The sequence below is a fragment of the Cebus imitator genome, unplaced genomic scaffold, assembly GCF_001604975.1.
Source record: "Cebus imitator isolate Cc_AM_T3 unplaced genomic scaffold, Cebus_imitator-1.0 Scaffold436, whole genome shotgun sequence".
In the NCBI taxonomy this organism is placed as follows: domain Eukaryota; kingdom Metazoa; phylum Chordata; class Mammalia; order Primates; family Cebidae; genus Cebus; species Cebus imitator.
Window position 1 is genome coordinate 1028810 of NW_016107751.1, and position 72089 is coordinate 1100898.

General features: G+C 39.7%; 1 protein-coding gene across 2 annotated transcripts; it reads left to right on the plus strand.

Annotated features, from left to right (window-relative positions):
* The first annotated feature begins 6562 nt into the window (after window positions 1-6562).
* Window positions 6563-32036, plus strand: RGMB (repulsive guidance molecule BMP co-receptor b). 2 transcript variants are annotated; one of them, XM_017510371.2, is made up of 5 exons: window positions 6563-7119; window positions 8093-8168; window positions 11446-11693; window positions 16628-17136; window positions 31063-32036. In XM_017510371.2, the coding sequence occupies exons 2-5, from the start codon at window positions 8164-8166 to the stop codon at window positions 31729-31731; spliced, it is 1431 nt and encodes a 476-aa protein (XP_017365860.1). In that variant the 5' UTR covers window positions 6563-7119; window positions 8093-8163; the 3' UTR covers window positions 31732-32036. The 2 variants fall into 2 exon arrangements, with proteins under 2 accessions (XP_017365860.1, XP_037587928.1); XM_037732000.1 differs by lacking the exon at window positions 6563-7119 and having other exon boundaries at window positions 7168-8168.
* Window positions 32037-72089: the final 40053 nt, after the last annotated feature.

Here is a 72089-nt window from a genome sequence, read left to right on the forward strand (position 1 = left end):
TTATATATTATATAACATATATACGAATATTTATATATTGTAATATGTTGAGCAGGTTTTTAAACCTTTCAATCTAAATTTTTTCATCTATAAGAACAATAATCTGTGCTTCAGAGAGAGGTTATGAGGACACACTTAGATCTCCAGGAACCAGACACCAAGTGGATTTAAATTAAATAGATTTAAATTCAATAAATGCCCCTTCTGTTTCTTATTTCCCTGAGATTTGGAAACAACCAAGAAATCTCTCTCATTAAAATGCCAGTTGGAATTAAAGGATTCTACCTTAGATCACTAAAAATTCTTCTGGGTATTGTACTTTCTGCCATCATTTTTCCCTATTCCTTGAACATTCCAAAATTGTTTTCACCTTGAGACCTTGACCTCTGCCTTGAACATTTTTCTTCATTTTACTACATAACTATCTTACACTCGGGCCTTAGCATGGGATCTCAGAAATTTATTTCCCTTAATGGCGGCTCTTTCTCCCCCTTTTCTCTCTATCATAACACCCTGTCCCTTAAGCTCTATAGCATTATTGAATATTGACTTGTTTGCCTGTTTATATTTCCTTTTATTTTCTCCTTTTTTGAGACAGAGTCTTGCTCTGTTGCCCAGACTGGAGTGCAATGGCAACCTCCACCTCAGCGGTTCAAGAGATTCTCCTGCCTCAGCCTCCTGAGGAGCTGGGATTACAAGCACACACCACCATGTCAGGCTAATTTTTGTATTTTTAGTACAGATGGGGTTTCACCATGTTGGCCAGGCTGGTCTCAAACTCCTGACCTCAGGTGATCCACCCACCTGGGCCTCCCAAAGTGCTGGGATTACAGGTCTGAGCCACTGCACCCAGCCACATGCTTATATTTCCACCACCATAATATATATTCATGGAAGCCTTGTTGAATTGTTTACAGCAGTATCCCCAGGACTTAGATTGCCAGGAACATTAGTCTGTGCTCCTAAAACATTACTTAATGAAAGAAATTTTAAAATTTCTATTTGAGCATGAATGAGCATCAGATTCTTTTTTGACAGGGAACAAGCATGCTGGATGCTGACTTCTTATGGGGGTGGGGAATGTAGGAGCAGGAATCTCCATCCTCTCTGCTAGCCCCCACCCCCTAGGGGCCAGGGGAAAAGGAAACTTCATCTATTTCACACAGAAGTCTGCACCAGTCATGCATTCCTTACATTCTTCACTGATGGACAGTCCCAGCTGGGACAGCTGAAGGGCACATTAACAACTCAGTAGCAAGAGTCCAAACCTCTGAGAATCCCTTCCTCCTCCCAAGTTATCCTCTTTTGAAACCAGCCTAACTCCTAAATTCAGCCAGATTTCTTTGATATAAACTTCTGACAAACATGTGCTGTTTTTATTCCTGAGTTCATTCTCAGGCTTGTGTCTAATCTTGCTTCTGGAACAAACACTACCTGAGCCTCCTCATGTGGCTCAGACAATTTGAAATGATAGGACAATCAAATACAAGAAGAAAAGAAAAGAATATTTAATATGTTTATACTTGTAATTATCTGAACACTGATCTCTTGGTCCTATTATTTTTTCAATTTTATTAAGTTATATTAAAACATATCTCCTTGGAAATTTTGCTAGTATGGGTAAGGTATAAATACCTATTATCTCTATATTAAAATACACAGAGTTTTTAAAAATTGTAACTCTTAATTAGGAGTATTGGCTATTAGAAGCAAGAGTATTCAATTTCCCATACGTCTTATGTTTCATGGTACTTTAAGGATTGCTGCACGTTCCATTCTGTCATGTATAATATTCTTACCATTGTATATACAAGTGAGTGTGGGTTAGAGATTTTGCCTATGAAAGAAACTATGAATTATAGCAATAGGTCTAAATTTGTTCACATATGGGCATCTTCACAGTTATTTACTTCACTAAAATGGTTCCTTTCCAATTTCATGGAGTTCATTTTTATAAAGCAAATATAATGGAGAAGTATGGATATCTTTGGGATGTATAAATTGCCTCTTTAGACTTAAGATCTAGAAAAGACTATATGTGTGTGTTAGTGTATCTAGGTGTGTCTATCATAATTGCAACTGGAATACTCCACAGATACAATGAAAAAAAGTCCAGTCCTTGCTGTTTTACGTTACACTATTTTCAGCTGTGCTGAATGACTAAAAATGTTTTCACTTTGGGATCTGTTTTTCCCTAAAACAAAAATGAGACTTACTAGAAAAAAAAAAACAAAAAACTAAGCATTGGAAAGAGGGAAAGGCCAAGAAAAGAGGGGTGTATGTGTGTGTGTGTCTCTGTGTCTGTGTGTGTGTGTGTGTGTGTGTGTATGTGTGTGTGTGTGTAAAGGGTGAAGAAGCCCATTCCAGCCCTTATTCCACAAATACAAAGAAGGAAAGATGCTGGAACCATTTTCTCCTGGCCAGCCTGGCAGAAAAAGAAACCACTAAGCTGAAGGTACACTGGGTAGAGGGGTCAGGTCTGTTTTATACACTGTTGTATAATCAGTGCCTAATTACAGTGCTTAACAGCTGGGAAACATTTGTTGAAGAATGAAGGAATGAAGAGAGGGAGAGGAGAAGAGGGAGAGAAAGTTTCCAAATGCCAGCCAATGATGGAAAGATGAAGAGTGAAAGTTCTTCATGAGAAGAACTTTTCTAACACTAAGTAGACCAAAAAAAAAAAAAAAAAAAAAAAAAAAGAAAAAAGCTTTTTTCCCGGTACTTCTTTATAAATACTGACTTTACTAATTTAATGTGTATTCATGTACCTTTTTATTGTGCACATATGTAGGAATACTTTAGATCTGCAGGATTTCTCTTGAAAATCAGGCTTGCATTACTGATGGATTGTAACAATGTTCATCTTCTACAGGAAGTCCCTTTTTTTCTTTTACTTTTCTTTGTTCTTTGTTCTTTGTTTCTTTGGGTATGTATCTAGAGATTTCATTTTTTAAATTTGCAATTTACTAGAATTCCTTACCTTAACTATCACATGAGCTGATGGTTCAAGACTGCTGTCCTGTATCTTTTTTGGGGCGTGGGAAGGAAGCAAAGCAAATCCTCATCCTTTTAAATGTACAAGTAGGTCTTAGATTTCTTATGTTTTCACTCAATTTAAACACTGATCCTGTAAAACAAAACAGAATTTTATGAACCTCAATGTTTAATTAAACAAACATTTATTAAATCACATCTAGAGAGCAACATTTTCTCCTAATACTATAAGTATTCTTTTTTTCTTTTTCTTTTTCTTTTTTTTGAGATAAAATCTCACTGTATTGACCAGGCTGGCCTCAAACTCCTGGTCTCAAGGGATCCTCCTGCCTCAGCCTCCCAGGTAGGTGGAACTGCAGGCTCACGCAGCCGCATGTAGCTCATTTGATATTCTGTTCCTTACCAATCACACTATTAGTACTACTACTATTTAAAATCATATCATTTATTAACAACAATAATTCTCAAACCTTATGAGTAAATAAAGGAACTATTAAGTTAGTCATCAATCTGAAACTAATTTAGGGAAGAATTTTTAACAAAACATGCAAGAAAAGTAAAACAAACACAAAATCAAGATCTCTGCCAAGATCATTCCTCAGTGAGGATTTAAAAAAAAAAAAAACTAGAAAATTTATTCATATGCTTCTTAATAATTAAGATGACTTCCACAATTACAAATGAAAAAAAAAAACAAAAAACTTAGGAACATCGGGAGTAAGCAAGCTATGACCTTGACGACTAAGGGTTAGATGTACACATTAGCTGAACGTTCTAGAAGTTCAAGTGCTATCACCTGTTAGTGAATGTTCAGAAGACAGTGCATATATATGTTGTATCAGCAAAAAGTTTCTTTATAGTCATTAGAAAAATGCTAAGTCAACTTTACTGAAAAGGGACTTTTTGTCCCTTCTCTATTCTCATCTTTGTTCTATTTTGCTTGACATGACATTAAAAAAAAGATCAAAATCAGATAAGGTGGGAAAGTTGTGAAGCATTGAGTAAGATTTTTTTTTTAAATAAGGAGAAGAAACAAGCCAGGTCCTTTTACCAATGAAACATCCAAGGTCTATTTAGAAATGTAAATGTTTTAGCATATTTGAGTGAGACAGTGGGAGTGTTGAGATTGATACCACTGAAAGCAGCAGACTACTGTATAAAATGTTGACTACAGTTACTAACAAAGTATTCTATTCTTGAAATTCACTGAGAGTAGATGTCAATTGTACTCACCACGAAAAAGATAAGTATGTGAAGTAACGCATATGTTAATTAGCATGATCCAGCCATTCTACAATGTATACATATTTCAAAACACTATGTTGTATACCATAACTATATATAGTTTTATTTGTCAATTAAAATATAACTTGCTTTTTAAGAGACAAGGTCTCACTTTGTTGCCCAGGTTGGAGTGCAGTGACTGGACCACAGCTGTCTGTAACCTGAAATTCCAGGGCTCAAGTCATCCTCCTACTTCAGCCTCCCAAGTAGCAAGGACTACAAGCATGTGCCACCACGTCTAGCTAAGTTTGAAAAATTTTGTAGAAACCAAGTCTTCTTGTATTCCCTAGGCTCATTCTAACACCTGGATTCAAGTGATCCTCCAGCCTTGGCCTGTCAAAGCACTGGGATTACAGGTGTGAGCCATCGTACTGAGCCTAAAATATAACATTAAAAAAAAAAATGAAAGCAACAGAATTAGACGAGCTCACAGTATTTTCCCACCACTATTATTTAAGGAAATTTTTTTCCCAATGAAAAGATTCTTAAGAATTCTCTTTAATAGATAGCTTCTAAAAGTGAGCATTATATGAAAGCTAAGCCATTATTGAAATTCTATTGTTGAAATTAAAACAAGAGATTTGTAATTTAAAAGTTAGTACTTCATTATGAGATTTTACCCTTTTTTTGCCTTGGTTGCATAGAAAGTTCTCCGAAAACAGACAAGCTTGCCCAGAGGAAGAACTCAGGTTCAAGTTTCCAAAGTGGGTAGTGAACTTAAAATTCTGAAAAATATTATAGAACTAAGAAAAAATTAAATGTATTATTTGATGAATGCTTTTATGTGATGATTGACAAGTTAGCATCCAGGCTCCACTGACCAATATTTATGGGAAAAGAGTGGAGGAGACAGGGAATTCTGGCAGCTTGTGCCTGCTATTTATGTACTGTCCAGCTTAGCAGGAGAGAGAGGAAGGACTGGGCTGCATTAAAAAACATCCTCTGGGCCGGCTCACTGGGCTTGCTTTGAACTCTTGTTCATCATTATTTTATGCTGCAGCTTGTCTTTGTGTTGGTGGAAGGGAAAAGAAAAACACAAGAGACTAGTCTTTAGTTTCTAAATCAAAGCTGTGCTTTGCTGACTGCTGGAGTGGCTTTTCAAAAGCAAAGCAAGTGGGGACATTAAAATTCCTTGCTTCTGTGAAACAGGAACTGAGTTGGGTTTTTTTTTTTTTCTTCTTCTTCTTCTTAATTCTCAGATGAAAAAGAGTATGTTTCAATATGTCTTACATTTACCTTGAAACAATCTCAGTATTTTTTTTTTTCAATTTGACTGGCACTTAGAGAAGATAAAGCAAAGCGAAAAAACACTGAGGAACCTGCAGAGGTTTGAAGGAAGGGCAGTCATTATCACTGAATTTAAGAAACAGAAGAATATGTAAATTTTACTAATATTGCCCCTTACACATCCTTTCTTGATAGTGACACCGGGGTCCAAAGATGTTAAGTCAGTTGCCTAAGACCCAGACCCAGAAACTCAGGACTAGACCCTCTTCTGTGCTTCTGGGGAGTCCCATTCGCCCTCTTTACACTGCCCTATGCTGCCTCTAGCGTTAGCCCAAGAAACTGTAAGGAGGGGCTGTGAGAGGAGAAGGCAAAAGCTGGAGAGGGTCATAGATTCTTGCCTAAGAAGGCAAGAAGCGACCTCCCTGAGTGAAGATGCTTAAGCATTTGACTTTACTAAGAGTAGCAGCCTGCTCGTTCCAGGGCTTGAACGCGCCTATTAGCTGCCGCTGAGTATCTAGGATCCTTTTTTTTTCTACTTTGGAAGATCAATCTAAGGTAGAAAGTTAATCGCTTTCTCGCCCTCCACGCCTTCTACACTGATGGAAGCGACCGTCCTCCCTCGAACATTTCGTGGGCTTGTTCTTTGCAACACACTTGCTCTGGGTCTTAGGTGTCCTTTTAAACCCTCTCTTCCCTCTTTATTCCCAAATCTTTATCTTTGGCTTTCTTAAGCTGTAAAGACACACTGGCACCTTAGGTGGTCAGGGAAGGTCGCTGGATTCCTTCTTTCGGCGAAAGTCCAGAGGACCGTTCCTGCCACTGTCCCCATATTTAGACACACTAGTGAGAACCTCAAGGATCATTTACGGAGAGAAAGGGGTGCATTCTGCGGCTGCTGGCGGGAAGCTAGAGAACGTGGCGGGGGCAGCGCATCTGGCCCCTTGGCCGAGGCGCGGACTGGGAACAGCCCGCACGCGTCCGCTGCCGCCTGCCCCGCGACGACTGGCACAATCACCCACCAGGAGTCGGTCGGTGCCGCGGGTGGGCGAAGGCAGCGCCGCTGGCCGGGAGAGCGGCGCTGGCTGCGTGAAAGGCGTCTTTGTGCAAGACTGAGTGTGGTGGGGGGAAGGCGAAGAGAGAACTGGGCCGGGAACTGGACGCGGGGGTCTGGGGCGCCCCTACGCCCCCAGCCGTCAGCTGTGCAGGAAGGAGCGGGGTAGCGCCGGCAGGGGGCAGTGTGGCGATAGAAGAGTTGCTGGGGGCGGGGGTCTCCTTTCGCCTCTATTTGAGGTTGGAGTGGGGAGAAAGCAGCCTGGAGGAAGCTGGTGGGGTGCGGGGGACTGAGGGATTGGGCTCCCCGCCCTCTCGCCTAGGTGGCGGAGAAATCGCGCTAGCTGGAAGGGCGCAGCTCCTCTCCGAGAGCTCATTCCGGAGTCGCAGAGCTGGGAGCGCGGCCCCCGAGGCGGAGCCTCCCTCCCGCCCCGAGTCCCGCTGCCCCCACCTGGGGGAGAGGGGCGGGCGCCGCGCTGCCTTCCCTCCGCGCCTGGGCCGCGTGGCTTGCGGCTTATTTTCCCAGCTGGCAAGCGTCGTGCTGCAGACAAGGGAATGCCTGTGGTGAGTTGTTTATTTTGCTGAAGTTTGCGGTGGGCCCGGGGGACGTGGGGGGCGAGCGGCAGGCAGCAGCCGGGACTGTTTTGTTTAGGTCTCCATCCACCTGTGTGGTATAAATCTTCCAGCCTCAGGGCGGCGGGGGGCCGGGGTGAGAAAGCCCTGACGTTCCCAAAAGCCCCTTTTCGCCACTTACAGATCTAGGACCACATTTGATTTTCCACGCCTGGAACCGGCTAGATCCTAGTTTACGCTTCCCCACCCTCCAGCCCCCCATCAACGCTTCCAGCACCCGCTGTGTGCAGGGCTGGTGCTCCGCAGAGCAATCAGCGCCCACGACCCAGGGACAGCTGGCCACCGAAGTCCCTCCCCAGCGCCCTTTCCTGTTCCCTTGAAAACAGGGGAGCTGAGGGTTTAATGTGAAGGGCGCCCATGAAATTCGTGGGAACTTGTTCTGGCTTCTTCTGGCGTGGAGTTCTTTCAGGGGTGTCGGGTCTGCCGGGGACTACAAAATGGGATCCTGAGTTGGCTGGAGTTGCCCAGACTAGGCTGCAGAGAGGTCAGCTGTTGGCTCGCGGGAGAGCCCGAAGGAACCCCTTGAGCTGATGGCAGTCAAGACCGGCGGCTGCGTTTGCCTGGAAGAAAAGCCTAAATACATTAGCGAGCTGGTAAAGCTTTTAAGGCCTTCTTGGGAGCGAGTGGCTGGCTAATGAGAGGTTAATTTTGTTTCGAAGGGAAGGCTGCACTGGTTTCCTGAGATAAATGGACAGGAAGCGCATTACCTCCGCGCGCTGGCAAGCGGCTCCCAAATGCTTTTTGCACCTGCCGTTTTGAGCGGTGAGAGCAGCAGCCGAGCCCGCAGGGATTGCGGGGGCCCGTTGCGTACGAGCGGGTGATGAGCCCCTCACAGGCCCCAGGCTCTCTCTCTCCGGGGGTGCATTGCTCACACCAAGCTCTGGGATTCTTCTCTCACGCCCAGGTCCTGCGTGTTCCGAAGTCCGGGGGCCCCCTGATCCCTCTGAGCCCCCTCCAGGAGCGGAAGGGTTAAGAATGATGTAAGTACAGGCACTTGGTTTCTCAAGTCGCCCGCTTGGCCCTCTTCCAAGTTGTACTTTCCTTCTTTTCTCTCCTTTCCTTTCCTTCCTTTCTTTCCTTACTATTCTAAAGCTTTTTAATAAACTTTCACTCCTGCTATGAAAAAAAAATGATGTAAGTACAAACCACGAGCTGCTTGACGCTGCGCTGTCGGACTCCAAGCTATTTCAGCCGCTGCTTTGTATACATAGTAGACGGGGGAGCGGCCAGGGAGCCCTTACTCTAGAATGGATTGCGCAAACGGAAACCTAGGTGATCTGCTAAGCAGGCAGAGATCCTCCTGTTAGATTTCTGGAAATAGAGACATATTAACTAGAGAACAGTTAAAACATCATGTATAGGTTCAGGAAATGAAACCGCATCTTGTTTAGAATCCATTAGTGTTTCTGGCATGTGTTTTAATTCTGTCCACTTGCACATTCATACCATGGTGTATGCTTTGCTGAATCCCCTGAATGTACTGTTCAGGTCTCCTCTTTCTCTTTCCTTCCTGAAAACAAAGAGGAAGGGAGAAAGAGCACCAGTGGCAAGAAACATGGTGGATGTGTGAGTTACACAAGTCATCAGTCACTTCATTCTTTTTATCTGATTAAAACATAAAACTTTTATAACTCATCGATTTTATGTTTGTGTTGTAGCACCCTCCCCGATTTTTCTTTGGAGAATCTAAAATCCTTTGTAACTTGCAGTTCACGGGCTTGAGGAGTGGCAGTGCTATAAGCGACCATTCACTATGCTCTTGCTTTCCAAGCCGATTTCTGATCTTTCTAACAGTACCAATTTACCCGCGAGTTGTCAACTGACCTATGTCTTGAAAATAGGAACCACTATGTGGTATAATTGTGAAAATTAGCATTTTCCTCTAGCGTCTGAACACTTATGCAGCAATAAAAAGTGAATTGTTAGGCTTATAAATCTCGAGCTTGTCAAATTTTACAACAGAGGAGCAATAAAGCACCTTAGAGAAGATGAAGTTTTTCCTCTGAAGAACAGTTGTTTCACACCACCAGGATTTGCAATGACTCGAGGACGCCCTCTATTGATACGGAAATCTAGAGCACCCGTGTACTTACAGAACAGGATATGGGGGGAGGGGAGTGAAAAAAAAATCATATAAAGTCACGATCGGAAAGACCCAAACCAAACTGAAATTTTTGATCCTTAACTATTGGTTATATGTTTTGAAATATGGTCAATACGGTGAGATGCTTCTTTTATAGGGCCTTGGGTTAAGAGGAAAAAAACATTTTAGTCTTTGTTAGCCAAATACTTTGAAAATCAGCGTTATATTTCATTACGTTTTAAAGCTACTTCTTAGTATATTATGAATTATATCTTATTAATTATATGAAGCAATCGCAAGATGGTAAATTTTTGCTCTAATAATATTTAGTCCGCAGCATTATCTAAAAATGTCATGTACCTTCCTCCCCAAAAGTCATTTCTCCAGGCAACTGTGAAGCTATTATTAAGCATATTATGGATATACACAAGGCTTGGATTATATCGTGGGTAGTGAAAGGTGTGTTTACCCCTTGAGTCATCATAGTATGTAATAAGTAAGTAATGAAAAGTTACAGTAAAAACGGATAGGCATCCTTGATTAGGGATCTAGTGGTTTGAGCAATTCACAATGTGTCTGAGTAAGCTGGTGAGATCGAAGGTTTGCCCCTCAATTATCCTAGTCCATTGATTAGTACATTTAAACATGTATGGAATATCAACATGTCTGTGGTTGATATGAAATTCCTAATTAGAGATTCTGAGTAATGTAGCGGGTAGAGTTGCCAGGAACGATTTGGGTGTTAGTGGATTTTAAATGGCAGCCGAGCTGTTTGGGGGAACAGCTAAGGCCAGGGCAGTATCAAGTGTCTCTCAGCCTTGAGGTCATTCTTGAGATTAGATACCACTTCACACCTACTGATAACAAATTGGACTCTATCATCAATCTCACGACTGCTTTTGTCTCCACTTGGCAGCCTCTTTCTGGGCAGACAATTGTCTTTTTCCTCACTTTTGGGCCCATCCGATCTTAAAAGGAGAAAGTGACCTGCCATTGAATTAATCTGTAGAAATTTGTGGAAAACTGAATTAATCTGTAGAAATTTGTGGAAAAGCCACTGAGCAACAAGAAATCGTGGCATAGTTACACTGCATAAAAACGCACCACTTTCATTAATTACACTGTAACAGAACGTTGAAGTCTGCCCACTCTTAGACCTCTCCTTTGCGGCTTTCAGGAAGGGAAATGTCAAAAAAACTAGAACACCTGAGCCTCGCGCAGCTGCCAGCAAATTACTCCTGGAGTTCGCAGGTACCTTCCCAGCCCGTCCTATCTGTCCCGGACCGCGGGTGACATTCAGATTTCCAACACCGCCCGAGCTTACTTTACCAGACTCCCGCAAGCTGCTCGGAACGCGGTTCTGCAGATGTGATTGGCTGAAAGGTGACCGGCCGCGCGGCACTCTGTAAAAGCGCCAGCTTCCTCCAAGGAGGTGGAGCTGAAGCTGGCAGGGCCAGGGCCGGGAGGAGGGGTGATTAAATTAAAAAAAAAAAAAAAAAAAAGTCCGATCACAATAATTCAAGGAGAGGTCAAAGGCCGGTACCTTTGTAATGCCGGCAAGAGTGAGCGACAGTCGCCCATTTCTATTGAGCGCAAGGAAACAGTAAATCGCGGAAGAGGGCAGACGGGAGAGGAAAGGGAGCACGAGGAAGGTTGCGGCGCAGGCAGTCGATGGACCCGGAACTCGAATTACACTAAGTGGGCGGGGCGCCGGGCCCTCTGGGTCCTGCGATTGGCAGGCTGAGCCAGGCGGACATGCAACCCCAGCCAATGGAGAGGAAGGGAGGGGCGCGGCGGGGGGAGGGTGGTCATGGCAGCGCGGATAGGCGGGCACAGGGCGGGGCGGGGCGGGACGGCAGTGCGGGACTGAGATTGATTGACCGCGGCAACCGCCGCGCAGATATCCGGGCCGCCAGCGGGCTGCTTGCTAGGGCTGCGCGAGCTGCTCGGCGGTCCACGCCCGCCGAACCCACGCTGGCTGTGGCTGGGGTCCCCGCTCGCTCAGGACTCGTCTCAGCAGTCGCTCACGGTCTTTGTGTCTTCTCTTCTGCCCTTTCCCTCCCCGCCGCCACGATGCCCCTGCGCCCCGTTGCTGCCGCCGCCGACTGGCTGCGCCCGCGGCGCACTGCTTGCTGCGGCGGTGGTGGCGGCCCATCTGCTACACTGGCCTAAAGGAGGAAGAAGAGGAAGCGAGGCGCGCCCCTCGGCCCATGCAGCAGCCACGGGCCCAGACCCGCCACGGCGCCCGCGCCGTCGCCCTCGCCGGAGCCCACGAGACCTGCATGGACTGGCATGGGCTTGAGAGCAGCACCTTCCTGCGCCGCCGCCGCCGAGGTTGAGCAGCGCCGCCGCCCCGGGCTCTGCCCGCCGCCGCTGGAGCTGCTGTTGCTGCTACTACTCAGCCTCGGGCTGCTCCACGCAGGTAGGACGGGAGCGCGCGAGGGGAGCCAGCCCCGGGGCCGAGGGCTTTGTTCCCAAACAGCCCCAGGTCTCGAAGGCGCTCGCCGGGGCGGAAGGGCGGCATGGCGCAACGGGAAAGGCGTCCCGAGCCCGTGACACGCACCTCACCTCAGCCAGGCTCCCGGCGACAGGAACGCAGTGGCCCACCTGGCGGCCGCCGGGCGCGGAGACGAGCCCTCTCCCCACCCTCCGCGCCTTCGGCTCGGACCGCTGACAAATCTCCCGTCCAACAGCCGCTTATCAAACGTTTAGCGGGCGGGGGCCGCGCGCCCGAGACAAATGTTCCGGATGTTTTATTGCTCTCAGCGCTGGTGTTTACTAAAAGTCAGGCTCGGATCAGGTTTCCGCCGCCGCAGCCGCCTTGGAGGGAGACAAGGAGCCTTGTGCTGCTTTTCTGGAGTTGGGGGTGGCGGCGAGGCCAAGGACGCGCACCAGATGGAAAAATTTTCACCAGAGTTTGCAAACCTGGGAGTTAATCTCGAAGTAACGTCAACTTTTTCGACCAGGGACTTCTTTAGTTTTGGCAAAAGCTGCTTTTAATTCAGCGGTCAGCCTCCTGGAAAAGCTCGTGCTTTGTGGCTAGCCGGGTGTCTTTGGGCTCCGTGAGGGGTTGACAGATAACCACGCTGCCTTCTGGAGGTCGGCGCTGCCCCAGCCTCGAGGAATGTGTTCTTAGGGAAGTAAGCCTGCAGATGACCCTTCCTACCATGTGATATCTATTTTTCTTTAAAAAAAAAAAAAAAAAGCGTTTCATGAAAATCCAGGACGCTCTTCACACTATTTTCTTTTAGTAGTTTGCCTAGACAAAGAATTTTCCTAATGCTAAGGTTGAAAGGGAAAGTGTCTTTTAGCCTTGAGAACGGAGCATTAGATAAGTTTCTTTTCCTTCAAGAGCTTTTTGTCCTGTATATGACACTTTACAATGTTCTGATCTGGAGAATCCTGAACTTCAATGCCATCCAACTGTGCGGAGTAATTTTTACTTATTTATTAAACCACACCCGCAGAGCTAAAAATCAGGGAGGTCTTTTAAGTAATGGCTGGGGGGAAATGTGGCATTTGAGAGGACTTCATTTACATGGCGTAGCTTTGCATTGTGACGTAATAGCTGCTTTTTAACACCATCAATTAGGGAAAAGACTGATGACTTAATAAAAAAAGGGTAATAGAAAGTTTTAGAATGATTACAGCTTTCGATTAGTAACTTAACCTTAGAAAATAGTGTCAAACTGCATGTAGTTACGTGGAAGATTTTTCTTGACATATTACAAGATATATTCAGGAGTGTTTTGTGTGAAAAATTTGTGTCCATAATACCAAAATGTACGTTTCATGAAATGGAAATTGTGCTAGGGGGACTCTGTCCCCTTTGGCTGCTTGAATATTGTTTCCCATAGTTGCCATAGGATCCTGTGACAGGATTGGAATGTGATCCTCAAAGATTTCTTTGCTGGCGTGTGAAAGGCATACGAAGTTGGCTTAAAGGCTTAGAAAAGTAGGGTGTCTTAGTTGAAGAATTTGGAATGTGAAGCTCTTAGTATCTTCATGTGTCCTCGTTTAAGTCACCGTTAGATTCAACCTAACATAATGTGGTGAGTGATTTCTATGGACAACTTGTTGAAGTAATTTATCTGGTTAAGGAAAAGAACGCTACTTTTGAGAGATTTCTTTGAAGAGTGGTGCTACTTAAATGCCCGGGGTGTTTCTCAGAGAAGGGAGCCTAGCAAGAGAGCGAGTGCTCTTTGCAGATGGACCACTGTATGTTTTATGCCTGGATCCTTATCATTTGCCTTAGCACCCCATATGGCTCCACATTTCACTTAATTCAGCTTCAGCATATCTCATTTCCTTTATTACACACTGGCGATGTGCTGCAAATTCACACATGTAGTCCTGGTGTTAAGGAAACTGTCTTGAATGGTGAGGTCTTTATGTCTGATTCATTTAAAAATGATAAAATGAAAGCTCTAGACCCACAAATGTTGAAAATGCTGTCACATTGCATGGATGGTCTGTCCCAAAAATAGAGAAAGCTGTAACTAAAGAGTGAAGAGTTTGAATTCTGCCCTTGGAGGAGTATAAAAAGAGTACTTTTAGTTGCACTTTAAAGAGTACTTTTTTTTTTTTTTTTTTTTTTAGCAAACCTCTGCAATTCCTGAATGGAGATCCAATATGGGGGTTACTTGCTTACTCATACACTTCATGGCCTTTTTGGCTACATCCTTGAGATTGTTTCTGCTCCACATTGTCTTGGCATTTTGACAGGAGGTTTACTTTACTGCCTATAACAGGCAAAGTGTGCATTGTCATTATAAATTCATGAAGCCTGGGTATTTCTGGGTGTATGCTACAAATTAGTCATTATACAGGAGCCCGAAATGAAGCTGAAAATGCTGACCCAAACGTACTTTCTCTCTAGCCCTCTTCCCTCCCCTCATCTCTGTAGCAAAAGGCTGTTGAAGGCCTTATCCAAAGCAAAAGAAAAAAAACCTAAGGCGATCTGTTTGATTTGAGATTTCTTTAAGCAGTCAACACCAACCTGCTATGAAAAAGGGGAAGGTTTGGGGGATAATGAGGAAGGTATGAAAAGGGAGCTGGGAATCTAAATTCTGCTTTTATTCCCTTCTGAACAATTCCATCTGCATTTCCATACTGTTCTTACTTTTGATATTTTATGACTATTTGAAATAATTAAAAATAAACATATGCTTGGACAGATTTTATAGACCATAAAAAGAACAAATAGGCACTGCAAGTTTAGCGGGAAGTTCTTGTGCTGTCATTTATATGCAGTCTGCAGTCTTAAGAGCTCTTCATTACTGAGATCTTGGCCCTGTCTTTATTTTCTTGCTTTCCATGTATCTGATTGTAAAAGAAAAAAAAAAATATGGTAGGTACTTAAGTCTTTTTTTAGCCATCAAGTACTGTCATTAGAGTTAGGAAATAAAAGGAGACATGACCTGTGATGGAAGAACAACAAGTTTTGAGGGAAGGCACCACGTTCTGGCTTAATAATGCTAGCTGTTTTATGATTCCGCCAGAACGGGCCTTTTAATATCCCTTTGCATTGGTTTTTCCATCTGCAAAATGGCTTTAATGCCTTTTGGAGTTGTTTAGTTGGCTGATTTCTGTTTTGGTTTGATTTAGATTCTAGTAAAAAAAAAAAATAGCTGAAAGTGACTTGATCTGCTTTGGAAAGAGGAATTCTGTAAATACTGGAGCTACTTTTGTCAGCTTTGGAATGAGCAAACCAAATAGATTACACACAAAGATGTGTTTGTAACTTTTTTGAAAGTATGATTTGATGATTGCTGTAAATCCATAGCTCCAATGTATTAAAATGTTTTCATCTTTTACTTAGGTTAAAGTGAATATCAAGCCTAGACTACATAATTTTCCCATTTTGGTTTTTCAAATTTAAAAATGGTGGCAGAGTTGTCTTCAGAAGTTGTCTCTTTCCAAACCTGTTTCTTCCAGCTAAAGCTAGAAACAGATTACAGGCTAATAAATTCATATTTAAGAGCAGTTTGCTACTGAAAATATTAAAATAGCTTTCTAAGACAATATTAGGCTTACTTTTAAAAAAGTCTTTATCAGATGGCGTTCCCTGAACCTTGATATCATCCTAAAGTTTATCACATCCACATCTTGAAATAATTATATATTTGATAATAATCTACTGATGCTGAATTTTTTCCTCTATCCAGAATACAAATTATATTTGCTGTCTAAAAGGATCACAAAGTTCATCTTAGAGTGACTTCCTCATTTCTCTGATGAGAACCCTAAGACTTAGAGATTAAGAGACATTCTCCGTAGTTTAAAGACCTATAAAGAATTTTATGTGACACAAATATGTATTACAGTTCATTTATAGAAAATTTGCAGTTGATGATAAAGAACAGTGTCTCTTTTGAATAAGTCTGTTGTTTCCATTTTATGGAACAGAATATTAAATTATTTGGGGCACACAACTGACCTAGTATTGGCAGTTCTTGTGCTTTTTGTGCTTTAGAAGATTGTATAAGTTTTTGTTTGAGAACCTAATGTTAAAAAGCATCATTTGGAAATGGATTTTTTTAAACTAATAGTACAGTAATACTTTGCTTTTTCATAATGTTTGTATCACTTGTTTTTATTTAGTGTGCTTTTACTTGTGATCTGCTTGGGAGCTGGGCTTCTAGGGTAATGGAGATACAGATGTTAAGGAAAAAGTAAATATTTTTCCTTCTTAGAGCATTTACATTTTGTTGAAATTAGGAAATTGTGCCAGTTTATTTACAGTTTCTTGGTAAACATGCCTCAGGAGAAGTAGAATGACAGTACTTGGATTTTTTTTTCTTGATGTTCTTATTCTGTAGCCATACAGGTAAATCAAGTAAAGATGTTTTAACTAATTATACTATAATTTAGGATTTTATACCTTCCTGAGATGTGGAGTTTTGAACCATGGTTTTGTGCTTAGTGCTGCTTTTACAATGCTTTATGAAGCAAACTATGCAATTTTGGAAATCAAAACAATGTTCATGTTTTTGGCATAACCTTAGAGTAGAGAAATCTTCCAAAACCTATAAACAAATAGCAATAATGATAAAATATTTTATTGACTATTCTCTTATAATCTCAACCTATAAACACTGGACTAGGCTCATGTTCACTCACAGTGGCTCAAGCATTAATGTTTTAAGTTAACTAATTACATGCAGTTTTTCTTCCAGTGGCTTAATTTGAAAGAGACAGGAGCACAATGAAACCCTATTTCTGAAGGCTTCTTAAAATAGGAGTACAGTATGTAAAATAGAACAAACAGTTCCCAAAGGACAGTGTCATTTTCTCATGTAGCTCAGGAAGTTATGAAGAGTTTACAAATGTTTGGTCTTGTCTTCTTTCCTATAGGTGACTGCCAGCAGCCAACCCAATGTCGAATTCAGAAATGTACCACAGACTTTGTGTCCCTAACTTCTCACCTGAACTCTGCCACTGACAGCTTTGACTCTGAGTTTTGCAAGGCCCTGCGTGCCTATGCTGGCTGCACCCAGCGAACTTCAAAAGCCTGCCGTGGCAACCTGGTATACCATTCTGCCGTGTTGGGTATCAGTGACCTCATGAGCCAGAGGAATTGTTCCAAGGATGGACCCACATCCTCTACCAACCCCGAAGTGACCCATGATCCTTGCAACTATCATAGCCATGCTGGAGTCAGGGAACACAGGAGGGGGGACCAGAACCCTCCCAATTACCTTTTTTGTGGCTTGTTTGGAGATCCTCACCTCAGAACTTTCAAGGATCACTTCCAGACATGCAAAGTGGAAGGGGCCTGGCCACTCATAGATAATAATTATCTTTCAGTTCAAGTGACAAATGTGCCTGTGGTCCCTGGATCCAGTGCTACTGCTACAAATAAGGCAAGTATACTTTCTTTTTTCCCTCTCCCTACTCAATTTTCAGATGTTTGATTCTTCAGATAACTTTTGAAATGTGCTATAAAGGGATTAGTTTAAAAGAAACTTCTTTTTGGAGAACAATTAACAGTTGACAAAGGGTTAAGTAAAAATTATTTAGTAAGGAATTTCTCACTGGAATGTAAACGTAGTTCTAATTTTAAGTAGACAGTGATATGAAGAATAAAAAGTAAACAGTAAAATTGAGTTCTCCAGGGAAAAGTCATGCCTGTCTAACAAAAAAAAATATATGCTTTTTTTCAATGATGTCTTTTTTTGAGTGCATATGTATGTGACTCTTCTTGAAGAAATCCATGTTCAGATTTATCAGATGATTGAAGTGCATGTTCTGAATAAAGAAAGCTGTGAGGCCTGAGGCAGTGACCTATCAGGAAATATATTTTATTGGATGTTTGGAAGCTGTAGTAAAACAAAATGGCAATAAGCCAACTTCCCAGTGGTAAACCCACAGTGGTGTTTTAGTTACTAACCTCTTAATGACCAAGGAGGTTAAGAATTAGATACTGCAGAGCATCAGTATGTAACCTGTGTGTAATGCCAGGGCCTCAGGTTAACAGTTTCAGTCAGAAGCTAAGGGAAATACTGACAAAATTAAGTTTACCATGCCTAGCTGCCACTTTCTGTGGTCTCTGTTCATTTGTTTCAAAGAAACTAATACTGTACAGAGATCTTTGAAACCAACTTCAAGCCACCAGTGTTTAGTGCAAGTAGGTAGAGAGGACCTATGAACTGGGTTTCTAATTGGCAGTCAGTGCTAATTCAACCAGTAGTAAGTAAAGTCAAAAGGGTTTTCCACTAAACTAGTGTCCCAACTAACCACCTCCTTCCCTGTCTTCCCCAACCACAAAACCACGCACGTAGACCTTCTCTTCTTGCTTTATTTCCTGCATTTATTGTATCTCTTCAAAAATTGGTTTAGATTTTTTAAATGTAATTGACAAGGCTCAAGCTTTTGAAATACTTATGACTGTTCTCTTGATTCCAGGACGCCCTCCCTTGCGTCCAAACATGTGTGGCATACTTTTTAAATGAATTGAAGTTATTTTACTTGGCAGTTGTGGGGGAAATTTTACAACACCTTGGGAGATATCTGGAGACACCCTGGGGTGTCACAAATTTAAGATTAGAAGTCATTGCCCTAAACAAAGACTACTGTTACACTGGTCTAGACATCTTAGGGGAACTCCAAAATGTTTATACTTCAACTCTCAGTAAAAGCTCAAGCTTGCCTTTTGCCTCACCTAATTCTGCATCTCAAAATAAACTTTTCTCTCTCTGGTTTTTGTATGTATGCAAATCATTTTTTCTGTAAATATCTCAGAATATGTATTTGCTATAAGTTATATATAAAGTTACAGAATTATGAACTCATAAGAGAAACATGGCCCCAAATCCATCATTGCTGCGGAGTCATATGGCACATGAAACCTGGGAATAGTCTTTGGGTAACTGAAAGAAGGCAGTCCATTGAGAATGGAAAAAGTCATCAGTTGTGCAAATAATTGAGGGCTTGGCAGAGTAACCTTCAAACAGAACTACAGAGATTAATCAGAGCTTGTACGTGGGAAGATGCTGGTTCTCTTCACAAGAACTAGTATTCAAATTTTATTCTCCATGCCTTCCATCCAGTCGTGTCACTTCTGTTTGTTATTCAGTCTTTCAAAATTCTGTTGTTACTGATTATGGTGAAAATATGTGGGGATAACCTTATGAATATTGCTATTATATAAATGGAACAGTTTACACTGAAGTATTTAAGATAATTTTATTTCAGTTGAATGTGATGTAATTTTTAACAAATAAATTAAAAGTACAATCTTGTTTTCTCCCTCAGTTTGGAATAAGGATCAAAGGTTTTATCCATTCGAAAAAAGTTGGAGAAAGTGGTCCTCTGACATAAATTCAAGTAGATGATGAGAATGCTTGGTCTTTAATTGCACAATTGGAAAGTATTTTTCCACATCTGGTGACCATGCTGTCCAGCAACAAACTACTCTGTAGCTTCATTTCATGACCTCTAGGAGTTGTTGGGTTTGGCTCCCCATCCCCCTTCTTTTTTTTAACTCTCTCCAAAGCCTCATAAGCATCTGGAAGGTTACTCTTGAAGACCTGTCCCAATTCTAGTATGACCTGTGCTGGTGAAACCAAAGAAAAGCCTAAAATCTTGCCATACAATTCCCTTTTACTCACCCAGGGCAAAATAAAATCTTTAAAAACCTTAAGCACAAAAAAGTGGTGGTAATAAAAATAAAAACAATAAGAGGCACAAAGTGCTTATAAAATAAGTTCTAAACAAGATCTGAAATTTTCCCTTGATGTCTACCACAATACTTTCTTTAAAAAATGTTTGGAAAAACTTTTTCATAGTAATCCCAGCTTTACTGAGAACTTAAGCACGTGCATAGACCAGTTATTGGGTAACCTAGTACTGTGCCTTGTAGGTAGATACCAGACCATCCTTGTGTGGTCAAGCATTTTTAATGACCCACGTGTTCAGTGCTTCTAGATTGAGAGACTGGCTGATGATGTCATTGGTTAGCTGACCAGCTGTGATACTGAAATTTTTGTAAACATCCATTCATTCCACTACCTTTAACACTGCACTGAAGCACTAGACCCTAGGGTATTTTGCTCAATGAGGCTCAGTCCTGGGAACCTGGCCTCTTGAGCAAGCCATCTTCAACTCCAACTTTGTGAGCTCTGCCTGCTCCTAAGTACCACCCTTTTTCCTGATCATGAAAAGAGAAAGTGGGGGGAAAATCTAAACACCATAAAATAAAATGAAGTCATCTGGGGCCATATATTAGCTAAGCCCTTTCTTTCTTTCTGCATGGCAAGCAATGAGTTGAAGGCAGACAGGCCTGCGGTGCTCAGTGATATTCCCTCATCTTCCCTGTCTACTGTTTTTTCCCCACCATGGCCCCCTCCTCCACTCCCCTGGGAAAGGTAGGGCTTGTTTTCCAGTTGGTCATGGCGTGCACAGGTATGCTTTTTTAAGGCCTCTGTGTTTTTAGTTTTGCCCTCTGCTGGCCTCCCTCTCTTGGGAGGAGCCTGTGGCAGTTGGCTACCTTGCCAGGTAGGTGTGTTTCTGAAGGGGAAGCCAGAGCTGGTTTTTCATCTCTCCACCCCGGAGGCCGCAGGGGTGTCTGGCACACAGACACACCTCGGCTGACGTCCACATCAGCTCTGGGCCATCTTTCCCACCTTTGGCTGTGAGAGGCGGCTGCAGGCATGCAGGCACTCAGAATGAGATGAGAGGGATAGGCTCTGAACTGGCAGAGTTAGCTACACTGAGAAGAAAGGTAGCTTTTGTTTTGCAGAAGGAGGTAGCCCACCCTTCACAGGCTCCAGAGAGAGCACGTGTCAGTAGTAGTCCTGTGCCTCACACACTCAAGAGAAACCAGATCGTCTGTGAGGATGCTTGACTTCTTCCATGTTATTTTTGCAAACTCTCAGTCTCACTCTTGTTTTGTTCATTCTATGGATCTTCGTATCTCTGTTTAAGTGGGTTCAATAAGAATCTATATGCCATGATCACAGAAGGTGATTGGGGGTTAAATTCTTTTTTTTATGAAAGATTCTGCACTTTGCAAATGTATTCCCAGTAGCATACATTAAAATTGCCAGTCTCCACGGAATTCAAAATTAGTCCTTTTTCAAAAACAGTTCAGAAATTCAGTTAAGTGGCACACCTAAACAATGGAAATGTTTTTAGTAATTATTTTTGTACAAGTAGTTTGAATGCCTTCACTTTATTTTTCCTCTTGTTTTAACGTGATTTTTTTCCTTTTTCACCACTCTTGCTTGCTTATTTTAACCTTCCACCTTAGTAACACAAAATAAAAAGTAAGAGTAGAGACTGAGGGTGACAACAGGTCCTATTGCAGAACTTTTGCTACACATTTTACTGTGCCTCACCCTTGAGTGAGAGAAGGTGGTTTACCTTAAGGCATTTTAATTTGAGAAAGGGTTGTGCTCATTGTACTTGACCAAGCCTGATGACTGTTGGCCAGTTGGACGGATGATCTGAGGTGCCTATCTTGTATGTTTTTGGTGCTGCCAAGGTCTCCTGGTAATCCTATGGGCAGCACTCACCACCTGTCCAAAGCATAGTAGCATACCCTGCCCATCAGGTATATGGATACAGTCTAAATTCCAAACTTACCCCTGAATTTAAAATTCTGTTGCTACTTTCTTGGGACTTCTTCAAAATTTTGGGACTTCTCTAGTATCACTGGTTGATGATACTAGAGATGTAGAAAGACTTAGTTTGATTTGCTCTTGATTAATGTCTTCTTCAAACTCTGTAACCCACAGTTTTCCACTGTAAGAAACACCATTACCTTGTAGGCTTCTAGAGCATGAGGTAGGTCTCCTGCTTTCTGGTGCCCCTTAGCATGTAGGTACTGTTCCACAACAGCATGTGGGCATGTAAACCAGTGTTCTGGGTCATTCTTTGTTGCTTACAAAATCAGAACCAGACATGCCTTGCATTGCAAAGGCTTTCAGCTGTCATATTAAGTATATCTCTGCATAAAGTTTTGGAAATCTGTCCTCTGTTGACCCCAGACCTAGTACATTTATTGTAGCCAAGTTTTTGCAAGCCATTATGTTTTTAGCATCTTTATGGAAACCATGTGAGGCACATAGTGGTTACCATTATTTTCTGGACTAAGGGATTTGCTCCTTCCATTGATAGGTCTGTGTTTTGAATCTAGGGATACCGTTCTTGCATGCAGTGTTACAAAGAGGGGGATGCATGGTATATTTTTGCGGGGAATATAGACCATTTTCCCTTTACAAGGAAACCACAACTGTCTTGGTGATACATTGTAACTAATCTTTATAATCTGAGATTGCTCTTTTTTTGGTTACGATTATATTGTTGCATTGGTAATTCCTGCCACCCCTTTGAGATTTGTTCCTTATTGTGATCCTTCTTGCTTTACAAAGATGCTAAGAAGTTCTGACTGGTTGAGGCATATTGGGAACAGGTGGGAAAGGATTTTGCAGTTACCGCTCCCTGCTTAATGTAATCATTTCTCTGATAATCGTATTCTGATAATTGTATGGTTAATTTGGTGCAGTATTTGAAACAGAAGGTACTAAAGGGCCCACTGTGGGAGATGCAGAGGTGAATGCAGCCTTTGCCGCAGGCTAAGCACTAACTAAAATTTACAACAGTCGGTGGGAAAGCATGGGGTTTGTGTGTAAACCCAGTGTTTTCAGGATTTCTTTGTAGAACACTGGGGTGAACCACATTGACAAGCTGGTTCCAGTTGATGTTATTCATTTGCAAGTTGGCAGGAGTGTCAAGAAGGGCCAGGACAGTGGGCTGCTGCAAAGGTTCGTCCCACGCTGACACCCTCCTTGCCAAATCATTGTCTTTATTCCTGGGATTTGGCACAGTCTCCACCTCCCACAGTAAGAATGCTCGTATTTCCTTACCTGCATACAATCTAGCGGGCCTAGAACTCTGGCCTCCTCCTTTGAAATCTGCTGATCTTTGATTTTATTCTAGAAAGCTTTCTACAAAAGCTTTCTAGAATTTGACTATCGCAGGCACCAGTTCTTAAATTCATTTTCCAGAGTCTTGTCTCATCTTAAAACTCTGTTAGCTATTTTTACTCTTTGAATTTGTGTGTGTGTGTGTGTGTGTGTGTGTGTGTGTGTGGAAGCAATACTGAAACAGTAAAAGCCAGGTTTTCAGAAGAACAGAAATCATCTGTAGTTCCGGGTGGCAGGGTTCACATTTGTCCCTTTCTATTTCCCACGTAGCCCTTGTGCAAACTGGATTATAAGGTCTTAGGCCCAGGAAGTACTCAACTTCACTTTATATCACTTCAGTAAATTGCCTGGAGGTAAAAAGTTTCCAGAGTACACGTGGGGAAAGGAAGGAGAGAAAGATGGGGAAATTACTAGCTGTGTGATGAACCTATAAGTCTGAAAAATCATTTTGTAAGATAAATACCTGGCTATTTTTTATGCTAAACTTTTCAAACAAGGTAAGCCTTTATTTCATCCATGCACATTAAAAGCTCTCGATAATGAGTCTTTTATCATCTTTCTAATCTCCCTGACTGTGCTCCCTCTGTCCCAAATGTGGTTTGGAAGGAGGAAGAGACCTTCAGAACCCCCCATTTGTAAGTGAAATTAACCCAGCACCTGTCCCTGTGTGAGCCAGGCAAGATTGCATGTGAGGGTGCTGTGGGCCTCTACTGCTTTAAAGCACACTCTTCCATAGTTTAAACCAGAGGCATGAGGCCAAGTCTGATACACAGCTGAGAGTTAGAACTTGTTTTCCTGTCACATTTCCAAATGTCTCTCTCTGCCTGGTTAAATTTTCTTTGAGTCAACATTTTGTGGGGAAGGGGTGAGAAGAAAACATTGGATGGTTGATCCTTTTTTTGTTGGCTTCAATTAATGCTAACCAAATAGTTTCTGCCCGTGTGGAATGCGGCATGTAAAAAGTTACCTACGGCGTTCAACAATGGAAGCTGCTTCCTTACCGGTTTTGTCTTTGTTTTGACTGCAGTAGAACTTGCTCTTCCACTGCTTTGAATTTTGTGTTCTTGTGGGTGGGGTAACTTAAGGACTTTTCAGACTGACAAGGAAGCTGGCCAACTTGTCAGTAAGTGATAACTTAAAAGCTAACACACATTTAAGTTACAGACTTTAACTGGACAGCCTTGCAGTGAAATCACAGAAGCTATTGGGTCTAAAAAGTTTAGGTGAAACTGGTTCTATGGAGAAAGGAGTTTTTTATGACCCAGTTAAGAGTTGGAGCCAAAAGAACATGGGGTTCTTTCATGTTGGGACATAGTGTGTGTACTGTGGATAGAATTGACATAACAGCATCTAGAACTCCTCATCTGCTCTCCATGTGCTCCTGAATAGGGGTTAAAGTTTACTGTTTCCTTTTAAGGCGTATGTGTGCATGCACCGATGTACATGCATGTGCTTTTACGTGGTACTGAGGTCTTCCCTTCTCCCGACCCAAGGAAAATGCAGAGATAAAGATACTGCTTTGTAGCATTTCAGTTGACCAACTTCTTGAAATACGTAATGACTACTTCTAACCACCTCATTCCTGAGTTCCCATGGGCCTTTTCTTTTTTTTAAGCCCTGGCAGCTTAAAATTGAACCTAGAAGTGATAGAGAGTGAGTGTATTGTGAAGACCTTAAAGCCCTTTTACATTTTTTGCTCGGCTCCGAAAGCTGAAAAATGATCAAAGAGGCTGTGGCTTTCTAATCCCATCGGTTTGGAAAACAGCTGTGCTAAACCTAGGCCCAAGCATTTGCTTAAGATCCCACCAGGGCCTCCGGTCTGCAGCCCTGCCACCTCTGCACCAGGAGGGGGAATGCCTGAAGGCAAGACATGCTAGTGCATATTCACCTGAGAGTTAACTGCCACCAGCCCTGGCTCTCACTTTTCAAAATATTTTTAGCCTCTAGTCTGAAGTAGGTGGCAGCCTAGGCCTGTATTACTGTCGACACAGGCCTGATTTCATATCTAGGACCATAGTGAGTTCCTGCACTTACTGGCCTCTTCACAATGCAGAGTCAGAACACAACAGACAAGCTCAGGGAGAGGTTCCATTTGGAGTTTTTGGAGTGACCAAGACTTACAGGACAAAGACCTTTCCTCATGCTCACCCTGGTGTTGCTCTGGTCTGTACAAGGAAGTTGGCTAATTTGCCTATCTCTGCACCTGTGTATGCTTCCAGCCTTCCTTGTCTTAATTGTACAGAAATTACTTTTGGGAAGCCAGCATTTTTGTGCCTGTTCCTCTTTTGTGTCTTCCTGGGCCAGCTTCCCTTTCACACTCTTTTTTAGCTACTGAGCTTGATGCTGCTTCTCCAGACCACCCTAGCAGCCTTCAGCTGTGGGTGTCCTTCCACTCTGGTTTGGTTTCTTCATTTTCCATCTGCTGCCAAGTACCCCTTCAGCAGCCAAGGCAGCCCGTGTTTCTGCATGTATTTATTACCTAGGGCAACACTGAAGAATAAGTTTGGTCCATTTCATTTCTCTCGATCCTGTAAATGTTCCAAGCTCTGTAGAAAGAGACGTGAGGCTAGAGAAATGGATACCTCTTTTGAAGGTAGCAGATTTCTTAGTCTCATTCAAGCCCTAAAAGGAGTCCACATTATGAATTTAATCTACCACTTACCTTGTAAACACGGGTACTGTCTTACTGTTAGTATCTTGTCCTAGTCCAACAAAATTGTTTAACAAAATGTATTTTTATGGATCTTAAGTTCAGCTTCCTGTAGATATTTGTTTCATAAGGTATTTGATACATAGGCTGAGTGGTGATTGTAAAATTACATCCCAGTTCATTGAGTTCATAGCTTCCTAAGAGGTGTTTTTTTTTCCCCATAATTTTTAAAGGAAAATTATCAGTGACATCAAATATTTTCTAGCCTAATATTTTTTTTATATGGCATATATAAAGTCTCCTGGGTTTTGCATGAAATTATTCAGAAAGAGTTATTCTAAATTAATATGCCTCTTTGTCCCCAGAGAGAGAGTTCTCCCCAGTTTTTATGTAACCAGGGGACAGTTACCACGCTGTCTGGACAGAGTCCCTCTGCTCCAGCCAAGATTCACACTTCAAGATTACCCTGGCAGGTTGGGAAGAGTAGGACCAGGGAAGACACTTGAAGAAAGGTGCCTTCAAAGGCTTCTGCTTGCTTTAGAAGCACTCATCTTTTAATGGATATTACCAAAATACAGACCTAATTATGGAAGTTAGACTTGAGAACACTGAGTAAAATGAACAGGAGAAAAAAATTTGAGAACATTGGAAAGAATAATTAAAGATAAATAAAATTGGCATGGCAAACAGATAAATAAGATCCAATATGCACATCCATGAAGAGAAGTAAATGAATTAGAAACAAATTCAAAATTGTATTAGAGAAAAACATTTCAGGTCATTTTAATTAAAAAACAAGTTGCAATTTCAAGATAAAAAATTAAATTAGTCAAAGAATGAGACTTGATAATGATGAAGTATATACTCTGTAATGAAGACTAGCTATCCTGAATATCTGTACACCAAATAATCTATCATCAATAAAGCAAAAATCTGAAAGAAGTAGACATAAGTGGATAGTAATATAAAACATAACAGTCCTTGACCAATTATATAGATTAAAAATAAGTACCAATACAGAAAAAAAAATAAGTAATATAATAATGTGGATGTTATATATGTACACACCTATATAAAATTCTACTTTCTTTAGGTGCCTCAGAGCATCCTAGGCTCTGAATTCTTAACATTTAGAAAAATTAACTCTTGGAAGAAAAATGTAGGTGTTTTAGGAATGGAGAGAGAGCATGTATATTTTTTTCTCCTTTGAAGCATGTGCTCTTGTCGGAATGGTTTCTTTTTTTTGTTCAGTGGGGAAGACCGATTGTAGGGGCTGCATGCTGTTACCATGTGTAAGGTAAAAGGGGGTGTAAGCACCATGTTCTTATTCTCCCTTAGAGTCTGCTATTTTTCCGCCTATCATTGCACCCAGAGGATATGACAAAGTAGACACATCAGTTACTTATATGAAATAAAATTCATTGGCTTCTTTGACACAGCAGAATTTTAACCAGGTGCATATCAAAATTATGTTTCCATGTGTTTCAAGCTAATTTCTGTGACTATCTCAGTTTAGTTGACTGACCAATCTAGAGCCCAGCGATGAGTTTCTCAAAGTCCAGTTATCATATTGAGGATTCCAGAAAAGTTCTGTACTCACAGTGCCAAATGGCCTGGTTAAATACATAAGTGTTTCTTCCAAAATGCATTATGCACAAATAGTTAAGGTGCCCAGCCATTTGAGAAGCCTGCTGTTTTAAAACCTGTGTGCAGCATTTTGCAAGGCTGCTGTGCCTTGGATAGCTATCTCTGTGTCTCTTGGCAAAGGCAGTACCTGTGTATTTCCCTCTTTGTTGGCTACCTCATTTCATTTAATATGTTTTCTTTTTCTCCTGGTGGAGAGGAGAGGCAAGTGCCTCTTAAAATTATTTCACAGCAAACCTTCCTCAGTTCTTGTTGCCTGTTTCATGTAGAAAGGTTGATTTGTAGCTGCTGTCTTTCTCTTCCTATTAAACCTTGTAGGTGGTGAAGATCTCGGGGAGTGAAACATTAAAAATGAATGAAGAGAACTGGAGTAGTTTGTCTAAGCTGGGGGTTGAGAGGGGCTGGGTGGAGGAGGTTTAACAAAAGGCATTGATGTTTTAAATGCACAGAAGTGCCATCTATCAATAATAAATGGTGTGGCATAGAACAGATGTGCCAAATTGAGTTATGACAGAATACAGATTAGTTCATAGAGGAGGAAAGTAAGCAGTATAGCTAGCATTTTAAAATTATCTGTATGTGAGCTTTTGATTACAATTTTGAATATTCATTTCTTCTGTTCTAATGGCTGCTAGCTGGAAATATTAAAAGTTTGGTGTTTTTTAAAAATTCAAATTGTGCTTTTTTCTAAAGTAAGAAATAAAAATGAATAAATTTTGCTTTTCTGAAGAGAAAGACGGTCTGAAAATGAATTTCTTGCCCTTCATTGACTGAGTGCTTGCCTTTTAAAAGCTCATGTGGTAACTTATGAGGAACGAAATTGCATTATAAAACTTAAGTCATGTGAAACTATTACGCAGTGTTTTCTACATTTACAGTGATTATATTTCTAGGTACCTGTTCAGTGCAAACGTCAACTGCAGGGGACTACTTAGGAAACCCACTTATGCTTTGCAATCAGCTCCTCACCCTCAGCATTTTGATTCAAGGGATAATTCTACACATATGCTCTGTGTGAGAATTACCTTGCTCAGTAGGGAAGCAACAAGAGAAATAGCCGCTTGTCTCAGAGAAAATCACTACAAGTAAATTGGAAAGACAGAAATCTGTTAGGTTAACTAGAATATTTTGTAGGTGTAGATACTAGAGCAGAAGTCAGGTTTTGTTTTGAGCTTCTAGATAGGTAGGAGTTACGTTAATGTCACTGGTATAGCAGAGGACAATAATGTGGGAGGTATTTGAAATGAGTCCTGAAGTTCCTGAGTTGGAACTGACACGCTTAATGAAAAAAACAGCCTTGGTGAGACATATGGAACTTTTCCACCCATCTCAATATGGACCCTGGCTTGCTTTTTGAAAACTTTTTGGAATGGGGTATCTTTGCTTTGTTGGCCCAACACAAGTAAATCCTCTTTGTTTTTCAAACTACGGTGAACAAAACAGCAGTTAGTTCTTGCAAATAATATCAAGTTGGCTTAAATTTTAGGTTTGTGAGACTAGAAAGACAAATTACTTAGCTGTCATTGAAGAGTTTGTTTAGTCTTTGAGTGGATGTTACAGGTGAAAATGAGCATAGTGATTGTATAATGTCTGTTGCTAACTCTGAACCATCTGTATTGTTAACTTTCAACTTTTTCAGGTGCAAAATTTTCTTGAATCAATCTTTTCGTCTCCTAGGGACCCTAGCATGCCGTAAAGAAAAAAACGCTTGTCAACTGATTTTAGAGCCACCAAATAAATCTATTTTATGGTCCCGTTAGATATCTAACTCAAAACCCCCATTCACTCTGAAAGGTCCTATGGTTGGATGCACAACAAATTTCCTGAAATCATGTCTGATGCACCTCCTTTGGGTTGTTAAGAAGGTGTTGAAATGTAAGAAGGCTGGTAGTGAAATCAAGTTGTGGCTCAGGGTAATTAGGAAGGGAGAAAACCCAGCATTTTCATAGTACATTGTCTGGCTTTTAGTTGCAGCTGCAAACAACGGATATGAATTTAACCAGTGTTGCTACGGTGCAGCTGGTTCAGATCTGGCTTTATAACTGGCTGAAGTAAAATGAAATGGCTGGAAAATTCCAGTCAAGTAACACCAGTGGGAACATGTGGAATTAAATAGTGTGAGCAAATGCTGGCTGAGTTGGGGAAAAACTTCAGACATAAACTCGAGGGTTGGGGTGGGGGGCATTTTCTGGCCTTTTTCACAAGGGTCTATTGTTTTGATTAGTTTCCTTGCAGGAGGTAGAAGTTTTCCTCCATCCAGAGTAATTCATAGGGTGTTTGGCTTGTCTTCCTTCCTCCTGGCCGAAGTCACCTGATACTTTTTGTTTTGTCAAGAAGGAAGAAAGAATTCTTTTGCCTCAGTTACTAGCCATGATACAAATTTCAAAATGTAGTCTTATTTTTTTCTTTGAAATAGTTTCTCCATCTCGTGTGACACAGCAGCCCCTGTCTTCAGCTGTCTTCCCTCTACCACCTGTCCCAGAGATGTTGGGCATGTTGGAGGTGAAGGTGTGCAAGGTTTTTAAATAACTGTTCTAATTAAAGGATTCTGCAGGAAAGAACATGGGTTTGCAAAAGAGAGGCTTTTGTATTATTAGATATTTTTTTCTTTGATGAATTTATGTGCCTAGTGTGGAGAATCGAGAGTTGGCTGGGAAAAGATTTCTGAGAAGGGACTATGGTGCTGTTTGGGAAAACATTTGCTGTAACTAGGTTTAGGGTATTTAGTCTCTGCCAGTGCTTAGGAGCTGTATTTGCCAGGTGATTTCCCTGTTACAGGGATTAGCCAGTGGTGTGAAACATTTATTAAGGGACAAATAGAAATCTTTCCTGGGGCACATGAGTGGTGGCTGTTACTGGGGTGCCCCCTCCTCAACTCTTTCTCTATTTCTAATGGGTAAGTTTATAGTGGTGAGTCATAGGATATGGTTTTTCAGTCCTATGAAGAATCTTTGTAGAAAGAAAAGTTCTGTTAGGTATATTGTTAATTAAGCCCCTTAAAGTTTCTGCATAATAACTTAGAAACCTTTTTCTGTCTGGGCGCAGTGGCTCACACCTGTAACCCCAGCACTTTGGGAGGCCGAAGCAGATGGATCACGAGGTCAGGAGATCGAGATCATGCTGGCTAACTTGGGGAAACACCATGTCTTCTAAAGATACAAAAAGTTAGCAGGGCGTGGTGGCACTTGCCAGTAGTCTCAGCTACTGGGGAGGCTGAGGCAGGAGAATTGCTTGAGCCCAGGAGGTAGAGGCTGCAGTGAGCCAAGATCACACCACTGAACTCCAGCCTGGGCAACAGAGTGAGATGTCATCTCTAAAATAAGAAGGAACCTTTTTCTTTTCTCAGCTGTGCCATGACTTACCAACTTTGGAGGAAGACAGGATATAAATTATCAATAAAAATTGCCCATAATCTGGCCTGGCATGGTGGCTTATGCCTATAATCCCAGCACTTTGGGAGATGACAGTGGGAGGATCACTTGAGGCCAGGAGTTCAAGGCCAGCCTGGGCAACATAGCACAGAACCCCCACCTTTTGTTGCTCCCTCGCCACCAACCTTGTCACTACAAAGTTTTTAAAATCAGCCAGGCATGGTGGCATATGCCCGTAGTCCTATGTACTCAGAAGGCTGAGGTGAGAAAGTCCTTTGAGCCCAGGAGTTGAATGTTGCAGTGAGCTATAAATGTGCCACTGCACTTGACCCTGGGTTAGAGAGTGTGACCCTGTCACTTTAAAAAAGAAAAGCCTATATTCCAATGGCAACACTGCTATCTTGCGCGCGCGCACGCGCTGTCTCTCTCTCTCTCTCTCTCTCCTCTCTCACTGGAAACTAAAACTGTTTTTTCTTGATGCACATTCCCTGGATTTATGTTAAATTTTAATTCTAAATATATGGGACTTTAAAAAATATTTTCTGAAAGTGATATCATTTTTGAGGTGCCAGCAGTTGGGTCCATTTTGGAAATTCTGCCTTAACTTCAAAATGAAGGGGAGCTCTTGCTGTAGAGGGTTGTCCCATTCTGCTTCCCTTCCATTCTCTTAAACCTTGTACATGTTCCTTCCCACAGATCACCATTATCTTCAAAGCCCACCATGAGTGTACAGATCAGAAAGTCTACCAAGCTGTGACAGATGACCTGCCGGCCGCCTTTGTGGATGGCACCACCAGTGGTGGGGATGGTGATGCCAAGAGCCTGCGGATCGTGGAGAGGGAGAGTGGCCACTATGTGGAGATGCACGCCCGCTATATAGGAACCACAGTGTTTGTGCGGCAGGTGGGTCGCTACCTGACCCTTGCCATCCGTATGCCTGAGGACCTGGCCATGTCCTACGAGGAGAGCCAGGACCTGCAGCTATGCATGAACGGCTGCCCCGTGAGTGAACGCATCGATGATGGGCAGGGCCAGGTGTCTGCCATCCTGGGACACAGCCTGCCTCACACCTCCTTGGTGCAGGCCTGGCCTGGCTACACGCTGGAGACTGCCAACACTCAATGCCATGAGAAGATGCCAGTGAAGGACATCTATTTCCAGTCCTGTGTCTTCGACCTGCTCACAACTGGTGATGCCAACTTTACCGCTGCGGCCCACAGTGCCTTGGAGGACGTGGAGGCGCTGCACCCAAGGAAGGAACGCTGGCACATTTTCCCCAGCAGTGGCAATGGGACTCCCCGTGGAGGCAGCGATTTGTCCGTCAGTCTAGGACTCATGTGCTTGATCCTTATCGTGTTTTTGTAGGGGTTGTCTTTTGTTTTGGTTTTTTATTTTTTGTCTATAACAAAATTTTAAAATATATATTGTCATAATATATTGAGTAAAAGAGTATATATGTATATACCATGTATATGACAGGACATTTGTCCTGGGACACCCACCAGATTGTACATATTGTGTTTGGCTGTTTTCACATATGTTGGATGTAGTGTTCTTTGATTGTATCAATTTCGTTTTGCAGTTTTGTGAAATGTTTTATAATGTCCCTGCCTAGGGGCCTGTTAGCACTTTATTTTTTATATATTAAATATTTATGTGTGTACTTGGTTAATATGTATAGTACATATACACAGACACCCATACGCAGCATTTCCTTTGAAGGTGACCCATTGTTTGTAGCTATTCTTGGCTGTACCCTCCTGCCCTTTCCCGTTGCTACTGATTTGCCACGGCGTGCAGCTTTTACTCGCCACCTTCCGATGGAGCTGCCTCATTTCTTTGAACTATGTTCTCACCCTTCTGCCCTCACTTCATTTGAAAGGATCATTAACTCCCCCTTACAGGTGCTCTGACTCTTAAACACTGATCTGAAGAAGCTCCCTTCCTAACAGCTGTTTCTTTTTCAAGAGGAGGGTATTACTACTATACTGATTACTCTCAATTCTAATTGTTAGATATTTGAGCCCATACGGTGTATTAGGTTGAACCATAGAAACTGCTGTTCTTGTAGGTAAAAAGGGTCTAGTGATGGCAGTTTCGTAGACAAGGACTAGGCATCTTGCTAGACCTCAGTAACTCCCAGAGCTTTTCTCATCCCATGCCCTCCCCCCACCCTTTTTTTTTTTTTGAGACGGAGTCTTGCTCTGTCACCAGGCTGGAGTGCAGTGGCACAATCTCGGCTCACTGCAACCTCTGCCTCCTGGGTTCAAGCGATTCTTCCACCTCAGCCTCCCGAGTAGCTGGGACCACAGGTGTGTGCCACCACGCCCGGCTAATTTTTTTGTATTTTTAGTAGAGACGGGGTTTCACCGTGTTGGCCAGGATGGTCTCGATCTCTTGACCTTGTGATCCACCCGCCGCGGCCTCCCAAAGTGCTGGGATTATAGGCGTGAACCACTGTGCCCGGTCCCCATGCCCCTTTTTAAATTGCAGTTTTCCCTCTCATTCTTCTGTGTTAAAGCATGAAACTATAAATTTAGTCATTATTACGCCTTGCTCTTTTTTTAATCTATATAACTGGAGCAAGCCCCTGTTCTTAACCTTTTCTTGGCTGTTGAGCCCAGAAATTCACAGCTCTGTCTCCACCTCCAGGAATCCCTCCTTAACCTCACCTTATGGATCTAAAGAACTGGGGTTTGTTAGGTTCTTTCTCTAATGTACAGGCCCAGATTCCATCACAAAGTTTTCCGTTCTTCCTTGTCCATACCTTGATCTTCATCACAGTCTTTGATGTGTCTGCATGCAAAGTGGAACGGAGTGGGGGGCAATGACAGAAAAGCTTCCTTGGCCTGACTCTGCCGCCAGTTCGGCACTGCTTAATCCAGATTTTTATGTTAACCAAGCATTGTGCTCTCCAGGTGGTCTCTGAAGTCAGGTATTCTCCCTCTTAACACCTGTAGCTGAATATGATTTAGTCAGCTGCTCATGGTAACTTGGAGAAATTCCTATAAAATAAGATCTTTCCTTGCCTCTTCCATTGTTGGCACCCCCTTGCAAAAGGAAAAGAACAGTAAAAGGCAGGAGCAGTCATCTGAGAAAGTTAACTCCAGGATAGGTAGGTTTCTATTGTTATGTCTACATGTACATCTTTGATTCCAAGAAGAAGTGGTACAGTTTGTACTTTAATAATTTATTGATAAGTTTACATAAATGGAAATAAAAGGCATGAACTTTAAATAACATAGTAGTTTAGGCCAAGATTATGATTAGTTTTAGTTCTCCAGGTAATTACTTTTGCCGTGTCCTGTTGATCAGTGGCACTGCCAGAGGCCCAGACTGGCAGGAGAAAGAAGATGTCATTTTGTAAAGTTTTAGATGTGCCATCCAGTAACAGAGTGGAGCTGTGGATTCATGTAGAGGTGACAAACCTCTCCCTTGTGTTTATAAGAGAATAATCTTGGACAGCCTGGGAAAATAAGGAAGGCACGCTGCCTCTTACTCATAGAGATTCAACTGCAGAGAGTTGAAACCTAAACCCGCCTTCCTTTTATAGAAGTTGTACTACCATCAGCTCTGAACTGTGGCTTTTTTGTTCACATACGGAGCCATATACCATATTCAGAAGCTATTGTTAATTAATAATCTGTTTTATAATTGAGTAGTACAAGCGAGGAAAAATACTGATGATAGTTTAACCACTATTTTTGTGCAAATAGTATGAAAGTGAAGTAAAAGTAATAGAAGAAATTTCTATAGGATCTGGGTTTAGAGTGTAAATGATTAATAAAATATACCTTTGCTCTTTTCAGGAAAACTAACAACCACCCTTACTGATAGTTGGGAAAAGAAGATTGGGTTATTTTGGCATATCATTTAGCTGAAAGTGATGCTTAAAAGCACCCTGCATCACTAGTAATGTTGTATTTTGCTATTCTCCCCTTATAATCAGTGATCCTGTAAAACAGTTCCCACAGATTACTTTCAGAAGCACACATATTTCTCTACCAAAGGGCCAGGTTTATTTTCTCGCTTTTTGAGATTTCTAGAGAAAATACTGCTTGCACATGTTGGTTATTGAAACCTTAGCTAGAAGAGTTTCAGGTCATACCAACACGTGGATAGGCTGAAGCGGTTCAAAGGTCTCCTGGGGGAGCTTAAAATGGGGGAGAACACTGGTTTTCACAGATGCTCCACATGACTGTCTTAAATTTAAAAGACTCGAAACTTTTTGTCCTGTTTGTTATGCTTGGAAACCCCCTCCCCAGTGTGTCCAGTCTTTGCAAAGAAACCTTTAGGTGTGGTTCATAGATATATGAATATGTATCTGTGTAAAACAGTGAGTGTGTCGTGTGTAAATACTTTAAATTATTATGCTAGAAAAATAAAGTTACATACCATGCTGTGGAATGTTTGTTCTGTGATTATAGGGACACCTGCTGGAAGAACTGAGAGCTGCAGTAGAAAGGGAGCCGCGGGAGGGTGAATTGCATAAAATCCCTAAAGGTAACTGACAGTAAGTCATACCACCTGCCCACAAATTCACTTACTTTCTAAACTATAGCACTACTGTCATTTTTTTCTTTTTAAATCTTAAGCAGTTACAAATCAGTGTCTGTGAGACTGGTCCACTAGGATTGTCCCAAAATTCTGTCTTTAGTGACAGTTTTGGTCCCTTGAAGATACGCAGTCTGCACGCAAGTTCTTTTTAAGGCAATGTGAACTCTTAACGTCTTACTCCTGGTGGGGAAGATTTGAGAGGGCAGGATTATCTGGCTTGAAAACATAAATCCTCACTTCTTGGGTTTTAAAAAAAGACATCAAGAAATCATAAGTTGGTCTTTGCTCAAGAAACACACCAAAGGGTAGAAAAGTTAGGAAAATAATTAAAACTAAGGCACAGGAAAGCACTGTTACTAGGTAGAATACTAAATGGATCAAATTCTGATTGGGGGAAAACATACATGTAATCATTTCTTTTTTTTTTTTTGAGGTGGGTTCTCTGTCACCCAGGCCAGCATGCAATGGCATGATCTCAGCTCACTGCAGCCTTGACTTTCTGGGTTCAAGTGATCCACCTGGGACTACAGATGCATGCCACCACGCCCAGCTAATTTTTGGGTTTTTTTATAGAGACTGAAGACTGGGTTTCACCATGGTGCCCAGGTTGGCCTCAAATTCCTGGACTCAAGCAATCTGCCCATATCAGTCTCCCAAAGTGCTGGGATTACAGGCATGAGCCACCACACCTGCTATAATCATTTCTTAAAAAGCTTAACCATTGCACTTGGTATCTACATGTAGCAGTTTAGAGCAAAAAAAAAAAGATAATCATGTCAGCTGAACCACATAAAATAGGATGAAGTGACATCATCACTGAGTACCCAGTGATGTGTCTGTACTGAATAAATGCAAATAATCTATAGCACATTCATTGTGAATACATCACATACATACATTGTGAATACATCACAATGAATGTGCTATAGATTGACTTTTTTTTCTTTTCTTAATATTCTTGGAGTATAGATTATTTGACTTTTATGCTTAAATGTCAAAAATAATTCTTTACCATTCTCTCTTCATTCCCAGACCTCCAACTCTTTGGGAACTGAAACTTCAACTCCAAAATCCCAATGGTGACATCAACCCTAAGAGTCCTGTTAGTTATCTGATTTATTCCTTGCCTTGTTTATTTTTAATTTTGTAGCATTGGCAGCATTCTATTGTCTGTAATTAGCTGGAGTAACAGAGTCTTGTATCACTGCTGACCTTTCTGAGCAAAGATACCTTGCTGCAGATTTTCTCCCTGTTCTATTTGTATGTGAACCAAAGAATACCTCCCCTACAGAGAAGTAATTAAGGAGCAGTTCAAAGTTCTTTATTATTTCACTACCTGACTCACCGTATTGTTTCTTTCTGCTTCTATCCCTTTTCTGTATGTCTTCCAAATGGACAAGTCACATGCACGCAATTGTTATTATTTAGATGGTATTTTCCTTTAAATTTACTGCTCCTTGGCTGGGCATGGAAGCTCACACCTATAATCCCAGCACTTTGGGAAGTCGAGGCAGGCAGATCACTTGAGGTCAGGAGTTCAAGACCAGCTTGGCCAACATGGTGAAATTCCCATCTCTACTAAAAATACAAAAATTAGCTAGGCATGGTAGTGCACAAGTGTAATCCCACCTACATGGGAGGCTGAGGGAGGAGAATCGCTTGAACCCAGGAGGAATAAGTTTCAGTGAGCTGAGATCATGCCACTGCACTCCAGCCTGGGTGACAGAGTGAGACTTTAAAAAAAATGTACTGCCCTTCTTCCCCCAAGTACCTGTAATAAGCATGCCATTTGACACTATCAACTAAATAATAGAATATGCTGTCCTTTGTACCCAAAAGGTTATGTCATGGCTCCCTGCCAGTAAAATATGTGCTTGAAGTGGTGATGTCTTTGTGTCTCACTTCCCTTAAGATCACGCTATAGATTTACGAGAAGACTGAGGCATCCAGCGCCCAGCAGGATATACTAACATTCTATAAAACCAGACTGTGTGCCCTCAGCCTTCTTGGAATAAGGTTAAACCAATTGAGTAAACTGGTCCTGCCAGCTGCAATGTAATAAAGTAGGTCTAGCAGGCTTCAGCAGGAAGAAAACAACAGGGCAATGTTTTCTAACTGAGTTCTTCACGGGCAATATTTCTATGACCCATTTTTTATTTCATTAATGAAAATTCCAACTCCAGAAGGGAAAAACAGCATTCTGCTACCAGATTGAATATACAAGACTTAGCCACAGATGAATTAACCAAGTAGGAATTGCACCTGCCATAGATGACATTTTCAGAAAATAACATTATCTCAATCAATAATGTAACACTGCCAAAGGAAATGGTGCTATTTGATAACCCAGAGGGCTTCCAAAGCCTTCTAACAGGAAGAAGTAAGGTGGGATTCACTGAAGGGAGAGACAGAGGGGGACAATAAATTTATTTTCTAGTGAGACCTTCTTTTGAGCTGCTAAATAGCGACGCCACTAATGCAGTGTTGGTCATCAGCACAGTGAGGACTGTGGGTAGAGTTATTGATCAGCTCACCCTAAGTGCGAGGGAAAGATTCTGGGCCTGAGTCAGCTCATGAATGTTCTTCTTCCCTCTTGGGAAGGAAAAGGAAAAAGGAGTGAAACAACTTGAGGCAGCACACAATATGAGATCCTCAGCATCCTGTCAAATTGGAAATCTGGATGATATTTGGAGGTTGGGAAAGTTATCTGGGGTGCTGGGGGGAAGAGTGGCAAGAGGACAGGAAGATCTCACAAAGCAAAATAAATACGGAATGCATTCTGGTTACATTTTGAGCGCAGGCCATTATGAAAGATTCATTTGTGCATGGATATTTATTTTATGTATTCTACCTTGAGGCAGTATACCGTAGTGGTCAAGATTATGGGCTGTGGAGTAGACAGTTATGAGTTTAAATCCATTTATTTTACTGGTTGTGTGGCCTTAGATGTGCCAAGCTGTACTTAGGCTTCAGTTTCCTCATCTTTATAATGGGAATTCTAAAAGAACTTTACATCTCCAACATTCATGGTGAGGTTTAATTTGTTGCATTTTTAAAATTATTACACTTTAAGTTCTGGGGTACATGTGCTGAACGTGCAGGTTTGTTACATAGGTATACACGTGCCATGGTGGTTTGCTGCATCCATCACCCTGTCATCTACATTAGGTATTTCTCCTAATGCAATCCCTCTCCTAGTCCCCCACCCCTGCTTTTCCTCTCCCATCCCCCCACAGGCCCCTGTGTGTGATGTTTCTCTCCCTGTGTCCATGGGTTCTCGTTGTTCAACTCCCACTTATGAGTCAGAACATGCGGTGTTTGGTTTCCTGTTCTTTTTTTTTTTTTAACAATAGCCAAATTTACTATAAGTTTTATTTTTCTTTAAATTGATTTTTTCAAATCCAGATGTTTTAAATCACAACTTCCTTGCAGGTATGAGGTGCAAATTGATTGATTTTTTTTCTTTCAATTGACAACTTGCCATTTTATAAGGAATACCACCCACGGACTATTAAGTTTGATGTGATAGTTATTATATTTCTTCCCAAGACATATTTTATTATGTATATAAGTAGTACACATTTAAAAGAAGTGCTCCTCAGAATCTCCTTTTATTCCACCAGCAACATATATAAGAAATATATAAAAATGCTGAAATTAATAAGAGTCTAACTCAAGAAGTTATAAAAGAACAATCAGTAATCTAATGGAAGTAGAAAGAGAAAATAATAAAGAGCAAAACGAACAAAACAGGAAAACATAGAAAGAAATGACTAAAATAGTTGGCTATTTGAAAAAAGCAACAAAATAGGCAATCCTTAGGCAATATTTTGTTTATTGCACTTTAGGTTCTAGGGTACATGTGCAGATCATGCAGAGTTGTTGCATAGGTACACACATGGCAATGTGGTTTCCTGCCTCCATCCCCCATCACCTACATCTGGCATTTCTCCCCATGTTATCCTTCCCCAACCTCCCCACCCCCTGCTGTCCCTCCCCTAGCCCCCACCAACAGACCCCAGTGTGTTATGCTCCCCTCCCTGTGTCCATGTGTTCTCATTGTTCAACACCCACTTATGAGTGAGAACATGCGGTGTTGATTCTCTGTTCTTGTGTCAGTTTGCTAAGAATGATAGTTTCCAGATTAATCCATGTCCCACTATAAGGACATGTGCACATAAATATTCATTGCAGCACTGTTTACAATAGCAAAGACCTGGAACCAACCCAAATGCCCATCGATGATAGACCGGACAGGGAAAATGTGGCACATATACACCATGGAATATTATGCAGCCATCAAAAACGATGAGTTTGTGTCCTTTGTAGGGACATGGATGAACCTGGAAACCATCATTCTCAGCAAACTGACAGAAGAGCAGAACATCAAACACCGCATGTTCTCACTCATAGGCGGGTGTTGAACAATGAGAACACATGGACACAGAGAGGGGAGCACTACACTCTGGGGTCTGTTGGGGGGAAATAGGGGAGGGACAGTGGGAGGTGGGGAGTTGGGGAGAGATAGCATGGATAGAAATGCCAGATATAGGTGATGGGGAGGAAGGCAGCAAATCATACTGCCACATGTGTACCTATGCAACAATCTTGCATGTTCTTCACATGTACCCCAAAACCTAAAATGCATTAAAAACAAAAAACAAAAAAAATCATTAAAAAAAATTTTTTTTTAAATTTTTTTCTAGTGCTACTACTCTACCTAATTCAATCCTGTGTTGCTGTTTTTTAAAATCAGAAACATGGAACCTGTGCTGACACTTTTTCCTTAACTGGCTCCTTCCCCTACAGAAACACTTAGGTAGTGAGCTGCAGGAAACCTGCTTTAGTCCCTGTGTTGTGCACTAATGGCTTGCCACACTTTAGACAAAACAAATCTCCTGTAGAGAGACCCTGGCTGGTGGGAAGGAAGTGTCCCAGCTGTCATTGCCATGGGAGTCTGGAATCTCCGCGAGGGCAACCCCAGGTCACCAGAGTTTTCAAACTTAGTACCAGCTGTGGAAACATGAAGGTGGCTGTAATGGAAGGTGAACTGGACTCGGACAGAAAATGGAGTATTCCTCATCTGGAGTCTGTCTCTATTGCCTGATTTTCAAGGAAAGTCAGTTTTCATTTAATTTTAGCTAACCTTCTTTCAGCAAATTTTAGTTATTAAAATACATTCAATGCTTGGTATGGTGAACATGCAGAAGAAAGAAAATAAGACTACAAAATGAAATAAGGGCTACAATTAAAAGTCGATGTACAGGAAATGTTCTAAACTGTTCAAGTGATTAACAGCCAGATGTTCCTCTACCATTCCGAACACAAGTCCCAGTGCCAAGCTCCAGCCCCAAGTCTGTTAGACTCTCAAAGAAAACGTATAGTAACAAAGGCAGCCAAGACTTGCGTGGCATCAGCTCTTATTTCTCCTTGAGTTTTTGTCCCGTGGATGTGAATCACTAACAACACACACATTCCTCAAGTTTTAGGAGATAAATAAGGTGAAAAAGAAAAATAAACTTAGATTTGCTTCAATTCTTATTTAAGCTTCATGGAATGCAAACATAGAAGGCTAAGGCAGAAATAAGTATTGCTTCAGTATTCACTGAGTCCAGCCAGCTTAGTGAACAAAACAGGCGTCACCTTCCTAACCTTCTAAGTTCCCATTTACCTACATATCTGAGGGTTTTAATCTGCCTGGGTCCCTTGGCAAGAAGGTCAGAAGTCGTTGTCACTGTCATCCAGGGGTTCGGGTTTCTTGACCCTTCGATTGGGCTTGGTTGGTGAGAGAGCAATACTCTCATCTTCCAAATCTTCATCCTCATCATCATCTTCCACGTCAATTTCACTGTCCTCCGAGTCCTCCTACAGAAAAAAGATGGCAGATACAACCGGGGACCCCACCTCATTCCTGACATCTTGTCCTAGGATTCTCTGCTTCCCTTTCTATAGCAGCACCCCCGTGTGAAGGAAGAGGCTGGCAGAGTGGCAGGCAGGCTGTGGGATGGCACACGGATGGGATAGAGGCAATGGTCTGCCAGCTGGAATGTATCATTCAACCAGAATCCTTCAAACACCAGGTGCATCTGGGTGTGGCGCTGCAGGGGCTGACATTCCCACAGTGTCCCAGAAGCACTCTGGATCTACACTGACCACAGGACCCAGAGACTCCCCACCACAAATGGCAAGGAGGGCAAAGGCTTGGACAGAGGGAAGGGGGGCCTGTTTTGGCTTTTTGCAGATTGTGGATGGAAAGCAACACAGGTAAGAGTATAAGGAGCTAAGTAAAAGATACACCCTCTTCCTCCTCTTCAGATCCAGTGCAACCAACTCAGCTCAGCTTTAAAATGGCAGGTCCTGCACCCCACGTAAACCAGGATGGCTGGTCATTCTATCTAGATCATTCCCTCCAGCGCACGCACATGCTGTAATTTCCTTCTTGGGGAAAAAATAAAAAATAAAAAAAAACCCATTACGTATCCCACCTTCCTCTCCAGCCGCTCTGGCCTGTCTCTCTCCCCTCACACAGAGCTCCTAAGTGAGTTGCTGAACTCACTGTCTGCACCTATGCCCCTCATGGCCGCTTCAGATCCCCGGGGCTCTCACTCACTGACCCCAGGACTGCTCTTGTCAAGACTGAAACATTCAATGGAGTGGGATGATTCCGAGGCCTCAACTTGCTTGAGCTGTGGAATCACACCTTCATCCTTAAAACCAATCTCCTGGCCGGGCGCGGTGGCTCAAGCCTGTAATCCCAGCACTTTGGGAGGCCGAGGCGGGTGGATCACGAGGTCAAGAGATCGAGACCATCCTGGTCAACATGGTGAAACCCCGTCNGGGACATGGATGAACCTGGAAACCATCATTCTCAGCAAACTGACAGAAGAGCAGAACATCAAACACCGCATGTTCTCACTCATAGGCGGGTGTTGAACAATGAGAACACATGGACACAGAGAGGGGAGCACTACACTCTGGGGTCAGTTGGGGGGAAATAGGGGAGGGACGGTAGGGGGTGGGAAGTTGGGGAGAGATAGCAAGGGGAGAGATGCCAGGTGTAAGTGATGGGGAGGAAGGCAGCAAATCACACTACCATGTGTGTAACTATGCAACAATCTTGCATGTTCTTCACATGTACCCCAAAACCTAAAATGCAATAAAATCAGTAAATGGAAAAAAAAAAAAAGACACAAACTCATCATTTTTTATGGCTGGATAGTATTCCATGGTGCATATGTGCCACATTTTCCTTGTCCATTCTATCATTGATGGGCATTTGGGTTGGTTCCAGGTTTTTGCTATTGCAAACAGTGCTGCAATGAACATACATATGCATGTGTCTTTATAATAGAATGTTTTATAATCCTTTGGGTATATACCTAGTAATGGGATTGCTGGGTCAAATGGAATTAGTTTGCTGAGAATGATGGTTTCCAGCTTCATCTATGTCCCTGCAAAGGACATGAATTCATCCTTTTTAATGGCTGCATAGTATTCCATGGCGTAATTGTACCACATTTTTTTTATCCAGTCTATCACTGATGGACATTTGGGTTGGTTCCAAGTCTTTGCTATTGTGCATTTTAAAGATTTTATCATTTAAAAGTTTTTAGCATAGGACCTGATACAAACCTAGCGCTCAACCTACATTACTCAGAAATGGACCTGAGATGGATAGTTGTATGTTCACCTTTGGGAAATGGCAAACATATGAACTATTCCTAGAATGAAATTTGGATGTATGCCCCTGTGAACATCCAAGAATTTAAAAGTGGGCCATAGTTCTGCAGAGTTTAGACACATCTGTGAGGGAGAGGTGCTGTGCATGTGGCTCCTAGGAGAGTGCATGAGGCCAAATGCAAAAGCTGTGCATGTCAGGTGCTTCCTACTGGCCTCCTCATGGCAGCCACCCCAGAAATTCAGCAAGCATTCTTTAAGGCACCTACTAAAAGAATAACCCTGACTTGTGAGCAACCATTTGCCCTGGACATAACTTCAGGAATTAGGGATAAACTGGGGACAAAAAGAACTCTGAGGAAAAGCTGCTACTGGAGAAATTATCGCTAGCCATTGCTGGTCATGTATTACGCACCTTGGCAAATCACAGTCCCCGTGTAGAGAGCATCTAACTTGCGGGAAGGACACTCTGAAATGTTTTGATAGACAGGGTTGTTATATAGAAGGTGTGGAAACTAGGCTTCCAGTGCTCACATCATCACCATAACTCATCCACAGATCCCTTCTCGTTGTTCAGCCAAGGCAAATAATAGCATTCTTATCTTCTCAGAATTGCTTGAAATAGACAATGAAGAAAAGAAAGAGAAGAGGCCATCTATCATGAAGGCTGACACATTTCAATTGGCCCAGTTGAGCAGTGCCCTTCCCCTCTCTGATTTTAAAATGGTTTTCAAATGGGAGGGGTGAGAGGTGTTGTGAGAAATTATACACAGGTGCTCAATAAAAAGGCAACATGGGAAAAAGATTAATCAAAAGATGTTGAAAAAAACTATAAAAATAAATGGGAAAGGGAACATGGAGCAAGTGACAGAAAAGGGCGGAGGAGAGATGATTAACAAAGTTGTGTACAGTTAGTGAAACACTGACTAGAGAGACAAACATGCAGGCAGCGCCTGAGGTGTTTACGGAGAAGAGCAGTAATGGGGCAAGCATGTATCCTCCATATCGTCACCTTTACAATTTATTATAGATCCCTCAGGCATTTGATAGCATAACTGGCCAAGACTCTGGTTTTGTCAACAAAATCCAATTTGAACTATCTCCAGCGTGAAGGGAGAAAGGAGGTATTTATTCCATGGTTACAGAGGTAGCTTATGGAACCCAAGAGCAGGAATGGAGTGTGGGAAGCTGTTGGGGTCTCATCTCTGCTTCTGACTCCAAAGTCACTTTCTCCGCTCCCACTCTGCAAGCTGACTTCTCTACCTCACAGGTACTTGCGGTGGAACATGGCCACCTCACAGAGTCACGGTTTCATCCACCTAGAGAGAGTTCACATTCTCAAGGAAGAATGTCGTTAGCTCAGCTTAGGCCAGATAAGATAGCACAACACAAAAAGAGCAGTGGGCATCTGCCTCATTTCGCCACAGGCCTCTGTGAATTTTTGGCACTCTGGGGCTCAGCAGGAGAAAGCAAAGCACCAGCACTCAGCAGTGCTGGGCAGCGGCATCCAAGGCAAACCATCTAAGGTCCCCAGGAAAAGCAGCAGCCCAGCTGGGCACAGCAGGAGGAGCACAGGCACGCTCAGAGGAGGTGGTACGGTGCAGAGGCACCACCCAGTTAGCAAGACTATCCAAAAGCCCATGCAATGCAGCCCTGCGGCACTCACTCTTAGGTATCTGAGTGGAATCTATAAAAGGCAGATGGGGTAAGAATCTTGGGAAGCTGTGCTGTTAATGCTAACGTGACTCTATCTGTTGGGGTTTGAGGGTGCTACATATATATAAAGCTCCTGCCAAATTACCCCGCACATCACTGGTGCTTAATAAAGGTAGGTATTCTTGTTACCAGTACTGAGATTTAGATATTTTGGTTTTCCAATCCCAGTCTCATATCTGAATTCCAACTTGTATTTCCAACTGCCTACATTTCACTCCCACATTAATATCTCATCGAGATCTCAAATGTAACAAATCTAAAACTCAACGCTTGATTCCTGTCACCCACACACAAACACTCTCTGCTCAACCCACAGCCTCCTCTGGTCTCTAGCGATGGCACCACCCTTCACCAGGGCTCAGGCATAAATGGTGGCTTGGAGAATCGGCCATGACTCTTTTCATCTCACACCATACATTAAGTTCACCAGAAAACTCTGTTAAATATACTCCAAATCTGAGCATTTGATAGGTCTCACTGCTGACTCTTTCTCCTGCCCATGCCACCATGGACTCTAACCTGGACTACAGCAAGACACCCTTCACCGGCCTTCCCACCTGGACTACAGCAAGACACCCTTCATGAGCCTTCCTGCCTCCACACTTGCTCTTCTGTGGGCTCCAACTCACCATGTGGCAGCCAGATAGAACCTACGAAACGTGAGTAGAATCACTCCCTGCTCAAAACTCCCCCCTAGTTTTCATCATGTTTAGAATAAAATTCAAAACCCATAGACAAACACAAATTGATGGACTTTCTACAAAACAATTGACTTGTACTCTTCAAAAAGAGCAGCGTCATAAAAGACAAAGCAAAGCTGAGGACCTGTTCCAGACTAAAGGAGACTAAAGAGGCGTGACAATTAGATGCAGTCAGTGGAGGATTCTGGATTGGACCTTGATGAGGGGGACAAATGATTCTTTAAGGACATTATTAGGACAATGGATAAAATTTGAATATGAACTCTATTTTAGGTTATAGTGTTATATAATGTTACATTTTATGAATTATAAAAGAGAATATCCTTGTTCTTAGAGGCACACACTGAAATATTTTGAAGTAAAAGGTCTGCAAATTATTCTCAAAGTAATTCAGCAGATAATGGTAATGTGTATATGTATACATAGCTAGATAAATAGCCTGAATGTGGCAGAAATTTAATAATTAGTTAATTTAGGTGATGCATACACAAAAGTTCATTGTACTATTTTTACAAGCTTTCTGCAAGTTCAATTTTTTTCTTTTTTCCAAAAGTGTTAAAACAATCCTTAGCCCTATGCTGGCTGACATGGTCTAAATTTTCTGCCTACGCCGTTCTTCTCACTTTAACCACATCCATCTTTGCTTCTTCTTCCTCAAGACTTCTCATCCACTCTCTTTCTCCCTCAGATATTTGCAGGCATAAAGCCCTTCTCCTTATTCAGGCTCTGAGAGGCCCATCATGACCACTCTATCTAAAACGGTACCCACTCCCTCTCTACCCCTGCACCCTGCTTTGTTTTTCTTAACTATCCTATTATAGTCCTTGTTTATGTGTTCATTGTCTGTCTCTCAATTAGGATGTAAAGTCCACAAGGGCAGATAATTTTTCCTATTTATTGTTTTGTGCCCAGAGAAGACAGTCGTGTCCACTATGTACAGAGTATGGAAGGAAGGAAAGCACGTAGGAAGGAAGGAAGGAAGGAATTCAACTTGGTAATGCTTCAAGAGTAGCACTAAAACCGAAACTAGAAGAAACAAAAAATGAATGAGTCAAGAGTAAGCTGACATAGGTGATTTTATAATCAGAAACACTTTAAGCTTATGGTAAACCACTTTTTCTGATACTTGCCTATTACAGACACCAGTAATGGAGGCTGTATGGAAGGGAGAGAGTTGCTTGTAGAACTAGACTGATCCTGCATCCAGTACAGGGGAAGCAAAGGGATCTAATGTCTGTTGATCACCTACTATGTTCAGACACAACGCAGGCGCCTTGCAAATTCTATGAGATTTGAGGAAACTGGGGAAAGTGGTTGAGTTATTAAACTGTGATCACCAATCAGTGAGCGGTGGAGCTTACCTTAGAATTTAAAGACCTTGGGTTTCTAAAATCCATGTTCTTCATATGAAGCAATGATCCTGCCCAAGAAGGTCTTATTGTTGCTATAAGGTTTATATTGAATTATAGTACCTACTTGAAAGAAAATACTAACAAGTTCTGAACAAATAGCCCTATTAAGCCATCCCCCTTTTATGAATAAATAAATATTAAAAGTGACAATTTTAATTATTTGCCATCAGGGCATCTAAAATATTTGAGAATATTGTCACTAAAATGTGAACGTTTCTCCTATAATCTTATCAAACACTTGATTAGCTATTATAAAAATGAATTTTTTCCCTAGTCCACAGCAAATACAAAAATGAATTTTATCATCTTTGTTTATATCAGTGGGGTCAACAAATCAGGCTAAAGAATGTTTAGCCTGTTTTGTGTGTGAACATCTGTATAAACACATATGCATATGTATAAGGTCAATAAAACCTTCTATAAGCTTCAGCATTACTAATCAGTTCATTATAATGTGCTGAAACTTGTCCACTCATCAGAAACACGTTGTTTGGCAATCACAGGATAGTATTATGAATTCAGCTTATAAAATAACTCTGCAATATAATAGAGATTTTAGTGAGTAGAAAAACTGGACTGAATATAGCATAAAAGTGAAGAGTCATTCATTTAACAAGCATTTATTGAATACCTACTACGTACAAGCCACTCTCTTAAAAAATGAAATTCCACACTAAATAGGCACATTTTCTTACCTAGAAGAACTTATGGTCCAGCAAAAAGGGATATTATGTTCAACCTTCAGTGCTCGACTTTGAAATAAAATGTTTTAAAATGGACAAATATGGTTTTGATATATCAACTATAATTTATTCGTATAATGCCTATCCATAATTTCAATAAAGTACTTTCTCTCATGATGTGTGCATTTACTGGGCTCAGCTGGGTGGTTCTTTTTTGGGATCTCTCATGAAGTGGTGGTTAGAGGTCACCTGAGGGCAGCAGTGATCTAAAGGCTCAGTTGGGCTGGACATATAAGACAGCCTACTCATATGGCTGGCAGTCAGTGGTAACTGTCCTCTGGAGGTCAGCTAAGGCTGTGAACTAGAATACCCACATATGGCTTTTCTGTGTGGCTTCGACTTGGGCCTCTCATTGCGTGACATTCTGAAAGGGAACATATCAAGAGTAAGTATAGAGCAGAAGCAGTTTCTTAATATCCAGGGAAGATAATAAATGCATGAAGGGCTATACCAAGAACTAGCATAGTGTCACTTTCACTATATTCTATGGGTAAAAGCACTCACAGGGCTTTTTCAAATTTAAGGACATACAAAAGTAGCTCTTCCTCTTGATGAAAGAATATCAAGACCACATCGCAAAAGATAGTAAGAGATTAGAAATATCTTTAGAAATCTTTGGAAAACACCATCTGCCACAAGTAGAAAAGTCATTGTTTTGAGTAATGTTTCATTTCAAATTATTTTAAACTAGTATTAAAACTTTTAAATGCAGCGAATCATTTATCTAGCAGAAAAGGTGATTCTATCTACATTTTTCTATGTAAAAGAAACATCTCAGTTGAGGAAGGAATTCCCCTTGAATGGTAAGACAAGTACCATTTAGATTTAGGTTTAACATCTAAACAGTCACACACTACACATAGTTCAGAAACAAGTCTTTAATATCCAGGGCAAGATCATAAATCCCAACATAGTCTTCAGTGATGATAAATCTAATGCTCATCTTGGAGTGTTAAGTTCATCAATTCAAAAAAATTTAGTCTATTGAAATCATCTATATAATATTGTTAGGCTTTTTAGGCTGTATAAAATCAAACAAGCCAGAAATCATGTCTTTCTGGAATTTACAACCTTTGCCAAAGGACAGAAAAAATATTATCTCTTCTTCAGGATTAGTCTCAGTGACAGTTGATGCTTCCCTTATTAGTGAGTGGTTGCACCCCCTAAAGGCTACCAAATATGTTGCACAAAATATAGAATTAACTTTTGGTAGACAGAAAATTTAGTGAAACTTGTAACTTGCGTTCATTTAGAAACAGGTTCAAGCCTCTTATTTGCCCATCACTAGAAACAAGATCACTTTTAAAGTTTCAACATTTTTCCCTAGTGCTTCATATAAAAGAAAACTATGATAATTTTCACAATAACTAACATAAATTAACTTTGGGAAATTGATATCAAATACTCTCCCTATAATTAAAAATTTATAGCTCTCCATGTGGTTTAGCATTCTCAAAAAGATAAGTAAGGAAATAAAAAATCCCAGAAGGCAACACGAGAGCACCTGGATATATAAAACAAATATTAGGTCTAAAGAGAAAGATAATAATAGATGGGGACTTCAACACCCCACTGTTGGCACTGGACAGATTATCTAGACCTAAAACCAACAAAGAAACATCTAATTTAAACTGTAGCATGGACCCACTGTACCTAACAGAGATTTACAGAACATTTTAATCAACAGCTGGAGATACACAGATTTTTCTCATCCACACATACAACATTTTCCAAGATAGACCATATGTTAAGATACAAAACAAGTTTTAAAAATTCAAAAAACATAAATCATAACAAGTATCTTATCAAACCAGAGTGGAATAAAACTAGAAACTAATGGCAAGAGAAACATTTAAAACTATACAAACAGGTTAGATGTAGTGGCTCATGCCTATAATCCCAGCATTTTGGGAGCCCAAGGCCAAAAGATCACTTGGGGCCAGGAGCTCCAGATCAGCCTGGGAAAATATAGCAAGATCCCATCTCTACAAAAAATTTCAAAAATTAGCTGGGCATGGCGGCACATGCCTGTAGTCCCTTTTACTCAGGAGGCTGAGGCAAGAGGATTGCTTGAGCCCAGGAGTTCGTGGCTGCAAAGAGCTACCATCAAGCTACTGCACTTCAGCCTGGGCAAGAGTGAGACTCTGTGTCTAAAAAGAAAAAAAAAAAGAAAAAAAAAAACTAAACAAATACTTGGAAATTCAACAACATGCTCCTGAAAGGCCAGTGGATAAAGAAAGAGATGAAGAATAAAATTTTATAACTTCTTGAAACAAATAGAGATTCAACATATCAAAACCTAGTGGATATAGCAAAAGCAATACTGAGAGGTGAGTTTATAGTAAATACCTATATCAAAAAATAAAAAGATTTTAAATAACTTAATGATGCATCACAAGGAAATAGAAAAGCAAAAACAAAAACAAAAAAAACTCAAAAGTGGTAAAAGAAAAGAAGTAAAGATCAAAGCAGAAATACACAAAATTAAGACGAAAAAATGCAAAAGATCAGTGAAACAGAAAGTTGGTTTTTTTGAAAAGATAAAATCAACAAGCCACTAGCTAGACTAAGAAAGATATAGAAGACTCAAATAAATAAAATCAGAAATGAAAAAAAAAGATGTCACAATGGATACCACAGAAATAAAAAGAATCATTAGAGACCACTATGAATAGTTTTATGCCAATAGATTTAAAAGTAAAATTAATAAATTCCTAGACATATATAATTAACAAAATTGAGCCAAGAAGAAATAGAATACCAATAACAAGTAACATGACTGAATCAGTAATAAAAACCTTCCAAACAAAGAAAAGTCCAGGACCAGATGGCTTTCCTGCTTAATTCTATTACAACTTTAAAGAATAATTAATACTAATTTTTCTCAAACTATTCCAAAAAATCGAAGCGAAGAAACTTTTTCTAACTCATTCTATGAGGCTCAGCATAACCCTGATAAGAGACAAGGACACACATGCAAAAAAGAAAACTGTAGGCCAGCATCCTTAATGAACATAGACACAAAAACTCTCAACAAAATACTAGCAAACTGGATCCAACAATATATTGAAAAGATAATATACCATGATCAAGTAAACTTTATCCCAGGAACACAAGGATGGCTCAACATATGCAAATCAATAAATGTGATACATCACATCATCAACAGAATAAAAGATATACACCATATGATCATCTCAATAGATGCATAAAAAGCATTTGCTAAAATTTAACATCTCTTCATGAAAAAAATTCCCAACAAATGAAGAATAGAAGGAAAGTGCCACAACACAATAAAGGTCATATATCTAGACCTAAAACCAACAAAGAAACATCTAATTTAAACTGTAGCAAGGACCCACTGTACCTAACAGAGATTTACAGAACATTGTAATCAACAGCTGGAGATACACAGATACATAGACCCACATCTAACACCATACTGAACAGGAAAAAGCTTTCTCTAAGAACTGGAACAAGACAAGGATGCCCACTCTTACCCCTCTTATTCAACCTAGTACTGGAAGTTCTAGCCAAAGCAATAAGGCAAAAGAAAGAAACGAAGGACATACAAGTTGGAAAAGAGGAAGACAAATTGTCCATTTGCAGATGACATGATCTTATACATAGGAAACCCTAAAGACTCTATCAAAAAAAAAAACCCTTAGAACTGATAAATTCTGTAAAGTTTCAGGATACAAAATCAACATGCAAAAATCAATAACATACATATACACAAATAGTGAACTAGCTAAAGAAACAAAATCAAGATGGCAATCATATTTATGATAGCTACAAAGAAAATACAATGATTAGGAATAAATTTAACGACAATGAAAACAAAAACACAACAACAAAGGAATAAATTTAACCAAGGAGGTCAAAGATTTCTACAAGGAAAACTATAAAACACTGATGAAGGAAACTGAATAGGAAAAAAAGTGGAAAGGCATTTGCATCCATGTTCATGGATTTGAATAATTAATATTTTTTAAATGATCATGCTACCAAAAGCAATCTACAGATTCAATGCAATCACTATCAAAAATACCAATGATATTCTTCACAGAATTAGGAAAAATATCTTAAAATTTGTAGGGAAACACAAAAAAAAAGCAATCCCAAGCAAAAAGAACAAAGCTGCAAACATCACACCACCAGACTTCAAAATATACTACAAAGCTGTAATAACAAAAAACAGCATGGTGCTGTCATAAAAACAGATACACAGACCAATAGAACAGAATAGAGAACTCAGAAATTAATCTACACATTTACAGCCAACTGATTTTTGACAAAGGCATCCAGAATACTCATAGAGTAAAGGACACTCTCTTCAATAAATGGTCTCATTTCCTAGCTCCCATTCCCATTGCAAGCCCTGCTGCCATTTATCAGTATGGACAAGCATGTTGATTCTCGAGCTCTCTGGGAATCTCTGAATGATGAGATTATAAAGAAAGGAGCAGAAGGCTGGTTTACTGGAGGGCATTTTGAATTGATTGTGAACATGTGTTGGGTATGCGGGTCAATGAATTCTGGGAGTAGGCTCAGGTGGCTCAGTGAAGAAGGTTACTTCCTTAGGCTACCTCTGACCTCAATATAAGCAATTTATTTATAATTCAGATAACGTAGATTTTGCATGACCATAAAGTAAATTGAACAAGCCAATAGACAATGTAATAATCACCCACTTTGAAGCTCATTTTGTTTTTTTACAGGAAAGAGATGCATTTAGATATTTGGTAAGATAGTCTCACCTTCCTAAAGACTAAGGTGGTGGAAATGTGGGAAGAAATTTCAGAAACAAAGATAAATGGTTTTTTTAGATAAATAAATGGATCAGTGTTTCAAATACTCCATATCATTAATCAAGTTGGCAGCAGTATCAATAAGCTCAATTGCTAGCAAATGGTGATCTGATTACAGTGGGAAGAATATACCTTAACAGGTAGAGACTGTGAACTAAAATTCCTAAGATTTAAAAATCCTCCTTTTTTAATTTTTACATAGGCCTTCACCCTGCCACCCAGGCTAGACTGCAGTGGTGCAATCACAGCTCACTGCAGCCCCAAACTTCTGGACTCAAGTGATCCTCCTGCCTCAGCCTCCTGAGTAACCAGGATTAAGAACATGTACCACCGTGTCTTGTTAATTTTCTTCCTTAGCCTCCCAAAGTGTAGGGATTACAGACATGAGCCACCACTCCTGGCCTAAAAATACTTTCTCTTTTTTTCATTTTTTGTAGAGATACTGTCTCATTTTGTTGCCCAGACTGGTCTCAAACTCCTGGCCTCAAGTGATCCTCTCACCTTGGCCTCCCAATGTGCCAGAATTACAGGAGTGAGCCACCACTAAAAATATTCTTAATGAATTATTTTCTGTGTTAGTAGCACATTGAGTAACTTTTTTCTTTTTTTTTTGCCAGAAAAAAATCTCAAACATTTGCTTTTACTTTACCAACTATACATTCCTTGTTCTCTTGAAAATGTCATTCCACTTTTCAAGCTCACTAAACTATACAAACCCACTTGAAAAACTAAATTGATCTCAGTTATCCTTGTTCAGGCTGTTGAAAATGAACTTCTTAAGGTCATATTGCATCACACTATTCATTCCTTTTGCTGTACCATTCCCAAGTATCTCCAGGTGCTTAAAATTTTGATAGTAATAATGAAATCGTTAAGTGAAAACTGGAGGCAATATGCCCAAATTTCAGAGAAGAAAGGACAAAATGTTCTTTCTCTTCACTCCTCCCATGGATGGAAATACTAAAGAGAAACAGTGACTAACCTCCAAACTCTTGCATCAGTGTCAGGCAAACAGTGTTTCAGATGGATATCTAAGACACTCAAGCTCCAAGCCTCAGACCTGCAACACCTCCTGTCTCTTACCCTTAGATGACCCAGTTCTACAGTTTGGTTTATTTGGTTCCCACTCACCTGGAGCTCTTGCTTAACTGATCTATTATGTACAACAGGATGGCTTACCCAGCAACAATTCTGCAATCTCTTTCTCATGAAATATTTTGCAGGAAAGCTCTCCTTTTGACACACTAGTCAGCATAATATTGTATCATGTGTAGATTAATATCACATTTGTTCTATGATCAGTTACCTTGCAAAGTCAATTATTCAGAACACAGGCAAGAATCAATAGGAAGATTTAAAAAATATCTGAACTACCAAGTAATACTCTTACAGAATATTACTCACAGAAGAATCTCTCTGACCATTACTCAGGATTTATTTACTTCTATTTTAGATACAATTCTTACATGCTTAATAAACCAACTTGTTACTCAACCAACTCTATGCAATCTTTTTTAGAGATATATCACTGTGTTGCCCGGGCTAGAGTGCAGTAGTGAGAACACAGTTCACTGCAGCCTCGGCCTTCCGGGCTCAAGCCACCCTCCCAAGAGTAGCAAGTATTGGGGACTACAGGCATGCATTACTACCCCTGGCTATTTTTTGTGTGTGTTTTTAAGAAACACAGGCTCACTGTGTTACCCATACCTGCCTCAGGCTCACAAAGTGTGGGGATTATAAGTGTGAGCCACTGTGACCAGCCACTAATGGCATTCTTAAAGTTACTCCAAGGCTAAGCCAAGCTGTAAAGATGGCGCAGAAGTGAAACACAGCGCCTGGTCTTACACAGGTCCTCTGGAGCCTTAGATTGTGCTCAATGAACTGTTTATGATGTGACTGAACAGGATGATGAGATGCAGTCCAATAATACTATGTTCACTATGAGAAACAGTGAAAATATTTGGATCTGAGGATGCATTTCTTTCTCTTCTTAATGTAAGGAACCATACTATCTCTTGTTCTTAAATTGTAGACTCTGCAAACAATACAAGTGATTGTCATTCCTATTCTGCCTTGGTATCAGAAGGCTTAAAGCCAAGATTGTGATCCATTTCTCATTAATGTAAACAATTTCATGGGAATTATTTTGTGTTTTGCATTTTGTTTCCATACTTTTTATTTGCATTACTTTTCTCACTTATCTTGAATTTATATCTTTTTGCTCTATTGTTTATTTTAAAAACCTCACATGGAATTTACCATATGCTAGACACTGTTGTAAGCACTTTAGAAATATTAATTCATTTAGTTCTCATAGTTACCCTATGTTATCATATCCATTTACAGATAGTTAAAATTGGAGGCACATAGAGATTAGTTATATATCTTTTAATCTACATAAAATCTTTTTGTAATATGAGAAAATATATGGCTGGGTGCTGTGGTGTACGCCTATAATCCCAGCATTTTGGGAGGCTGAGGCAGGCAGATGACTTGAGGCCAGCCAGGGCAACATGGCAAAATCCCATCTTTACAAAAAATATAACAATTAGCCAGGCATGGTGGCTCCGGCCTGTAGTCCCAGATACTTGGGAGGCTTAGATGGAAAGATTGCTTGAGCCCAGGAGGCAGAAGTCGTAGTGGTGTTGAGATTGTGCTGCTGCACTCCAGCCAGGGCAACAGGGAGAGACCATGTCTCAAATAAATAAATAAATAAATAAATAAATAAAGCTTAGACAAGCTGGAAAAGTTCATTAAAAAATAATAAATGCTTAAAATTAATAAATTAGGAAAAAGCAATATGTAGAAATGTGGAGGTAAAATACTAGAACAAAAGCTAACAGTTTAAAATGATTGCTTTTGAGGAACAGGATTCAGGTGTAAAAGGATCATGGAAACTGCTCTATGTATGTGTGTTTTTGTTAAGCTTTTTAACACTTTAATCTTTTTTAAACCAGGAATGTGATTTATTTGAAATTTCTAAAATATTATTAAAACATCCACACAAATTTCTCAAATCATAAAAATGACTATCCTTTGATCAATGGCTGTGTGTGGTTCACTGAAAGCATATGAAGCGTGTGATATCACAGGGACTTTCCTGAGCCACAGAGTGAAATTGAAAAATGTGCTAGACTCTAGATCTGGCTACATTTGAGGTTGGTATAGCTTTTCTCTCGAGGTACATGTCTTCAGATTGTTAAGTTTCTGCTTCTCCGAAACACAATACAAAGCATGGCACTTTGAAGCAAATGCCTGAGAACATGGCTTTCACAGTGCTGGCCTCAGACTCTGTCCCTCACAGCCCGTGAAGGATCATCAGTCTGTTTAGCAATTAAAAATTTTTTTAACTTACCACAATTATTTATATATACGATAAATTTGAAATGTAAGATTATAAATTTTGCTAAAATCTTATTCTTTTCTAATACTTTATAGACTTTAAGAGTTTGTAGTATATTAATAAGAAATTCTTGCATACTAAACTGAAATATTGTCCCTTGAGCTCACAGTGTTTTCAAGTTAATTGACTATTGTCACTTAAATTTGTTACATTTGCATGTTTCAGCTATCATTCTAATTCAAAGAAAATATACCCATCTATCAAAAGTAGCTCATTAAAGGTTAAAAGAAGTGATTAAAATGGCAATATAAATACTGTGATCCAAAATAAAGTTGGAAATATGAATAGAGAGAAGTGCTCTACTGTGAATATAAAATGTAGATCTGTATGTAAAAGCAAATAAATCTAAATGTGCAATGATTTTGCACAAGCAGCCAAAAAAGAAAAGTGTGATTAAGTCCAATGATGAATATATGATAAACAAACTTTACTGGAAAATTGATCCACTGCCAATTGTCTATAGCAACATACAGCCCTAGAGGACTTCAGTCATAGCTACTGTTCTAGTAAAATCAATGACTTTCTATGAGACTGTGCAGAATTACGGTATTCAATAAATGATTGGTTTTCTTCTGATGACATATAAATGACCAAACTAACAACTGATACATAATCAAATTTATATACCTATTATGCTTTATTGCTGTGAAGGTTTTTAAAACCATAAAAAAGTCAATATCTTTTGTTATACTGGGGAAAAAGCAGAATAATTCTGAAAAATAACATGTCCAATACAAGATGTCTTACTGGGGATGAATAACTTATATAACACATTAACAATTAATGTTATGCTGCCTCAGAATTAGAAATACAATCCATTGAAGCAGAAACTAGCACTTGACTCCAGCATATATATAGAAATGACATATAATGGAATTGACAATTCAAATCAATGGGAAAAGAATAATGTATTTAATAAATTGCACTTGAACTATTGTTTATTCATTTAAAAAAAATTGTATCTTTACTTCACCCTACATGAAAATAAACTCCAGATGGTTTAAAGACATAAATGTCAAAAGAAAAACATTTTTAGATGTTAAAAGAAGATATAAACCTTAAATTGCATAAGAACTTCTTAAACAATTTATACAGGTGAATACATCTGATTATATCAAAATGCTTAGCTTGGATATAAAATTTTAGGATATACTTATGTATGTTTATGTATCCTGTTTAGGATATAAACATGAATCATTGTTAATTTGAGAGAAGCAGGAAGGGCAAGAGATCCAGAGAAAGTATCCAGGAGATTTTAATTATATGTTTAATTTCTCAAAAACATCTTTATATCCATATATGCTTATCGGTATATAATTGTATCTATATTTCTCAAAAATATGTATAATAAGCATCTATGGCAAAATGCTATAGTTTGACAAAGATATCTTACTGATGTGGGTTAATATTGTTTTCTATAATTTGTCAGTTTTATGCTTGAAATAGATTGTAGTTTAAAAAAATTAAGAATATTTAAGAGACATGGAAAATAGAATTTCAGGTCCATCACATAGTAATAAGAGCTCCACAAAGAAATATTAGGGAAAATGGAAGCTTAGTAATTTGATTTGTCTGTGTCCTCACCCAAATCTCATTCTGAATTGTAGGTCCCATAATTCCCAAGTGTCATGGGAGGGACCTAGTAGGATGTCACTGAATCATGGGTGTGGGTCTTTTCCATGCTGTTCTACAAAGAGGAGTTCCTGTGCACATGCTCTATTGCCTGCCGCCATGTAAGATGGCGAGGCATCCCAGCCCTGTGGAACTGTGAGTCAATTAAACCCTTTTCCTTTAAAAATTACCCAGTCTTGGATGTACTTTTGTTAGCAGCATGAGAATGGACTAATACACTTAGTATATTCAAAGAGATAGTGGCTGAATATTTTCCAAAATTGACAAAAGACATAAATCAAGTTTAAAAAACACATCCCCCTATACACATCCTCTCATAAATACGTATTTTTCTCAAAGATCAGTTGTGCTTAATCTGGGACCTTTTTGGCTACAATTTGTGCCAAAAAAGTATAAAAGTATCTGAACTGAAACAAATTTATTATAAAATTAGAATATCACAATTAAATATTCTTATCTAGATGGCCCAGCCTGTCTCCTGAAAAAGCTGAATACTTTGGCCAACTTAGGGAAAGCTTATATGCCCCTTCTACTACCACAGCAGGTGTCTTGAGAGCACCACCTTTTGGCCAGAGGCCAACCAACTCAACTCATTACAGCAACTCATAAGAGAACAATCCTGCTCAAACAGGCAGAAAACAACACCTTATTCTAGTGGCTGCAACATCCTAGTTAATGAGAGGTCCTGAGTCTGTTCACATGATGACTTCACTGCCAGCATAACCAGCATTTGAGACAACCAGCACACTAAACAAAACTACAACCAAGGACTCTCACAGAGTCCACTTCACTGCCCTGCCACCTCCACCAGAGTAGGTGCTGGTAGCCACCCCTGCTGGGGAACTTGAAGACTGACCACATCACAGAACTCTTTGCAGACATTCCCCAGCACCTGCCCAGCATCTGGTATCTCTTCTGGGTGGCTAGATCAATAGCCATCTGGAATTACTTCATGGGACAAAAGATCTGAACAGCAGCCCTTGAGTTCCAGATCTTTCCACTGAATAGTCTACCCAGATGAAAAGCAGCCAGAAAAGTAATTCTGGTAATATAACAAAACAAGGTTCCATAACACCCACAAAAGGTCATACTATCCTCCAGCAATGGATCCAAACCAAGAAGAAATCTCTGAATTGCCAGATAAAGAGTTCAGAAAGTTGATTGTTAAGCTACTCAAGGAAGTACCAGAAAAAGGTGAAAACCAACCTACAGAAATTAAAACAACAATACAGGATATAGATGAAAAAGTCTCCAGAGAAATAGATATTGTAAAGAAAAAACAATTATAACTTCTGGAAATAAAAGATACACTTGGAGAAATATTACTGTAGTATTGTGAAAAAAATACAATTACTTTTGCACCAACCTAATACAATATACACTGAAAAATTTCAACAACAGACTAGAACAAGAAGAAGAAAGAAATTTAGGGATCAAAGAGAAGGCTTTCAAATTAATCCAACAAAGACAAAGAAAAAAGAAGTTTTTAAAAATAAATAAAGATTCCAAGAAATGTGGGATTATGTTCAATGACCAAATATAAGAATAGTTGGTATTCCTGAGGAAGAAGAGAAATCTAAAAGTTAGGAAAATTTATTTGAGGGAATAATGAAGGAAAACTTCCCTGGCCTTGCTAGAGATCTAGACATCCAAATACAAGAAGCACAAAGAACACCCGGGAAATTCACTACAAAAAGATCATCACCTAGGCACATAGTCATTAGGTTAACTAAAGTCTCAAGGAAAGAATTGTAAGAGCTATGAGGCAAAGCATCAGGTAACCTAGATAGGAAAATCTATCAGATTAACAGCAAACTTCTCAGCAGAAACCCTATAAGCCGGAAGAGATTGGGACCCATCTTTAGCTTCCTTAAACAAAATAGTTATCAGCCAAGAATTTTGTATCCACTGAAACTAAGCTTCATAAATGAAGGAGAGATATTTTTCAGACAAACAAATGCCGAGAGAACTCCCCACTACCAAGCCAGCACTATAAGAAATGCTAAAATCTTTAAAAATTTTGAAATCTTGAAAAAACTCAAAATAAATCAAAATGGAACTTTCTTGAAGTATAAATCTCATAGGGCCTATAAAACAATAACACAATTTAAAAAAAACAAGTATTCAGGCACAACTAGCATGATTAATAATAGAACAGTACCTCACATCTCAATGCTAACGTTGAATATAAATGGCCTAAATGCTCCACTTAAAAGATACAGAATGACAGAATGGATAAAAATCCACCAACCAAGAATCTACTGTCTTCAAGAGACTCACCTAACATATAAGGACTCACATAAACTTAAGGTAAATGGGTGGAAAAAGATGTTCCTTGCAAATGAAAACCAAAATTGAGCAGGAGTAGCTATTTTTATATCAGGCAAAACAGACTTTAAAGCAACAGCAATTAAAAAAGACAAAGAGGCATTAATCCAAGAGGAAACTATTACAATCCTAAATATATATGCACCTAACACTTGAGCTCCCAGATTTATAAAACAATTACTACTAGACCTAAGAAATGAGATAGATAGCAACACAATAATAGTAGGGGATTTCAATACTCCACTGACAGCACTAAACAGGTCATCAAGACAGAATATCAACAACAAAAAATTGACTTAAACTGTATTCTAGAAAAAATAGACAACATATATTTATGGAACATTCTATCCATCAGCTGCAGAATATACATTATTTTCATCAGCACATGGGACATTCTCCAAGATAGACCATGTGATAGGCCACAAAACCAGTCTCAATAAATTTAAGAAAACCAAAATTGTATCAAATACTCTCTCGAACCACAGTAAAATAAAATAGGAAATTAACTACAAAAGGAATTCTCAAAACTACACAAGTACATGGAAATTAAATAATCTGCTCCTGAATGATTGTTGAGTCAACAATGAAATCAAGATGGAAATTTTTAAAAATTATTTGAACTGAACGATAATAGTGACACAACTATCAACACTTCTGAGATACAGCAAAGGTGGTGCTAAGAGAAAAGTTCATAGCATTAAATTCCTACATCAAAAAGTCTGAAAGAGCACAAATAGACAATCTAAGGTCACACCTTAAGGCATTAGAGAAAAAAGAACAAATTGAACCCAAACCCAACAGAAGAAAAAATAACAACAAAGATCAGACCAGAACTAAATGAAATTGAAAGAACAACAAAAAAAATACAAAAGATAAATAAAACAAAAAGCTGGTTCTTTGAAAAGATAAACAAAATCAATAGACCATTAGTGAGATTAACCAAGAAAAGACCCAAATAAGCTCAATTAGAAATGAAACAGGAGATATTACAAAAAATAACACAGAATATCAATTCAAAAGATCATTCAAGACTACTATGAATACCTTCACGTGCATAAACTAGAAAATCTAAAGGAGATAGTTAAATTCCTGGAAATAGACAACCTTCCTAGATTAGGTAAGAAATAGAAACTCTGAACGGACCAACAACAATAACAAGTAGCAAGATTGAAAGAGTAATTTAAAAATTACCAACAAAAAATAGTCCAGGACCAGATGGATTTACAGCTGAATTCGATCAATCATTCAGACAAGAATAGTGTCAAACTTACTGAAACTATTCCAAAAGGCAAAGGGAATCCTCCCTATGAAGCCAGGATCATCCTAATATCAAAACCTGGAAAGGACATAACAAGAACATCAACAACAAAACTATAGACCAATAACCTTGATGAGCATAGATGTAAAAATCCTCAACAAAATACTAGCTAACCAAATTCAACAGCATATCAAAAACATAATCCACCATGATCAAGTAGGTTTTCTACCAAGGACACAGGGATGGCTTAAAATCCACAAGTCAATAAATGTGATATACCACATAAACAGAATTAAACACAAAAATCACATGATCATCTCAACAGACACAGAAAAAACATTTGACAAAATCCAGCATCCCTTTATGATTAAAACACTAGGGAAAATCAGCATAGATGAGGCACACCTTAGTATAATAAACTCCATCTACGACAAACCCACAGATAACATTATACTGAACAAGGAAAAGTTGAAAGCATTCCCCCTGAGAACTGCAACACGACAAGGAGGCCCATTTTCACCCCTTCTATCTAACATAGTACTGGAAATCCTAGACAGAGCAATCAGACAAGAGAAAGAAATAAAGAGCATCCAAGTTGGTAAAAACAAAGTCAAACTGTCACTGTTCACCAATGATATAATCGTATACCTAGAAAACACTAAAGAATCATCCAAAAAGCTTCTAGATTTTTACCAAATGAATTCAGTAAAGTTTTAGAATGCAAAATCAATGTACACAAATCAGTAGCACTGAAATACACCAACAGTGACCAAGCTGAAAATCAAATCAAGAACTCAATTCATTTTATATCAGTTGCAAAAGTTAAAATATTTGGATATATCTAACTAAGAAGGTGAAAGATCTTTATATGGAAAACTACAAAACACTACTGAAAGCAATCACAGTTGACATAAACAAATGGAAACACATTCCCTGCTCGTGGATGGGTAGAATTAATATTGTAAAAATGACCACACTGCCAAAAGTAATCTATAAATTCAATGCAGTTCCCATCAAAACACTATCATCGTTCTTCATAGAATTAGAAAAAACAATCCTAAAATTCATATGGAACCAAAAAGGAGCCTGCATAGCCAAAGCAAGACTAAGCAAAAAGAACAAATCTGAAGGCATCACATTACCTGACTTAAAAGTATATTACAAGGTCATATTTAACAAAACAGCATGGCACTGGTATAAAAACAGACAGATAGACCAATGGAACAGAATAGAGAACCCGGAAATAAAGTCAAATACTGACAGCAAACTGATCTTCAACGAAGCAAACAAAAACATAAAGTGAGGAAAGGACACTATTCAACAAATGGTGCCAAGATAATTGGCAAGCCAAGTGTAGAGAATGAAATTGGATCCTCATCTCTCATCTTATACAAAAATTAACTCAAGATGGATCGAAGACTTAAATCTAAGTCCTGAAACTATAAAAATTCTAGAAGATAACATTGGAAAAATTCTTTTAGACATTTCATGACCAAGAACCCAAAAGCAAAGCAAATGCAACAACAACAAAGATAAATAGATGGGACTTAATTAAACTAAAAAGCTTCTGCACAGCAAAATAAATAATCAGGAGAGTAAACATACAACTTACAGAGTGGGTGAAAATCTTCTCAAACTGTGCATCTGACAAAGGCCTAATATCCAGAATCTCTAAGGATCTCAAATAAATCAGCAAGAAAAAAAAAATCTCATTAAAAAGTGGTCTAAGGACATGAAAACATAATTATCAAAATAAGATATACAAATGGACAACAAGCATATAAAAAATGCTCAACCTCACTAATTATCAGAAAAATGCAAATCAAAACCACAATGCAATACCACTTTACTCTTGCAAGAATTACCATAATTTAAAAATCAAAAAATAATAGTTGTTGGCATGGATGTAATGAAAAGGGAACACTTTTACACTGCTGCTAGGAATGTAAACTAGTATAACCACTATACTCTTTAAGGAGTATGGAGACTCCTTAAAGGACTAAAAGTAGAACTACCATTCCATCCCGCAATCCCACTACTTGGTATCTACTCAGAGGAAAAGAAGTGGTTATATGAAAAAGACACTTGCACATACATGTTAATAGCAGCACAATTTGCAGTTGCAAAGATATGGAACTAGCCTAAATACCCATCAACCAACGAGTGGATAAAGAAAATGTGGTATGTATGCGTATATATATACCATGGAACACTACTCAGCTGTAAAAAAGAATTAAATAGTGGCATTTACAGCAACTTGGATGGAATTGGAGACCATTATTCTAAGTGACATAACTCAGGAATGAAAAAACAAACATTGTTATGTTTTCACTCATAAGCAGGAGCTAAGCTATGAGGATCCAAAGGCATAAAAATGATGTAATGGACTCTGCGGACTTAGGGGAAAGGGTGAGACAGGGAGTGAGCGATAAGACTACACAGTATGTGCCGTGTACATTGCTTGAATGATGAGTGTGCCAAAATCTCAAAAGTTACCACTAAAAAACTTATCCATGTAACCAGATACCACCTGCTTCCCAAAACTATTGAAATAATTTTTTTAAATAGAAAAAATATTATTCAGTAAACTTGGTAGCCTGACATATTAGTTTCTACCTGATGTCACTTGCCTTCTTTCCAGCCTCATTTTGCATCTTAGAAATCTTGCACTGAGTTCTGTCCAAGGCCACCTGTGTCACTGAGGGCCTTGTTTTTTAAAACATCTAGGTGTTTTATTTTCCCAAGTTTCAAAAATCCAGTTTTGCTCCCACCAAGGATTTTTTTGACAAGAGTGGGTTCCTTCTCATGCTTATGCTAGCTTTTCTTTCTGAATGCCTTACATGAACTGTAAAAATATAAATAGAAACATAGAAATATTTAAATATATTAATGTCTTAGTCTGTTCAGGCTGCCATAACAAAAAAAAAATTGTATCCTCCTGCCAATGAAGAAAAATTAAGTTACTGGTAAAATTCATTTTCAAATGACACTGTTACATATAATATAAATGGTATAAAATTATAAGACCAATAATTTTCTTCTTTGTGTTAGCAGATAATTCACTTTACTGTTAAATTACTACTAACAGCAAATGTATGATTTAGATTTGGGCATATATATAAAATAAATATAAAGTGAGTGATGATTTTTATTTGTTTTGTTTGTCACTGAAAAGCCAGACTACATGAGAACACACTTGGTTAATTGGTTTTCTTTTTGAGCCATAATATAGGCCAGGAGTTAACAAACTATGGCCCACAGATCAAATCTGGCTCACCATCTATTAGCACTCCAGCTAAGAATAGATTTATATTTTTAAAGAGTTTTTAAAAAAATAAAAAGCAGTATTACCTGATATATGAAAATTCTGTGAAATTAACATTTCAGTATCCATAATTTATGGATATTGTTAAAATAACAATGTTATTTTTTAAACACAGGCACATTTCTTTGTTCATGTATTGTTTATGGCTGCTTTCATGTTACAGTGGCCAAGTAGTTGCAACTGAGGCCATAAGGCGTACGAAGCCTAAAATACTAACTGTCTGGTTTTTTGCCAAAAACATTTACCAACCCCTGACGTAGGCTACAAATGAGTGACTCAAATGCTCCAACTGAATATGCAAGAAAGAAAAGAGGTAAATTGCAGATAAATAGTTTATACATTAATGCCAATGTATATAGTACTTTATTCACAGAAAACAGTTATTTATAATATATGAAACCTGGTCATGAATGATTCAGCGCTAAGCGAAATTGTAAAAATTAATAAGATAATTAAATTGTGGTAATGTCTATAATTCCTTTCTTCATGTTATATGAAGAAATAATGAGTAAGTAAATGACTGTGCTTTTTCATACTACAGTTAACACGATTTTGAAAGGAAAGTTGCTCACATGACTTTTGGAAAGGAGAGATGAAATTAAAACACTTCATCATGATGCTGAAAATGCCAGGAAAGATTATATTTTTAGTTTCATGTTGTGTTACTCTAGTGAATAGCCAGAATCTAACACTTCAAGACCAAAATCTCACAAGTTTATATGTTGAAATTATAAGATATAAATTTTCATCAGAAGACAAAATTGTGGCACAAATTATTGCATTGCTGAGTGTTACTCTTTTTAAGCACTTAATATTTTTTCATATTTCAGAGAATTAAACCAATGATATATTATTGTACAAACTTTAAGTACCCAACCCCACAAATGCTGAAACAGAACATGAAGAAATTTTCCAGAACTACATGAAACCTACAAGTTTAACCTCATATGTTGAAGCAATCAACCTTCTATGTTCTTTTTTGTTTTTAGTTGGGGTCTCACTCTGTCACCCAGGCTGGAATGCAATGGCACAATAATACCTTCTGCAGCCTCGACTCCTGGACTCAAGTAATCTTCCTGCCTCAGCATCCTGAGTGGCTGGGACTACAGGCATGCACCACTGGGCCTGGTTAATTTTTAAATTTTGTATAAACAGTTTTTTGTAAAGAGCATTTCTGTCTTGCCATGTTTCTGAGGCTGTTCTCAAATTCTTGGGCTCAAGTCGGCCTCTTGTCTTGGTCTCCCTGAGTGCTGGGATTACAGGCATTAGCCACTGCACCCAACCCAACCTTACAGATTGCTATGGTAGCTTTTGTTGTTTTAATGTGATAATTAATCCACACCGTGTTCAAGAAAATAACAAGAGTCACTTTCAGTGAGCAATTGCTCTTTAACTTCAGGTTCGTGTTCAATACAAAAATAGTTGCTCCCATTCTCAATAATGCACAAATATAATTTTCTAGTTCAATTGAAATAAACATCAAGATAAAAACTGCCTAGATATGGAACCTCACTACTACCTTCATGAAAACTGCTCATTGATTAGAAAAAAAGAAAAATTATTTCCAACCTAGAATTTTAAAGTCTGCCCGATTATCAATTAAGTGGGAGATTAGGGGAAAAAAAGACATTTTTATAAATAGATTCTCAAAAATTTAATTCCTATTTATCCTTTCTTAGAATACTACTGGAGAATACACTCCACAAAATAAGAGAAAAATGAAAGGAGAAAATAGGCGATCTAAGAACCAGAGAATCCAACACAGGAGGGAGGCTAAGAGAATCCCTATTTATGGGATGAAGGAAAATCCCAAGACTATGGTTACACAGCAGGGTAGAAGCACACTTGTCCTGAAGGGGAAAAGTTAGACAATTTTGGAAGAAACTTCTTAAAGAGGTGAAATTGATAGAGTACCTAATGTGTTTGAACATATTAATTGAAGATTTACACAATTAAGGGAGAGTCTGGGACTAAATTAAGTATATTTTTTAAAAAAGTAAATTAGCAAACAAGACACTTAAAAATTCCAAGGAAAATAAAATATTGTGTTATCAAAAAAAAAAAGCAATCACAGTGTACTGCATGGTTCAGCAACAAACTGTTTACATAGTCATCATAATTTAAACACTGAACACTGCTCTTTTTTTTTTTTTTTTTTTTTGAGACAGTCTCAGTCTGCCTCCCAGGCTAGAGTGTAGTTGCACGATCTTGGCTCACTGCAACCTCCACCTCCCAGGGTCAAGTGATCCTCCCACCTCAGCCTGCCTAGTAGCTGGGATTACAGGTGTGTGCAATCACATCCAGCTAAATCTTGTATTTTTTGTAGAGACGGGGTCTCATCATGTTGCCCAGGCTTGTTTCCAACTCTTGGGTTCAAGTGATCCCTCTGCCTCAGCATCCTAAAGTGCTGGGATTAGGCATGAGCCACCCTGCCCACCAGAACATTGTTATTATTGAAGTTATACCCATACAAGAAAAATGTGGCATGGGAATGCTGTGTGGGGGAAGCTGGGGATAAAATTGAACTAAATCCTTTCATAATAGAAAGTTAATAGTTAATGCCTAAAATGGTAATAGTGAGAAGTAGAAATGCATAGCTTTTATATAGATTTAAGTCAGTTACAACCACAGGAATAAATCAAGAGAATTAAGAAGGAATTAGACAATGCTGGAGGCTAGTTGGGGGAGGCAAGGTACTGTTCTTTTTAATAAAAGCTTTCTGGGGGGAATTCTGTCTTTATCTTATGTGTATGATTAATTTCAATAAAAAGAGAAAAGTATGTTCTAAATAGGTAATAATAGTTTTAATTTGTTACTTTTAATAGTAAAATTATGTTTTAAATAACATATACATATACATATATGGATATATAGAGAGAGCTTATCTATGTATCAATTTAAAAACTGCTTCTTTAATTAAATACAAGGATGAGTCTGGTCAGGGCTGGGAGAGGGGCACCACCCACAGAAAGCACAAATCCCTCCCCAACACTTCACCATATAATTTTTAAACGGATAGTGATGAGTATCGAACTGTTATTTTATTTAAATTCCTTTGGATATATGGAAAATGTACTATTTTATTTTAAAATGCTGTATTAGGGTTATCTAGAGAGACAGAACTAATATGATAGATGTATATATAAAGGGGAATTTATTAAGGAGTATTAACTCATACGATCACAAGGTCCCACAATAGGCCATCTGCAAGCTGTAGAGCAAGGAAACCAGTTCAACCCCCAAAGCTGAAGAACTTGGAGACCTATGTTCAAGCCAAGGAAGCATCCAGCACCACGGGAGAAAGATATATGCTGGGAGGCTAAGCCAGTCTAGTCTTTCCACGTACTTCTGCCTGCTTTTATTCGGGTTGCGCTGGCAGCTGATTAGATTGTGCCCATCCAAGTCCACTGCCTCTCCTAGTCCACTGACTTAAATGTTAATCTCCTTTGGCAGCACTCCCACAGACACAGCCAGGAACAATACTTTGCCTCCTTCAAACCAATCAAGCTAACACTCAATATTAACCATCACAAATGTCAATATTTAAGATGCACTAGAAATAATATCCTTTGTTATAATATACAAAAATTATGTCTTATCTTGAACAATTTTAAATGTCAACTTAAACTGTTTAATGGGACTCATAATTTTTGAAATTATTTTAGGAAGTCTGAGACCAAGCATTTCATACCAAACACCTGTCAAAAATAAACTTTTCCGTAGTTCAGTTTAATAGGTGAACTCATACTCCCCTCTGGTGGTTAAAATGGTCAAAAACACATGAGAATCCAATTTGGACCTGTGGCATTTTGGAAACACAGAATTTCATTTCCTTTTGTTGCATTAAACAAACAGCAAAGTTTTGTGAAATCTGAATATAGTAAAAGGATTTTGAAAACTAGGATTTGAGAACAAAATGGACCATAGAAAAACAATTTGTCTGCCTTTAATAATTGTGATTTTGTGTGAACCAAGCAAGATTTTTGCTTTCCAGAGAAATCCAAACAATACAATGTCTGTATCATATTCAGAGATTCAATGCAGACATTCAGTTAACTGAATGTACCTATAGGTTCATTGCGTTTTCTGTGTAACTATGGAGGTTTGCTTTTGTATAAGTGTCCCCATAGCATCTTTTCTCCTTACCCATCACTGTCCCCAGGGACTCCATGGTCTGACACTGGCAGTAACAAGAAGGCACATTATGGAGAAAGCATAGCTTAGTAGTATGATTGGGGGGTGATGAAATTTGAGAAAGACTATATATCTGAATTTTATCCCCACTTATCACTAGCTGTGATCTTGGAAGAATTAAGTTCTTTACGCCAATTTCCACAACAATAAAATGGTTAAAATTCAGGGATGTGTGCTGCCTCTGCCACTGTGTGCCCCCATTGAGGCAGGCACCCCAGCACCCTCTAGCACCCTGCCACAGCTGGATGGAGCATACACTCCATAGTGCTGCTGCTGGCACATGCAAATGAGAATAAATCATGCTGCCATTGCACTGTGAAATGCTTTGGCTGACATCACCCATTGGAGTGTAGTGGCCACCCCTCCCCCAGCAGAGTGGATTTCTAACCTTGAGGACTGAGAGAACACCTTGGGGCTCAACACAAGTCCCCCTCAGTTAGAGCATGCAGTCTAGGAGTTGGGAGCTGAGCATTGGCCTCCTAAAGTCTTCCAGAATTGAAACCAGTCAGCTGAATCCACCTTATATCACAATCAAACCCTCCAGGTCATCAAACAGGGTAAAAGAGAAAAAATCCAAAGGTTAATAACTTACAAGATTGAAGGAATATTCACCTACAAAGGTGAGAAAGAACTAACACAAGAACTGACAACTCAAAAGGTCAGAGTGCCTTCTTTCCTCTAAATGACCATACCACCTCTCCAGCAAGGGTTCTGAACCAGGCTGGGATGGCTAAAGTGACAGAAACAGAATTCAGAATATGGATAAGAACACAAATCATTGAGATGTAGGAATGCATCCTTAGCTTCCAATCCAAGGAAGATAAGAATCACAGTAAAACAACACAGGAGCTGACAAACAAAATAGCCAGTATAGAAAAAAAACATAACTAACCTGATAGAGATGAAAAATGCACTACAAGAATTTTTTAATGCAATTACAAGTATTAATAGTAGAACAGACCAAGGAAGAACCTCAGAGCTTGAAGACTATCTTTCTGAAATAAGACAGGCAGACAAGGATACAGAAAAAAGAATGAAAAGAAAACAACAAAACCTTTGAGAAATATGGGACTATATTAAGAGACCAAATCTATGAATTACAGGTATACTTGACAGAGATGGGGAGAATGGAACCAATTTGGGAAACATACAACAGGACATTATCCATGAAAACTTCCCAGCCTAGCCAGAAAGGCCAACATTCAGATTCAGGAAATGAAGAGAATCCCAGTAAGATAATTCACAAGAAGATTATCCCCAAGATACATAACCATCAGATTTTCCAAGGTTGAAATGAAAGAAAAAATGTTAAAGGCAGCTAGAGAGAAAGGTTAGGTCACCTACAAAGGGAAGACCACTATACTAGCAGTGGACCTCTCAGCAGAAACCCTATAAGCCAGAAGAGATTGGAGACCAATATTCAACATTCTTAAAGAAAAGATATTTCAACCCAAAATTTCATATTCAGCCAAATTAAGCTTCATAAGCAGAGAAGAAATAACATTGCTTTCAGACAAGCAAAAGCTGAGGATTTGTTACCACCAGACCTGCCTTACAAGAGACCCTGAAGGAAGCGCTAAATATGGAAAGAAAAGATCATTATCAGCTACTACAAAAACACACATAAGTATGTTATAGACCAGTGACACTATAAAATAACCATATAAACAAGTCTGCAAAATAACCAGCTAACATCATGATGACGGATAAAATCCACACATATCAGTACTAACCCTGAATGTAAATGAGCTAAATGCCCCCAATTAAAAGGCACAGAGTGCAATCTGGATTTAAAAAAACTACAACAAAAACCATTGGTATGCTGTCTTCTAGAGACCCATCTCACATGCAATGACATTTACAGGCTCAAAATAAAGCCATGGAGAAAAATCTACCAAACAAATGAAAAACAGAAACAAGCAGGGGTTGCAATCCTAACTGCTAGCAAAACAGACTTTAAACCGACAAGATCAAAAAAGATAAAGGAGGGCATTACATAATGGTAAGGGTTCAATTCAACAAGATCTATCTATCTTAAATAGATAGATATATATAATATATATATATATTATATAAATATATATATTATATATAATAATATATAATATATATATTTATATAATATATATATATGAGCACCCAGATTTATAAAGCATGTTTTTAGAGACCTTCAAAGAGACTTAGACTTTCAAACAATAACAGTGGGAGACTTTAACACCCTACTGACAGTATTAGATCACTGAGGCAGAAAATTAACAAAGATATTCAGGAACTGAACTTAGCATTGGATCAAATGGACCTGATAGACACCTACAGGACATGTGCAAGGATATTAATCTAAGGGTTGTTTGTAATAATAGGACATTAGCTAAACTAGAAAGCTAAATGGAGAAACAAAAAAATGGGGAGATTTATGAAACCAAGGTAAACATTTAAAACCAAAACACCACTGTTGCAAATTATTAGAAATAGCATGGGGCAAAACGACCAAAGCTGAAAATCAAATCACTGGCCTACAGAGAGAGACATAAGACAATCACAGCAGATGTACAATAAGAAAAACAGATTGAGGCTAGGCACAGTGACTCACACCTGTAATCCCAGCACTTTGGGAGGTTGAGGTGGGTGGATCACCTGAGGTCTGGAGTTTGAGAACAGCCTAACCAACATGGAGAAACCCCATCTCTACTAAAAATACAAAAATTACCCTGGCATGGTGGCATACACCTGTAGTCCAAGCTACTCAGGAGGCTGAGGCGGAAGAATCACTTGAACACGGGAGATGGAAGTTGCAGTGAGCCAAGATTGCACCATTGTACTCCAGCCTGGTGACAGAGTAAGACTCCATCTCAAAATAAAAAAGAAGAAAAGAAAAAGTAAAATAGGTAGAATAAATTATATAGAAGATTGTGGAAAAAAAGGACAATGAAAGAAAATATATTCATAGATATTATTTTCTTAAAATAACTTTCATAAATGGAAGAAATAATGCAATCTACAATACGAAAAAGTATACAGTTTATCAACATAAACACATATTCTGGTTAAGTTACAGAAATTAAGAACAAAAAATTCTTCATGTTTCCATACAAAACAAATCGCTAACTACATGATGAAAAAGATAGGCTAACAGAAGATGTCGCAATAGCTACATAAGGCTGAGGGAAAGAAAGTTTGACCTCTGGGCATGATATTCAGTCAAGTGGATACACAGATGAAAGGCAGGCCTCACTGAACTGGGAGAACAGTGAAGTCTCTGCACAATCTATTGAATGACAGAACTGACTCAACCTAGAGATTAAAGTAGAAATCTTGGGTGGCAGCACAGAGGCCTGGGCCTGGGCCTGGCAGTGGCCCTCTATGGTGCATGTATTTGAGTAAGCCCCAGTGCCACAGGGGCCCCGGGTGGCAGCTGGGCAGGAGCGGTGCAGGAGCTGGGCTAGCCTGGAAACCCTGCTGCTGGCACCCCTAAAGACAGAGGCACGCGGTGGACAAGGTGGGACTCTAGCATGCCTGGAGACGGTGCCAAAGCTGCAGGGCTTCCAGTTCTGGAGCTGCACCCTGTTGTTAGATATAGTGAACCCCAAGTTTCTCTTCAGAGAATCAGTATATCCATACGTTCAGCTCTCTTTTTCTTTAGTTCTCTATTTTAAAGTTTAACTTCCTAGTAGTTTCAGTAAACAACATTTTCCACCAGTTTTAATCAGTAGTTCACATCTGTTCCCATCCTCTGCCCCAATCTGACTCATCCCAGTCACCTGCTCTGGTCACCTGTTTTGACCCCTGCTTACCTGCTATGACCTGCCTGTAACCACCCTTCCTGCCAAACTACCCACCCCACCACTCCTGCTCATAAACCTGCTCCATTTAAAACAGCCATTCGAAATTAGACTAGACTGCGCAGTCTAACCCTAGACAAAAGGGGAACAACACTGCAGTAGGGGTGACCTCCCTCAGGCATAAGTA

Excerpts from the sequence above, each read along its gene's own strand:
- RGMB (XM_017510371.2), top strand. Across the intron at positions 11,694-16,627 it reads CCTCGGGCTGCTCCACGCAG|GTGACTGCCAGCAGCCAACC; the intron begins GTAGGACGGGAG and ends TCTTTCCTATAG. Across the intron at positions 17,137-31,062 it reads GTGCTACTGCTACAAATAAG|ATCACCATTATCTTCAAAGC; the intron begins GCAAGTATACTT and ends TCCTTCCCACAG.